Here is a 58,160-nt window from a genome sequence, read left to right on the forward strand (position 1 = left end):
GTTGTGTCACCACAGGAGAAACTGTGGATTGGGGAAGAAGGAAAATGGACATCTCAATCCACCAGGAGGTGGAGGACCATCTTTCCAGCTCTCAGTGTCTCTACAGGGTGTGACTGGTCATCTCTAACCTCATTACACTTTGGACATGGTCCAGTTTTTCGCCTGCAGCTTCTTTCCTGTATCCCCACCTGTAACAACATCTGGACAACACAAGGACTTCGAATTGGGGTTCTCTTTCCTAGTTTTCCTTCCTCCACCATGGTGATCATCATTATTATTTTAACACCCACCTGATGAAGAAGGTGCACTTTCAAAAGCTAGCCCAGTCATTTACGCTTTTGCACACCTTGGGGTGACTTTTTCCGCTGGCGTTAAGACAGGACTTTCCTGAGTACAGTATGTGTGCTTGGGTTTATTTCAAAGCGAATGTTCCCGCAGTATGATCCGCTTAATATACCACCGGCTGGTTACTGCAGTTATCAGATAATGGACATACGACGGCATCTTTTGACCTTTCCTTGATCTCTGAGTCATACAGCCGCTTGTATTCGGCTGGCGTTATTTAATGTCACCTTCCACTCCAGCTCCTTCTTAAAGTTCCCCCACTGAAATCTGCTCTGCTCCTCCTGCCAGGACCAAATGCTGTTTTTTTTAAAAAATCAATTAGTAAGGCCGATACTTTGTAGCAGCAAAAGCAACAGTCTTCCAACACCCAAAATTATAAAAGATGTGCAGTTTTGTGGAAAATTTTCTCCAGGGCATGAATTTCTTGCGCTCATTCCCCTTGGGAGCTGTGAGAATGGCTTAGATATCTTGAAGGGAGAGATGTTGCCATGGCTGGCCGGTGGGTTTGACCACTGCATGGATTTTGCCCCTGTGTTTCGTCTGGAAGCACACAGATCTAGAGGAAGGTGGTGGTGGTGAGATATAAAGACATGCTGACCCCATTTCCCCTCCCGACTGAGGACGACATTTCCCTAAGCTCAGGCCAGCAGCTTTCAGACAAGCTGGGTTGGTGCTGCCATCATCCCTGCTAACTTGGGGATGGTTCAGCTGAGGACAATGGGCATCGTAGTCCGTTGCACCTGAAAGGGACCGAAAAAGAGTCTTTGAGCACCACCAAGTTTTACCCAGCACAAACTTTTCCAGGCTTTATGTAGCTTATTTCACCAGCCTTAGTGCAAACATGAAACCAAATAAATTGTGTCGACCTTTTTAAGATGCCACAAGATTTGTTCTGTGCTTTGTGTGTTGTGTGTGTGTGTCCAGAATGTGCAATTAAGTGATAAGGTTGCTACCCCCCTGGCAATTTTTACAAGAAACTTGCAGTCTTTAAGACCCCCACAGGATTCCTGGTTTTCAATTTTCTTGTTGAGTTCTGCCCATTAAGTAACTCCTATTTTTCCATTTTTTAAAAAATGTAACTTTTAAACTGTAACGTTTCATTTATTTTCGTGCGACCCTCTTTCATGTCAGCGTTTCCTTATTTTAGTTATTTTATTTATTCATTAAAAAAAGGAGGCAGGCACGAGCGCCCTCAAAAGGCGGGAAAAGGGAACGGCCGCCTCAGAGAGGAAAAGTCGGCCTTCAATGTAAAGGCACCGCCCTTTCCCGCCCCAAAGAATTCAAGTGAGCGAATGAGAATGCGAGCGAGCGAGACGGAAAGGCAGACGAACCAATCAAACGTAAGCTCGGGAATGAGAGGCGGGGTCAAGCGAAGGCGAGGGATCTGGCGCCATCACTCAAGCCCCGAAGGCAGCTTTAAGGCAACCGTTGCACGTGGCGCCACAGTTCGGACCAATAGGAAGGTGGCCTTTTTGTTACGTCACCGACTCCTTACCGCTCCGCGGCTGCTGCTTCGAACCGACCAATGGATGAGGAGATCAGAGCTCTTCCTTTCCATTGGACCGCCCAGACTTCCGCCCCAGGGTAAAGAGGGGTGCATAGAGATAGAAAATTTAGAGCGTCACTCTCGCCACACATTCCGAGGAAGATTTTTTTTCGGGGTAAAATCGTGCGCTTTCCTGCCGCAATTCCCGATGTAATTTACGCAGCAACGAAGAATATATAATGAGGGCCAAGAACGTGTGCTGGGACGACCATTTCAGGCGCTTTATCAGTTCTAGCTCTATGGTCTGGACTTTTGCCATAGAGTCTCTGGGGCCTAGAGCGACGCCACCTGGGAAACCATAGAGCCAAGCGCTGGTTCACCATCCCTTTGGGGGTCGTGGGGCTTGTAGTTCTCTCCTTTCCACAGCCAGCTATAGGTGACTTTGACACGGGGAGAGATTCAGCTGTTGCCGGAAGTTGGGACAGCTCGCCACTCTACCTCACAGCCTCTATGGTTCCACTTCCGATGCTCCCGGAAGTGCAACCGGCGCCTCGGATTCCAGGCCGAGATGGTGAGGTTCAAGAACAGGTGAGCGCAAGAATCACCGGCGGCCGGTTGGGGGGTTGTCCCTTGTGAGGTTCTCTTGCTAATCTGGGCTTAGCATCCTTTCCCATCTCTCTGACTACAACTCCCATCCTCCCCGCTCCTCGAGGCCGTAGCTTGCTCATCCCTCACAGGCACCGATGGTCTTGTTTGCTTGGCAGAGTTGAGTTGTCTGAAGCATTTTAGAAAAGGGCCCTGGGCTGAAAAACAAACAAACCCCCATCTTTCTTCTTTAAGGACATTATTATTTTTGGACCGTTTCAAGCAGGGAAGTTTCCGCGTCCTACAAGGTTCTTCGTCAGGCTGGCCACAGTTAATGGAGAAAGAGAAAAGCACCGAAAACTGTTTTCTCTCTAGATATTAAACCTTCCGCCTTTGTCGTTAAACTAAGGTTCCAAGATGGAGTTTGCAAAGTTAAATAGTAAACTCTGTGGTGTAGAGATGTTTCAGGTTTCAGTCCAAGGGATGTAAGATCAAGTGTCCCGTTCTGCCTCTAAAGACAGAAAGGGCTGCCAGTGACTCTGTTGATCTGACAACACAGTATTAAATGGTTTAGATTCAACTCAACGTTCTTGAAGGCCACTCAAAGCTTGCAGCTTCCTACCTCTGCCTTACCCAGCTATGTGGCAACTGCTCTTTAGTTTGGGTGCTTTCAAGACAAGATCCCTTTGTTCCGAGCATCACTTTCTCCTGCCGACTTCTCTCCCTCTCTACCTGTGCAGGTACTTCCTTTGCGAAATCATCTCTGAAGACCCGCGCTGCCGACAGTTCATTGAGGAGCGGACGGTACACAACACGGTGAAGAATGTTGTAGCGAAGATGTATGGAGACTTCGGGCTGGCCTGTTGCTCCATTGCTTTTACAGGTCTGGTTTCGTGGAGCCCTCCAGCGAGGGGCAGGCTGGGCCCTTCCTAACTTCTCTCTCTTTGGGGAAAATCTTGTCTGTGCTCCACATTTGGAAAACTCAGCACCCAAACCCTACTGTTGAGGTTGATAGCTTTGCCATCATAGTGTTTTGCATCTACAAGCCTCAGAGTTGCAAGGAGAAATTGGAATTCTTTTTGAAGGGTGGTGGTGTTCTAACTACACGCTTCTCCCTCCTTTATGTGAAGGCTGTGAAGCATCCAATTTGTTTGTTTTCTCTCTCTCTCCAGTAAAGTACCTCAACGCTTACACAGGAATCGTTCTTCTGTGCTGCCGAAAGGACTTCTATCGGCTCCTCTGGTCATCGCTTCCCTTTATCACTTACTTGGAAAACAGGAATCAATCTTGTCCATGTTCTTTTAACACTCTTCGTGTTGGGGGTGAGTGCTGTTCTTTGAAATTCTTTGCTTTTTAGAACTGCAAGTGTCTTGGTGGTCATCCCTTACGTCAAGAGTGCACTAGGCAAGCCTGCGAAATCTGACGTTCCTCGGTGGATTGGAATCCAGTTCAATTAGTTGATAAGGGCAGGGATATGTTGGCAGAACCAGTTCTGCACTCCTGACACGTCCTCTCCAAAAATTCATTTTTCCCTGCCCTTGTTCAGAGTTAGAAGTGTCTGGAGGTTCAGAATTCAGAACCTCAGAAGAGCCCTGTGCTGGATCTAACTTCCTGTCTCTCACCGTGGCCCCACCAGATGCCTCTGGGAGCACACGAGAGACAACGAGATCCTTGTCTCCTTAGAGTAAAGTGTCTAGAGTCTTTTTTTTCTTTTTAAAGAACAAACTTTCTTGAAGAACAATATACTGTATTTGAGAGGTGATTCGTCTTAAGACAGCATACATACAAATGGGGGCAGCAAAAACGGTGAGAGGCACAATATCTCGTCTGTGGTAGAAGCACCCTACTAATGTTGGCGTTATGAACCTGGCTCAGGGAGGAGCTTGCCTATGGAGAAAAGCCTTTCCCCACATTTTGTGGTAAGGGAGGTTGCCAGTACTTACACATATTAGTGATGACGGTGTGCAAACGCACAAACAGTGCCATGTCCCTGCAGGCTTGAAAATGGTACAGTATCCCAAAGGGCAGGGTGGTGGTGGGATTTTTCAGAATTAAATAACTTCCAGTTCAGGACCCTCAATGCCAGCAGGAGGTAAAGCAGACCCCCCCTTTTCCCTATGCCACTTCTCGAACCATTAGAAAAGTATCCTGCTGCATGGGGAAGCAGCCTCTGTTGGAACCCCTTCCCCCAGATACTGTTGTGAGTCGCAGTGAATCCTTGTGACTCCCAAGGTGACATCCATTGTCCCCTAATCTTCCCTTTAATTCTGTGATAGGTGCTCAGGTACTCTCTAGGTATTTTAGACTCCCTGACCACTTGGGCCGGGCCATACAAAACCCATCCAGAGAGCTTTCCTATTCGCTCTGTCGTTTTTGGTTAAAATACAGTGAATTCTATTAAAAAGAATTGACTAGTGTGCAGTTGTACACCTGGCTAAACTGTGAGTGGCAATACTGACTCCCAAGTGTTATTGACTCATCTGCTTAGACCTTCCATGTGCCATTTGCCAATACATTGAGTCAGCCTTTGAGGTAGTCTAGGATGTTCTGCTGTTTCTTATTCTGCTAGAAATACTTGTCCAAGGTTTCCTGCTAACAGCCTTTCACGTGGTCTCATCTTGACTGATGGCTCTCGCTTAGCTCTAGAAGGCAGTCTGAGGATGTAACTGTTCCCTCGGCTGCCAGGCTGCTGATCTCTTCCTTTCTCCCTCTCCCCCAGCGACCATACGCTCATGCCAGAAATTCCTAATTCAGTACAACCGGGACCAGCTGCTCTTGTTGCTGCGCAGCTGCACCAACGAAGGTAACAAACAACTATAACCTCTTACTTCCTAAAGCAAATCTAAAACCGAGAAAGAATTCCTCAGCGTCTATAGGAGTGTTTGTGCAAAGGATGTGGCCTCTTATCCTGAGACCGATACCAACAGGTCCAAATGGCAGAGAACACAAGAACATCCTGATGGTTTTGGCCATTTAATGGTGGAACAGGTTGCCTTGGGAGTGCCTCCCCCCTTTTTTGATTAGGTTTTCAGCAAAGGGCTGGGTGGCCCTTTGTAAGAGAGCCTGTAATAGTGGAGGATTTAGTGCATGACCAGGGACGTGGACTCCATGGTCTTCTGGGATCCCTTCCTACGCCTTGAATCTAGAGCAGCAGCTGTGGGGGGGGGGGCTTTATCTGCCCTGCACGGTTTTCTTCCCTCTGCCTCCACTTATGAAATCAAATGGGAACTTTATAGCAAGAACTTCATGACCCATCTCTGGTGGCAGAAATACTTTTAATTCTCAAATCATTTAAGGCTATATTGGAGACAGAAGGCAGCGAAATGTAGTAGACCCATGTTTTCTGTGCAGCTTTCAAGCTTAACCAACCTCTGCACACTCAATGTTCAGTAAAGATATCTGTGAAGATTCTCAGTCAGTTCATTAGAGATGGCATGGGTCATCTTGTGTCCTTCATCTGTGGTTTCTCAGTTGTGTTCTGGGGGACCTTGTAGACCCACGTAGAGAAAACCAACAGGGCTGAATAAGCTTCTTAGAAGGCAGCTAGCCCGGCCACTCCCGTTTCTCCTTTGTCGACTAGGCTCAATGCATCCAAAGCAGGTGGGAGCCACCAGTAGCCAGGCTGACTCAGGCATGATGGGGGTTATAGTCCAGCCTATCTAGAATGCCACCTTAGAGGCTTGAGCAGCACCTTGTGAAATCCGAGTGCACGGTCTTCAGCACCCATCATGTCCTGCTATGCATATGTGTGTCTCACTTGAACATTTCTTCAAACTTCTTACAGCAGACAGAGAAGCCATCCAGAAGTCCCTGCAGAGCTGCGCGCTTGTGGGAGAGCAGCCAACGGAGAGTAAAGACGAAGAGGACAGTGACGGCAGCACAGAGACGGCCTGAGGAATTCAATCCCGAGGCTTCTGTGAGAAAGCCAGCGCAATGGAGCTTATCATCTTGTTCTTGTCATTCCTTTTTAATGAGTCTTATATGCCACAGAGCAAAATATCTCTTATAGCAAAGGTTTCCTCGTCCAGTTTACTTTACAGAGGTCTGTAAAGCAACTTACTGCAACTTTCTTGGGCCCAAAGAATTGTGATGTAGGTCCGTATCCCATACTGTGCTTTATATTTAACTTCTGGGCAACAGCTGTTCCCCTGTGCTCCAGGTGTATATTCAGAAGGATACCAAGCAGAACTGGCACTTTTTTGCCTTTGAAGGGCTGCTGAGCCACAGCAAAGGTCAAGCAGGAGCTGCTTCCGATTGTGGGTGAAGCTTGTAGGTTTTTCTGTACTGCTCTGCCTCTCCCACACAGCTGCACGCGTGGGCACATGCATGAAGCAGAAGAGGGGAAGTTACTTCTGGAGAGGCAGCACCCATGGTAAGATGCCTTAACATCAGTTCGTTGTATCTGAGTCAACAGATTGTGTTATCTTTGAATACTTAATGAAATAAATCTGTTAAAGGCGCTGGTATCCTTTTGCTTTTGTTGCTGCTGCAGCAGCACATCAACACCTCTGAAAATGTGCACTTTCAAACTAACACTTTTAATGGCCAAAAGGTGATTTCAGACATAAATACAGGCATCGTTTTGGGGAATATGCTTTCACTGGAAACCGAGGTATCTGTTCTTTATGGCATAAGCTGATGCTGAAGTACTACTGCTAACAACTGTTCAAGTCTAGTTTTTTCAGAGGACAGTGGAAATTACGGATGGTGCTGCAGGTGCAGAGCGGAATAGGGCTGCATGCAGCCTTAAAAGTATTTGCACTACGTTTCCTGAGCTTTTCCGAGAGCCGTCTGAAGGCCATGGAAATCCTCCCCTCCAATCCCTTCAGCAGAAGTCAGTAACTTTAGTTCTTTTTGGGTTATCCCCCCGCCAGTTGCGTCTATGTTCATGCTGGCAGATGGCACCGTGCCCTGCTCTTCTCTCAGCACCACTTCCCCCTCAGCCCCTGGTCTAGTCATCTTCTCCAAGCCGATATGCTGGGTGCCTCCCATCGTTCACATACAGCATATACACCTGATGGGACCTGTAATCTTCCGAAGGTGCCTTGGCTGGGGAAGGCTGATCTAGCTTAACAATGGCCACCACGGTTCTGATTGATGTTTCTACTTGGTTATTCAGAGTGGCAGGATGAAACAGTGTGTTCTTTCTTCATCCTGACAAAGCACAATCAGGGGCAATGAATGATAAATGAAGGCCAGCTGCTGGATAGCTCAGTGGTCTAGGTATCTGGCTGTGGAGCCTGGGGTTGGGAGTTTGATTCTCCCCACTGGGCCTTCTTGACAGGGGCTGGACGTGATGATCCACAGGGTGCCTTCCGGCTTTGCAGTTCTCAGGTGATGATATAAAGAGCAGCTGTAACATGGGACCTGCAGCCCACTTAGATCTAGTCTGGTTGTTTCCTTTAAAACTAACAGAGACCACTGCCACCCCCACCCACTAAAATGGCTCTGGGCAGCACCCTCCTCCTCATTGAAGAAAGGTGGAAAGACAGCTGTGCCCTCTCAAGCCGGCACTGGTTAATACAGGAGATGGCTGCGAATGCAGAACAAGCCATCAGTCGGTGCTACAAAGGGAGAGGGCTAGGCCTGAAACTTTTTGATAACTGGGAATGAGCTACAACTGGAAACACATTGTTCTTGTGCATATGGTTTTTATTGCAACTATTTGCCTCTGCTGGTATAGTACACCAAAGTTCCTTGTATTCAACAGAATTGACACTTCTTAGCAGTAATTAGTTTTAGATCAAGCCACCACAAGCAGTGCAGAAGGAGACAACTTCTCAGAAGAAAGAAAAATGAAAAGAAAAACAAAGAAGGCTGAAGAAATGGGGGCAAACAGTATGTATGCACATAACACAACCCAAGTTGAATCCCAGAACCAAGCAAACGGAAAACTACTGCATTCAGGTACTCTCACCTCAGCCGGCCTGTCTGCACAACTCACCTGTTCTGTGCAAAGGGAAACACGTTTGTAAAGTCTTTGTAAAGTAATCAAATTTAGCACCAAAATGCCGTGAACCACACCCCGAAGTGCAGGGCAAAATTTCCTCTTGTTTGGCTGAACACAGCATCCTTGTGAACTCTGCAGAGGGTGCACAGATGTCCTGCAGTCCTTCGGCCCTTTGGGCAAAACCCCAAGTGGTTTCTCTGTCACCTTCTCTACCCTTTCTAAGACATTCAATTTAGATGGGTGTAGCCATCGGCATAGGCTCTACATGCACTTATCTGCCATTGCCCGGTTCCAGGAAGTTGCCAGCAAGCAGGCAACGCAAGGCCTTGCAGCCATTAGCCTCGTTTCCCCACAGGCTGAAAACCTTCACAGCAAAGCCCTCCGTCTCTGCGGTTTCTCCCACGGCCGGACGACAAACTAGGAGTTAAGCGTGGCACAACTGTGGAACTTTGGCTGTGGATCTGTGATTCAAGACCTTTGTTTGGGTATGAAGAAGTGGACCAAACGCATGGTTATTTTCAGTCCCTAGCGCAACCCCAAGTCCCAGAAACAGACTTAATTCTGCTCCAATTTAAATACTTTTATCTATAGCAGCAAAAACACAAAAGCAAACCAAAGAAACCAGGATAAGGGATCTGTTCGTTAGTAGGGTCACTTTGTATGAACCACCGAAGTGCTGAAGAGCAGCTTCTGCTTCTGCTTCTTTTTCTTGCCTTTTTTATCCTCTGAAAAGGGAGGGGAAAAAAAAAACAGTCAAGCCTTAGGCTGTTGAGAAGGGTGCCAAATTTGATGAGTTACTTCTTTTCCAGTCGTAACACACAAGGAGCCATCCTCTAACTGCCTGGCAGCTGTTTTTTCCTCAACTTCTTAAGGGAGGGCAGGAGACTGACAACGAAGGGAGCCACTGTTGGAGCCAGGATGGGCCACGGGTGCTCCTTCCTGCTGAGAAGTATCCTGATGCTGGCAACTTGGCTAGTCACGCTACCTGCGGGATCACGGACCGTTCCAGAGAGCGGACTTTGAGGCATAAGGTCTGAGGCTCAATTCTTGGGAGCCTCCCAGTGCTGGCCAAGCATTAGATCCATGGTACAGCATCGAACACGCCTGCAAACCACATGCCTGCTGAAGGCATAAAAGTGTGCTACTTATGTACCGCTCCATAGTACTTAAAAGTTCTCTCTGGGTGGCTTACTATTTAATTATGCAGGCTACACATTGCTGGGTAATCAGTTTACCAACCTTGGAAGGCTGAATCGACCTCAAGTCAGCTAGCTGGGATTGAGCCCAGGTTGTGAGCAGAGTTTTGGCTGCAGGGCTGCAGTTTATGCACTGTGCCGTGAGTGGTTCAAGTCAGAGCATTCTGCCGCTAAAACTATATAACAGACTCTCTGGAGTACATCCAAAATATTTCCCCCACATTAGACTAAAGGTTTTATTCCTGTCCTGTGCTTCAGCATTTCTACATTACACCAGAACTTGCTCCGCAGCGCTTGGCCTGGCCATTGTCCCCTATGAGCCACTGCTTGGGGCTCTGGAAGCCAGGAAGATGGAGCGGTACAACTGGATCGCCCGCCCAGAGTCCCAAGGCTGACCCTTTCCCCCCTTCACTCACCCAAGTGGTGGCCAGAAGTGGACGGCTTGTCCAGTTTCAGGAAAGCTGCCTCGATCGCTTGGCTGAAGGAGTTCTGGAAACTAGGCACAGAGACACGGTCCGAGTTGTCGCTCTCCCCGCCGCTGTCTACTGGTGCAGGAGGGCCCAGGGTGGGGGCCTCCTCTGGAAGAAACCAACGGGGTTTAGATCACCAAAGGGATGGAACACCCCTCTATCACAACATGGAGCCCTCCTACAGCACCCTCCTACAGAAAGCCAGTGACTGGCTCCGATGGGGCCATGGGCCTTTTCGGCTGCCTCAAATTATTATCACCTATACATCATTTTAATGTACTCCACTGTGGCTGGAATTTGACTTTATTTTCATTTTCCAGGGGCTAAAAGAGAGGGAGACTAATTCTACAATTAACTCTGCACAATCCCCTCCACCTTGGCGACCCAAAGCCACCAAAGGGTGTTGGGCTCACCTTTCTTCTTTGCCTGAGAATTGTTCCAGGTTTCTGGCTTCGCTTTCCCGGCTCTCAGCATCTGCGAAAAGAAAGGGAATCAGAACTAGGAGCCACACTGGTCACCTCACCTCAAAAGGCAGGAAAATGCTACAGATGTGCCACCAAAGAAGACTAATTCAAAGAAGCATGGTATCTGACTTCTAAACAAATGGAAGGCAGCCTGAGATAAAGCACATTTTAATACAGCACGGCTGCTAACTGCACTGCCAATTAAACTTTCGCAAATTTTTGCTAAGCAACGAAGTCCATTTTATACTCTCAACTTCTGTTTGGTTTATCTGCCAAGTCACCGATTTGCTTGAGGCACCAGGAGACATTTCAGGGTAGGGGATGCAGTAAGAATGTCTGAAGTCAGAATTCAGCCACATCATGTTTCCTATTTCAATAATGCAAGAGGCTTGGTTTTCCAAATTTGGCTTATTACATTTAAGAATTTCGCTGAGGGTTGTTGATTTAGCTATGGGCTGAACCCAGTTGCAGCCAGAGCATGGATTCCCCTCAAGACAGAACAGTATGATTTTGAATGATATTGAAGTAACATGTTCATTGAAGCAGGTTAATAAACCACGTCAGACGATGTAAGCCATTTTTGAAAACTTTTTTTTGGCTGAAAGGCAGTTTGCAAAACAGGAGGCAGAACCGAAGGTTCTTGTATTAAGCACTAAGGGGGTCCCCCAAACAATGCTGCTGCCTGGAGCCACACACCTGGGCAAAGGACGGGAGCCCAAGATCCTCCTCCAGGTTCCCGAGACAGAAGGAAGGGCTGACAGGACTAGCGGCAGGTGACCCGAGAGTTAAGAGAGGTTCTGCAACGAGAAAAGCCACACATTGGATGCAAGCCGTTTCTGCTGAAAATGCAGGGCCGTGAGAACTGGGTTCCCCAAACCACACACGCCTCCCAGTTCTTCTACCGTCTACTGGGTCTCAAGGCTTGCATGCGTCTCTCACCCAGTTTTCTGTACAGCCAGAGAAGCCTCTTACTTCTGACAGCTGTTTTTTAGTTGTTTCTCTGCCTCGCCTGTGGAAGTGTTTTCTGTCCAGTACTTGCAGGTATTTGCCCCCACCCCGTGGATGCAAACACAGAAGCTGCCACTGGGCTGAAGCAGCTGAGGGATGGACGGACTGACTACTTACTCGCTCATTCAACTTTTACACCACATTGTCTTGTGGCCTTGCGAACTACACTGGGCGGCTTCCAGCAGTAAAATAAACAAAGAACAAATCCCACCCAAACCAAAAATAGAAATCTGTAGCAAAACAACAGATCTAAAAATCAAGATGGTGACAACAGACAAGATAAAGGTTACAGGATATAACTCTCAAAATAAAAGTAAATGACCAAGAGTTGTAAGGGGAAAATGTCCCGAAATGTCTCCATGAAAAGCCAAGTTTTTATGTGCTTCCTGACTATGAGGAGGGAAGGGGCCTGGGCGCTCCTCTGCAGGCACAGACCATTCTATAAAGGGGATATTGAGGGAAACAACACAGGGGTCAGTGAACTGCGGCTTTCAGCCCCTCCCTCACCTGGCTGAGTCACGGAGCTTCTACCGACCGAAGACAGCAGAGTGCTGCTCTGTGCCTCCTGGCCATCAGGTTCTGCTGAACAGGCGCTGAAAGCAGGAAACTGCTGTAGATTCTCTAATGCGATACGGACCTCTGGATCTAGAAAAAGCCAAAAGAGAACATATTTTGGATCTCTACGACGGATCAATTCGCTTGGGCCAGCAGCACATCATTTAAAAGGTCCGGGTCCATTCAAGACCTGGCCATGCCCTTGTGAATATGATGTTCTTCTTTTCAGAAGAGGCTCAAAGCAATCCTTGGAAGAGTCTCACCAGGGCTGATCCCACCCTCTCCTGGTTCTGCTATGGGAGACCTGCCGCTTACTTACATTTGCCTTGCTTTTTGTTTTCTTCCATTTCAATTCTACGTTCCCGGCGTCGCTCGTCACGAGCTTTCTTCTGTCTGAGGCGCTTCCTTTTTTCAATGTCATCTAAAAGCCACAGGATGAGATCCGAGGTGAGACTGGCAGCTAACAGCACAAATTCTTTTCGGGCTAACTTCCTCCCCCTTGCTCTGGCCTGGGCTCAGGCAGCCACATGGAGACTGTAGTGCAAGAACAAGCATGAGGACAGGTTTCCTGGGGAAAAGAGAACTCTTATTGGCTCACCTGAAAACATCTCCAGGGTTTCCCTGGAAATGAACGGAGGCTTCAAAGCCAGTTCGCAGATGCTGAACTCGCAGGTGAGGGGCAGATGACACAGGTAACGATGGCGCTGCCGCACATCCTGCAGGCGAGAATTCAGGGTTAGAGGGAACCGGCCAAGAGGCCCTGCACGTACTTCCTCCCACCCTAAAGTCACCGGTGCACAGGATGCTGGTGAGTTTCAACCAACGGCGTCTTGCTTCATCTCTACCACCTCCTCTGTATTCACAGTGGCAGGAGTGACCCTGAATGAAGCTTAGCGGTGCCAGTCATCTGCTTTTCTGTCTTTCTTTTTTTAAGTACAAAAACCTTCTAAGCGTATCCAAAACTACTACTGACATACTGCAACAGGGCTACAGCCAGACTGTTGACTAGAACTAGTTACAGGAAGCACACAATTCCCTTGTTCTAACCTCTTCACTGATAAATTTTTAAGCACAACTCAAAGTACTAGTTTAAAGCACCACAAGGCTTGGGGGTGGCGGATTTCAGCTAACTGGAGGACCACACTCTCGGGAGCGTACGCCCGCCGAGCAATGATCTCTCTCGTTCTGCCACCTGTATAGGCATGTTTGGTGGTGGTGGTGGGAGACCATAAGAAAGGCCTCCGTGGGTGGCTGTTTCCAGCATGTGGGACGGCCTTGCAAGGGAGGGGAGGGATGCCCACCCACACCATCCCTCACCCACACCATCCCTCCTTCCCTTTCTCTATTCCAGGAGGCTTCTGGTGACTGATTGCAAAGGAAAGGTCTCTTAACAGATCTGTGCTGTGCTTCTTTACAAGAGCCGGACCAAGCATTTCCACTCAGTGTTTTCAATATTACCATTTGTCTAATGGCATCTTAACAAGACCATGTTTTGGATGTTTTTACGTTCTTTATTTATGTCTCTGTGCTATGTTCTTTATCTGTACACGCTTCAGGCTTGTGTGTGTGCCCTTTTGTCTTCCAGTTCTGCGAGGAAGACCAAATCAAATGCATTTGATATCATCAAATATATTTGGCGGAAAATGAGCAGCTGCTAACTTAAGCCATCTTTTCATAAGGTGGTGGCAGGAGAGGTGAGTCATGCAACTCCCCGAGTCCTCCTCCAAGCCGGAAGGGCTTTTCTCACCTCCGTCATGGAGTGGCCAGATATTTCCACCACGGTGGCAGTGATCTTCTCCGGACTGTTCTCCAGGCTGCCGTACTCCTGGATCAGGCAGCGCACATTCACGGGGTGAAGATACAGGCACTGCCCATCCTCGGCTAGAGATAAGAGAAAAGACGACACAGGACAACAGCAATATTACTGAAAGTACAAAGAGTGGTTTCAGAAAGATTTATTCCATGCCTAGCTCTGGGCTCCTGTACACCCAGTGGCAGGGCATTTCACAGGTTGGACATCATCCTGCTTCCATCAGCCACTTCAAAATTCTAGCAGGGATGGTGGCTTGCAGGAAAAGCACCCTGTCGGAACCAACAGATCAGTAAAACTTTCAGCACGCTGTCCCTTTTTTTTGAACAGAAACCCAAATTGGCCTCAAACCAATTTCCAAACTGCAGAATTAACCATGGATTGCCTTGCAGAACAACTATAAATTCATTTAACTCTGCAGTAAAAAAATCTAATCAAGTCAACTGATAGGTCTGTGTGTGGCACACTTAGCTAAATAATCCAATGGACAAAGAATACAGATTTGTTGTACATTCCTGACTTTGGATTCCCTATGGGAAGAAAGGGGGCATATAAATAAACAGGTATTACTTCTCCGGACTGATTTCTGCCCTTTTTACATGGGTGTCTCTCCTTTTCAAAGACCCCTCAATGTTTTGCAACTGCTCTGCATGTTTCAGCCCTCATTGCCACCCCCACCCCCCCAGTCTTGAAAAGTTTTTAGAAAACCTGATCTTCTCAAGAACATCTCTGGCATCTGACTCACCTTGGTAGAAGTAGTAGAAAGGAGAGCTGCTTGGGTGGCCGCAGCTGAGAGCCCTCTTAGGTTTTTCTGGAGCAGGTTCAGCCGCACTGCTGCTTGCCCTCTCACTTCCGCCTGCCAGGTCCTTGCCAGAATCTTTTGCAACCTCAGCCACCGCCCCCTCTTCTATTTCAGAGGCAGGCGGAGCAGCCTGTGCAGAATCCACCGGAGGAGACTCCAGGATTTCTTCATCAAATGCAGAAATATACCGCACAACACACTGTTGTGACAGGAGAATACAGTTAGCCTCCATCGTTCTCACCCGACTCACCCGAGAATATCTCCCTTCTCACTAAAAGCATCTTTGTCACCACCTCAAGAGGAAACTGGAATTTACGGGAGCCACTCCAGAGAAGAGGAGTCTGGTTTAAGATCCCGAACATGCATCAGTACTTGAGTTACATTTGTTCTGTCTGCAGTGACCCGGACGGTAGGCAAGCAGAGAAGGCTGCATTGGAAGAGCGCTCAAACCCTTCTTACCTTCTCCTCTTGGGAGGTCACTGTGGTTGCTTCTCTGTCAGACACCTCTCTCACAACTAATTCCTCCACAGCTGCTGGGGTGCTTGCAGCATCGCTGCCTTGATTTCCATCAGACATCAAGCTGCCCTCTCGATCCTGAAAGCCATACGAGATATTTTTATATCTGATTAAATGTAGTCTGTTAATGAATGCCGTATTATGAATCAGGAAAACCCACAGATCCCTTCCTCCCGGACTCTATCCTGCAAGATTCCACTGCCGTTTTTTTACCTTCAGCTCTTGAATGGCTGCCTCAATGAAACAGGCTTCAGGGGTGTCCTTGTCTTCCTCGTACTGACGCAGAAGTGCGGCCTTCTCCTCCAAGATCACTTGCTGCCGCACCTGAGCCTTGGAGGCCACGAGAAGCTTGGAATACTGGCTGTGTTCCTCATCTGCATACACACACACAGAGAGAGAAAAGCTGGGTGAAGATCCCCAGTGGGATCCCGGCAAGCATCAGCCTGGGCATCCCACGAGCCAACCTACGATTCGTGGCCCATTTCAGTGGTTCTGAACTTTTGGTCCTCCTGTTCGTTTGGACTTCCGGGGCCAGAAAGTGCAGCTGGCAATGTCTCGAAGTTTAAATCCCCCAAACAGGGCAGGCTTTTTGGCCCACGGATCTCCCTGACACGCTTACAAGGCCAGGCTGTGAGGGGGAGAAACTGCAGCAGACATTAACTTAGGACCATTGTCAGCAAACCTACATAACAACAACCATCCCTGGCGCCAGCTGCCTGGTCCAATTTGTCTTCCATCCCAGAGAGCCATTGCCCCGATCTACTTCAGTGTGGCTCCTTTGCCTATGAAGAGGCCCTTCTGCAGGACAACTCCATAGAAGCAGAGGGCAGCTGCCTTCTACAGACACGGCACATCAATTCCCAATCAGAGAGTCCCTGATGGATTGCAACTACAGGTCCCAACATCCCTGATGGTTTACCATGATGGCTGGGGCTTCATGCAGTCATCCCATGCATCCTTAGGTGACAATGGCTGAAATCCTATTGTCACCTAAGGTTTAAGGCCGTGCAACAAGGAAGACATTATCACCTGGCAACATTCAAGTTTAATCCAATCCAATCTAACACTTCCTATCCCCCTAGAGATCCCTTTTGCTCTGGGAAACCTTGGGGAGCCTTGGGCTGGGAGGGTTGGGTGGGTGGGTGTTAGCTTTAACTATCAGAAAATCACTGCCAGCAGTTCCACTCAGGTGCTGCTATCGCCCGCAATGATTTTTCAATATTAAAGGCTTTCTCAGAGCAAAAAGGAATCCCGAGGGAGCCTCGAAGCCTGAAAAGGTGTGGTAGAAAGCTTTAAATGAAATGAAAAGCAGGATTAACATCTCCAGCTGATGACATCACCACCGTTCACATGGCAAAAGGATTTCATCCAATATATCCTACCTTTCTGGGGATGGGGAGGGGAGAGAGGCACTCAAGGCCACAAGAACCTTGACACTCACCTCCCAGGTGAATGGGCTGCTCCACATGTGTCGGCTTTGACTTTGGCAAGGCTACCAAGATCCCTTTTTCCCGCCTCATCAGCTGCATCGTAATCGTATCGCCAATGGCATACTGATGGGTTTCTAGGGCAATGACGCTGGAAAGAAAAAAGGGGAAACAGTGACGGGCGGCTGGCCGTTCCATCAGAAGGCGGAGGATGTATCGCTCCAGGGAACCTCCTTACCTTTTCAGGTCCTTCTTGTGAATAGAGCTGTAGCAGATGGGGCACTTGCTCCAGGTCTTCTCACTCAGAGAGAGATAGTGCAGGATGCACGCCCAGCAGAAAATGTGCCCACAGCGAGTGATCTTGGCAGCGGTGGGTGGATATAAGCATATCGGGCAGGAGGGCACCTCGTGGCTGCAAATCCGCTGGGGAGGGCAACAGAAACCAATTGGCTATCCGAACAGCAGGGCATGAGCAATTTAGCCCCTTATGCAGTCGGATAAAGTTAAAAATATTTATATCACATCATACCTTTCTACTTTGGAAGGCCACTGAGGCAGGTTACAAGTGAGAATAAAAATATTTACAATAAAATCTGCCTAACTCTAACAGCAACAGTAAAAATGCACACACAGAGAGAGTGCTTTACTGACAGGCTCTGGAAATATGCAATTCCAAAGCTTATTAACCCTCAATCTTTGCACATAAACAAAGCTGAACTTTTTGACACGTTGGTTTCAGAGGGCAAGAAAAGGGCAAATTGCCATAGATCTGTGACATAAGCTTTAACCTAGTCCATTCTTACTAACCACTTGCTCCACAAAGTCCCAATTGACCAAGGTGTCTGGGTCGGTGAAATGAACAGTGTAGTCCTGGTCATCGCACACCACAAACTGGCAGCTGGAAAGTAAACAAGAAACGGATGAGTCACCTACAGTAATTACCTAAAAGAGAATTGAGAGGGTCGGCTATCCAGTGGCTGGGATCGTAATCATCTAATCTGTTTTACCAGGGGTTTTATTCATGGGATAACAAAGGCTATGGAAACAGCACTAGAACCAGAGCCTTTGGATCAAAGGCAGGCAGATTTCTCTATCCAGAGAATGATAAAGGCAACTCACTTGGCCTGTAAGAACAGCTCCTTGTTGAAAGGCTTGTTTCCCCATCGGTTCCTCTTCCCCCACGAGCCCCGGCCACTCCCATCAAAATGGCTTCCTTGGCCACGAGGTTCAAAGGTGAAATTCAACAAGTGATTCAGATTAATCTTCTTGGGACCTGATAATTGGGCAGGACTAAACTCTGCCCGTTGGGCCTCTGCTACCTGGGAAGACAACAGGGGAGTCAGAATGTACTAATAATGTAGATATATGTTTTAAAAAATGCTGGAAGACTACTGAGATGTGTTTTTGCACTGAAATGTACATAAGACCACTTCCAACTTGTAAGAAAATGGCTCAGATGCCAACGAACAACTCTCTACAACAGCTTCCTTCCACCGATATGGCCTGCTTTCTAAATTTAATCTTACGTGTCTCATTTTGGGGAGGCACGACCCTATAACTCCTAATAATCCCCTACATGAATATGCACAAGCCTAGCAAAGGTTTATTACAAAGACTTCTGCACCAGATGGTTCATTCAGTCCAGAGTAAGTTGAAATAAGATACAGCAACATTCCATCTAGTGGTTAATTGATTCTTACTCCGTAACAAGTAACACCAAACAAATAAACAAGTTTGAAGAAATAATACAAATAAAATACAAGCCAAATTGTATAAATAAATTAGAAGACTTTTATCTGATATCATATCATTGCTCCTCACCAAACTTTTAACTACTATACATTCTATGTTATGAATTGCGAAATGCCACCAACTTGGTCTTTTCAAGTGAACATGAAGCGAGAGAATTCTCAGTATTTGTCAGAGAGCAACAGATTGGCCAGAGGTGAAGACAGGAACGCAACATATCCGCCACCTAGAGTGGTCGTTCAACTAGATAGGCGGGGTATAAATAAATAAATATCCGTGAAACTCAGAAGACGTGTTGTAGCGCATTTCTCTACAGTGGTTACCCTCCTTCCACCGGCTTAGACTCGAGAATAGGATAAAAATCATCCATCTTCACAGTTTGCATAACATCTCACTACAAAAGGAGATGGTATCATCAACCCATCACTTGGTGCTCGAAAGATACATCCTTACCTCTTCCCGTCTTCCACCATTAAAAGGAGAACTAAAAGGTTTTCCGCCGCTGCCACCCTGCCCTCCTCTCTGAGGAGGCACCTTGTTAAAAGTTTTGCTTTTCTGTGAAGTGGAGCGACGGGACTGACTGGTGCAGTTCTCATTTTTGGGATATGAAGTTTCTCGCTTACGATTATAACGCTGTCTGGATCCATTTCCACTTTTTCCATCTGGAAAAAAGAGATAAAGCTAATAAAGCACTGAGACGGGACAATGAAATACGTTAGTACCCTTCATGAAAACCAAAAGCAATTTCTGCTGCATCAAAACCACAACCAGCCACCAAGATAAAAACCCAGGGAAAGAGTTTCAGGCTACCTACAACTGGAAGATCTAGATATACAACAGGTGGCATGATCAGTTAATAGAAGGAAGCCTAAAGTATTTCCAATGGCTTGTTAGAGCAACTGACATGTCAGACGCCTGTGTGAGTAAAACGATGCTTGTTTGAGAAGGTCCTGCCCCTCATGTTCCCACCAGTTACAAGAAGCAATGAGGGAAAGACCTAGAGAGAGGCAAGCCTGAGTTTTGAAAGTGAACATCACAGCCATTCCAGCCTTCCTTGGTAGGGAGCTCCAAAATCTGGGAGCTGCCCGAGATGGACCTCTCTTCCTCATGTCTCCAGCAGATGGAAAGTGGGGTGGTAACAGGATCCAGAGAAAGGTCTCCATTGATGATCTGAGGCCCAGAGAGACTCACATGGGAGAATGTGGTCTTTCAAATGGCCTGGCCTCAAGTCATCCTGGGCTTGATAATTTGCACCCAGTACTCTGCCATGCAGCCATAAAGAGACCTCCAGCTAGTGAAGGCGCTCTAACAAGACAGAGTGCTACATTCTCTGTAACTAGACCTGGTCAATGATTTGAAAACCACATTCTGGATCACATGATATTTCTAAGTACTTCTCAAAGGAAGACCTAACTAAAGCACATTAAGAGTAATCCAAAGGGGATAGAACTAAAGCCTGTGTCGTTGTGAGCAGATTAGATGCCTCCAGGAACTCACTGGAGCTGGTACACTAATCTCAGCTACACAAACACAACTCTCAAGACACAACTGAAACTTGGGAATGCAGATTCAAGACCCCAACTAGGGGCATACCCAAACCGAGTCTTGAAGAGGAGGATGATCCCCATGTAAGACAGCTTGAACACTTGTTCCTCAGCCTTTTGAATGATCAGGAACACCTTTGTCTGATTGTTCAATGTGCTCTTTTTTGTCTAATCCGCTACCAACACCAGACACCAAATGTGAACAAGAACAACTCCCTGAGAGTTAGGCAGACCGGAGATGCACTGGTGACACCATTCCCTCAAAGTCCTAATCACCTTTCCCTACTGACCCTATATTAAGTAGCAAGGGCTGGGGGGAGGGGGGGACAGACTCCTGAGGAACAGTAAAGGTCAGTGGTCACAGTGCTGAGCAGAAGCTCCCTCACAACACCACCTCCTGAAATTATCCCCCAGAGATTATGCAAAACGGAGCATCCCCATGCCATCCTAGATGCCTCAAGAGATACAGCAGCCCATGCTGCTGAAAGCTGCCAGGAGGTTCAGCAGAATCAAGAGACTCAGATTTCCCCAAATTTTTAAAACTTTCCTTCAACTAGCTGCTGCTGCAGATCATCCCCTAAAGTGAACAAAGATTCTCTGTACCCTTGGCACAGCCTTTGAGAACAATAGCGATTTGCCCCATTTGTTAAGAATATTTTTGTTGATATTTCTGCTGGGAAAATATTGGAAGTTTTAAACTTTGGAACTGTTTCTGTGTGCTTCTGTCGGCTCAGAGCAGGTTTAGACATGCACTCAGCAAGTCAGATTTCATGTAAACAGTGCACTGTAATGCTAGTTACTCTTGTTCTGTTGAGGAGATGAGTTGCCACCAAAATGTTTACTGTGAAAGATGTAGAGTAAGGAAGAAAGAAGAGCTCTATCAGGCTGGCTAGAGACCCGGATACTCCACCTTGAATTTCAGCACAGAAGGCAGGCTGAATAACACAGAAACATTTCCTTATGAATCAAGGGATATGATACAAACGATAGATCTGATCTCCCCATGTAGCTATCCACCAGAAGACTATAGTGTTGAATATTTTCACTTACCCAGGATGCCTCAATTTTGTGTGTAAAAAGCTGCTGTTACCATTCCTTCCCCAAAAAAATACCTAAGGTTTTTCCAGCCAGTTTTCTCTGCAAGAAAAGTTTTGTTGCACAAATAATGTTGTATTTCTAAAAACCTTCAAAAGGCTGACGTCTGACATGGGCCAATCAAGAGGTCAACAGCAGTGCAGAAGCAGAACTGTCACAGTGACCTTAACAGGATTGGAGAATTACGTCATCATACTATCATCAGCCATTTGCACTCTTGGGTACACAGGTCATAATCAGTGCCTCCACACATGTCCCATAGAAGTTAAAAGCAGTATGTGCTCCACCCAGCCTTCTATCACCACTGCATTCTTCAGCAGCAATAACCAGCAATTACTTCAGCATAACTTGTGTTGCTGTGTGATGCCAAATTGCTTCTCACTTGTAGTAACCTTAACAGGGTTTTCGTGGCATGTGAGATATATAAACACTAGCTTATCCTTACTACCACCCTCCTCAGACATTCATTGTTCAAGAAGGGATTTGAATTCCTGAGTCCTAGACCAACTTTTTATCTACTATACAATACTGATTATCAGCAAAATCAATCAACACAGAACACAGCACCTTAATTTTGTTTTAAAATGTGTGGGAACACCTCGGATGCAATCATCTGGATTCAAGATCAATTTCAGCAGCGAATCTTCAAACCCTAAAGACTAACTTTCCTACCAAAGAGTTGGTGCAAACATGACACAAGTAGGATGAAGAAAGACTCCCACCAGAAAAATGTGACTGAAAAAAAATTGACTACAGCACAGGAACCTTTCCTTAGAACCGAACACACTGCCTTAATGCTTCAAAGACACAAACCTGCAGCACTTTATATTAACTCAGAGATATTTAGCTGGCTGGATAGTTCCGCGGTTTAAGCGTTCGGCTGCTGACCCAGTGGTTGGGAGTCTGATTCCCCCATGGGGCCTTCCGTGAGAAGAGCCAGCCTGTGTAGCCTCGGGCAAAAACTGCACAATCCAGGACAACTCTTTAAGGAGGAGCTGGTATGAATACATATCCTCTACATCCAGAGAAGCAGACTGCAGTCTTTAACAGCTCATGAGAAAGACAGAGCAGGTTATCTCAAAGATGACATAACACAATTGTTTTCGCTCACACCCCCTCACCCTTCACTCACAATGGGAGATGTAGGGTAGAAGGACAAGACTGAAGTAAACAAAGCTATTTCTAAGTCAGTGTGGGCAAAGTGGAGAAGGACTGAGGCTGCAGTACATGGCCTCTGAAACCTCTTTTATGGGCCCTGCCACCTCCATTATGAAGTTCCTGGAGAGATAGTTCTTTTAAATAAGGGCATAGAAACGTCCTCCACCTCAAACCATGTTAACATTTCTCAAAATGTGAAGCAAGCTTTTGATTACTTCCTCTTCCTTATTGCATTTGTGGGCTGTAATTGTTTCACAATCCTGACAGTTTGTTTAGGCTTCCCAGACCAACACCTCCCTGTGCCAAAAACGTACACGAACACCCCGGCTCCTGAGCCTCTCCACCCAAATGTCAGGTGACAGAGGGGATTTCTGCACTTACAAACTTGCTGCCTAATATAATTCTACTTGGCATTGGCAACCATTTTATATTTCTGATTCTTTATGAGTTATTTTATTCGTAGATATTCTACTGCCTATTTATGTTCACGTGAATTTTTCATTGGGTCTGTTGGGGTGCGCGACAGGGTCTCTTGTGCACTTTGAGTGATTGTGATCAGTTTGCTAGTGTGTGTGTGTGCACATATAAACATATACCAACACACACACATCAGTACATAATCAGACAGGTGATAGACAGCTGTATTAATACGTCGCTTGCAAGAAAGCCAACACAGAGGGTTAAAAGCTCCTCATCTTTGGACAGAGGCTCCGAGGGGTGGGTGGGGGGAAGCGTCCTCCTTCCCAGAAGGCTATGCGGGGCGACCTGTCCTTCTCGGACTACAACTCCCATGACAACCCGGTGAGCCTCCAAAAAACAAACACCCCAACAACGCCATCCCAAGACAATCCCTTCCGCCTTTCCGTCCCGTTCCCCACCCCCCCGCCTGGCGGGGCCCACAGAGTCGGACTCCCTCCCTTCTCTTCCTTCTCCTCCTCACCGCTTTTCGGTTTGGACTCTCCCCCGGCGGGGCCCGCGGAGTTAGAGCGGGGCGGCGGCCCTTTCCCTCCGGCGGCGGAGGAGGCCGAGGAGGAGGAGGCCGGGCCGGGCCCAGCGCCGCCGCTGCCGCAGGGGTTGCTCTTGTCCATCCTGTCGCCGGCGAGGCTGCTGCTGCTGGGGGTCGGGGCTGCGGCAGAGGCTGAGGCGGGCGGGACGAGCGGCCTCCGGAGCATCCACGGGCGCCGCGGGCCAGGCGCGGCGGAGCGGGGCGAAGGCGGGCGCGAGCGGGGGGCCGGGGCGTCGTCGGCAGCGGCCGGAGCCCAGGCTCATGGCCCGGCGGCGGGGTCGGCGCGGCGGAAGGGTCTCGGGCCCCTTCATGGCGACATCTTCTCCGCGGCTCCGCCCGGACCAGGGAAGGAAAAGGAGCTCCGAGGTGGACGGATGGGCAGGCCGGCCGGCCGGCGGGCGGGCAGGCAGGCGGGGAAGGAGGCCTCACGTAGGCCCCAGGCGGAGAGGGCCCCGCCGCTGACGGAGGAGCGAGCGAACTCGGAGCCCCTGCCTGCCCACCCGCCCGCAGGCCCGGGCCTGGCCCCGACTCGAGTGTCGCCGCCCAAGGGAACCGCCTCCCCCGGGCCGCCGCCGCCTCAGAACCGCCGCCTCGGCCTCGCCGCCGCCGCCGCTGCCTCGTAATGGCGACGAATCGCCCTCAGCAGTGGCCCGAAAAAGGCCCGGATGAAGCTATTTATAGGGAGGGCGGGGCCGTCTTCGCTCCCAAAGGATGCCGGGAACTACGCCCATCTCCGGTGGGTTTTCTGTTTCTTTTTCCAGTAGAAACCACAACTCCCACAATGCACTAGGCGGTCGGGTCGCTTTCTATTGGGCGGCGTATAAAGACGGTCTTTTAAAGGGAGAGCGCAGGACAGAGATTAAAAAACAAACCGGCGGAGGATGTTCACGCTGCTCAGAGTGACGGCTGGGCCGGGCAGGCGGGGTAAAAGCGCAAGCAATAGAATAAATTAATGTTGCACGATGCTTAAGGACTCTGGAGACATTAAAAATGACCAACGGAGAGGCGACTGAACCATCTTTATTCACATCACTGTGTTTTACACCATTTAAAATTATGGGCGTCCATGAAATATCAGTAAAATTAAAACAAATGTGCTTAATTAGACTGTTTTTGACCAGAAGCAGGCGTTGCCTTGGCCATTTGCTAGATTTTCTTTTGTGCAGGTAAATTGCGTGCACCCGAGTGTTGCCTTGATTGAGTTTTTCTAGAAGTTGAGTCATGGCAACTGGAGTTCTTCTTAGGTTGAAACGCTTGGCTACTCATCCAAGTAGCTTCTTCAGTCTTGATTCTCTCTATGAAGTGACCTCCACTTAATGAGCAATAATAAAATATTTATTAGACGACCAGCTGCTTCCTTGACATGGAGAATGGAATGCGCAATAAATAATGAGCATCGAGGAGGTGTGTTGTGTTGCGCATTTCTCCCCCTTATCTATAATAATTGCACACTACCGGAAGGAAAATCACAGCTGGAAAAAAATAACTTCCTTGGGGATACAGCATAGCCAGGTTGCAGTCAGAGACGCTGTACTACTTGTCATCGGAAAAAATTAACTTTTTCATTCTCCGTGGGAACGCCGAACAGGGAGTCCCGAAGGCCCACGTGACACCAAGCGGCGGGACAGGACCGCGCTAGTGCGCATGCTCTGTTCTGCTCAAGGGGGCGGAGCTGCCGGGAGTGGGGGGCGTGGCGACCCGACCCCGGCAGCCCTGCGAAGTCGAGCAAGATGGCGGCCTCCATAGCGATCGGCCCCTGCCGGGCCTGGGGCGGTTGCCAAGGGCGACGAGCCCTGGCCCTCCTCTGGCGGGGCCTGTGCAGCGGGTCGAGGGGCCCGTCCGCCGGGCAGGACACGCACTTCGGCTTCCAGACCGTCTCGGCGGCGGAGAAGGGAGAGAAGGGTGAGGGCGGCCCCACTCAGGGCGGGCGGGATGGGCCCCTACGGCCAGGCCGAGGAGGAGACCCGGTGGGGGAGGGAGTACTCCGTGAGAGTAACGCTATTTAGAGTAACAGCAGGAGGAGGAGGAGGAGCACCAGCAAGAATACACAGAAAGAGGAAGGAAGGAATATGGATTAGGCATCCTTCGGTCTGGAGAGACGGTGGGCTCTGAATAGAGGACTTGGAACAGCGTCTAGTGGGGTTGAGAAGGCCCATTCGAGAGGGACAATTTTTTTGTGTGTAGTAATAATATCAATAGGAAAGAGTAATAGTAATAATAAAAGAGAGGGAGGGAGGAAGAATAGTAGTAGTTATAGGAGTAATCATGCCCCAAAATGGGGAAGGGAGGATCTTTTAATGGGAAAGCTAATAATAATAATAATAATAATAATAATAATAATAATAATAATAATAATAATAATAATAATAATAATAGAAAAGAAGGAATAATGTTGATAGTGTTAATCAACATAGGGAAGAATAAGAACAACAATAGTAATCAGAAAGAGGAAGGAAGGTTGATGATGGATAGAGGAAGGAAGTCTCCCCTGGGAGGCTCTCAAGGGAGGCCTGGCCTGGCAGGGGCCATCCTGGCAGGTGTAGACCTAAACAGTAACTTTTCCAAGTGGTTTTCTTTTCTTTTTTTGCCTGACAGATCAGGGAGCAGCAGCCAAAATTGCCATCTCTCCCTGTGTCCTGTTCCTATTCTTGCTGGGGGAGTTACTTTTTAGAGTGTGCAAAGTTACTTTAGAGCCTTGACTTGATATAGTTTTGCCACAGATAAAGCTACCTGCGATTAGGCATGGATAGGATAAGGATTGTCTGGGGCCCACAGCACCATTCTGCTACCACACCTCTGTTGGGGCATAACTTTAATATGTTCTCATAGTTTTCCTTGAAAGGAGTCAAGCACACATGCAGTTTAAGTTATTTGGTACCACTGTTCGTTCATGTGGTGCTTTACAAAGTTATGCTAGATCAGCAACCCAAGCATTTTATAGTCTTGAAATGCTGACAGTGCAAAGCAGAATATAAAATGCAAATAGCTGTTGCTGTGGAAAAATTCAAGAGGTTGACAAAGCTTTGTGCAGGAAATGAGGTTTTGTGATCTCAATCTAAGGGAGGCCAGTAGTGACCTCTGCACTGCAGACCAGCAGGTAGTGAGTGCCAGATGTCCACACAACAGTCTTGTAAATATCGATACAGCTCTTCATATACATAAATGAGAGGCTGAAGGACAGTGGCTTGCCTGGGATTGTATGACAAAACATAAGGTTTTGATGTTAGGAAGCAGAGAAGTTGAGTGGGAAGAGCTTGTAGGGGCAGAATAAGAAAATGTTGGATAACATGGCTGGGAAGGTGAGGAGACTATAGTCACTTCAGTCTCAATCAAAGGGAGAAGGAGAAATAAAGGCAAACTGGTATCTAGCACTATATGGGAATGGTGTCAACATATTCATTTGATCTTGAACCGAGGAAGAGAAAATAGCCTGTCTTACCGTATTTTTAAAAAAATCAATTTCAGTTTACCAAGTTTTTGAAAATGTGGCTAAGAAGTATGATGTGATGAATGATTCCATGAGCTTGGGAATCCATCGTGTTTGGAAGGACATCCTGTTGCGTCAAATGAACCCTTACCCGGGAACTCAGTTACTGGATGTTGCTGGAGGGACAGGTGAGCCTCATGTCTTCTTAACTCTGACCGATAGGCAGGTTCAGACAGAATCCTTCTTGTAGTTTGTGAAAAAAAAATTCCAAAAAAATCCTGCTATTCTTAATTTGTCGATTTCTAAGATACAAAAATAGCATTTATGAATAGTTTGACATTTTAGGCGGCATGTTAAATATGCATTTCTTATGAATATGCTGAGAGGCTTATCATGGTTTAAATGGTTGCCAGACAATTAGATGTAATCCTAATGATCATATTTTTGTGAGGATATTTATTCACCAGGGTATCTTCTTACATGGGTGCGAAGAACATTGTGTTAGAAACAAAAAGTACAATTTCATTTAAAAAATTACATAAGTCAATCGAGCTGCATTTCTGGTTTAGAATAAGAGTAAGGTCTGTTATAGAAGCTTTGGGAAGCAAGTTAATGTTTCTAGTTAATCTGTAATAGAATGTATAGCCAAATGTTTTAAATCAGAGTTGAATGAAGAGTACAACATCAGTTGATAAATGTTGAAGATTTATAGCTTTCTGTCAGATGGTGCTGGTTTATAACAAACTGCATTGTTGCCAAAGTGCAGACCCTCCCATCAGAAACACACACCACTGGCAACCCTTAGTTCTGTGGTGGGTAGATGGTGTGTGCTTCCTTCCTCCGGATCGTCCGCCTTAGGGCAACTAGCAAGGGCAGAAAGAGCAATTTCACAAACACCTAGCTTCCTTCTTCTGCGTCCTTCAGATACACAGCGCCCCTTTGATTCCAGGGAAAATCCCACACTGTGAATCTTCCTTTCAAAACAAATACAGGTGATATCGCCTTTCGGTTTCTCAATTATGTTCGTTCCCAGCGGGAGCATCAGGTGCGGCAGAGGCTAAGATCCCATCAGAATTTATCATGGCAAGAGATCAGCAAACTGTACCAGGAGGAGGATAAATCCTTGGGCGGATCACACGTGGTGGTCTGCGACATCAACAAGGAAATGCTGAAGGTTGGGAAGCAGAAATCACAACACCTCGGCTACTCTGAAGGTAATGGGTGTTGGGCAACAAGAATTGCACCATGCAAGGTTCCGTGTACATGGGGTTCAGCAACTGACTTGTGTAGGCAGAAGGGCCGTCAGCCCTGGCTCTATAATTACACCTATCCAGAAGACCGGACAGTGTATCTAGTCTCGTACTGTCTGCATTGGCTGGCCACAGGAATTAAAGGGAGAACTCTTAGGTCTTTACTCGAAACGTTTTTTTTTTTTGTTGTTACAAACGCCAGGGGTTGAAAAGCAGGTCTGACACCTGCACCTCTGAGCTGCTTGTGCATGTTGCCTCCATACCTTGAGCTTTGAGGTAAATCACTAAGCTTAAGACTGACACAGGCGTTGGTTCCTGTTCACGCTAGAAGACAAGGGATTGAAGAGCCACTTGAGTCAGCCATGGTTTGAGAAAATGAGGACCTGAGGGGCGCACAGTGGGTGGGAGGTGAGGATTGCGGGATCAGAGCCTAGGGCAGAGGCAGGGGGTACCGTTTGGGGGATCGGTTTGGCCTTCGGCCTCCAGTTACATCACCCCAGTACACATTTTGTGAACCCAATACACCTTCCACGTGTGTGCAGCCCCAAACTAGTATAGGCCGGGGTCATGCTAGTTTTGCGGTGGGTGAGTTGCAGGAGACTCTTCTTACCTGCTGAGGGAGCCAGCTGGCCAGTCCAAGACAGTCGCCCATTTGTTCTGTTTTCTGCTGAAGGATTGTCGTGGGTTGTTGGAAACGCTGAAGAGCTGCCGTTCAGTGATGACCATTTTGACGTTTACACAATTGCCTTCGGCATTCGGAATGTCACTCACGTGGACCAGGTGAGCATCGGCACTGTTGGCTCGATCCCACCCAGATTTACTTTCCTGAGAGGAATGTGAGAATCCAGTTCTGCCGGCTCAAAGACTGGAGGTGAGGGAGGGGCGTGACATTCAAACAGCAGCTGGTCTGTCATCCCTGGGGACCCAAGGTAGCATGCAAAGCTAATGATGGCTTCTCATGGTTTATCCTGAGTGCTGGGGGGAACACGGCCTCTATGCAAGGGGGAGGCCTTTTAGATATTTTGACACCCGTTGCTAGATTACCCCGTTAACTTGCAGGTAGAGGTTCTCTTGGATGAGCAGAAAGAAGGCCGAAGGAGGCGAGGACGGCTTGGATGCTGTTTTGCTCCCACCGTGCCCAAAACTGACCATCATTGGATATATTGGACTTTGGAGGTGTCTCTTGGAGATTAGAAAAAGTTGTCCATCACTGCGGGGTCTTGTTATTTATGCTGAACTCAAAATTGTTTCCCAGAATCAACATTCTGAGGTCTGATTTAAACCCCCAGGAAATGGCAGAAAAACCGGTTCTTCACTTCTCATCTGTCTTATTCCAGGCACTTCAGGAGGCCTATCGAGTCTTGAAACCAGGAGGGCGGTTTCTTTGTCTGGAATTTAGTCAGGTCAACAACTCCCTTGTTTCCAGGTTGGATTTCCAGGTTCTTTCTCTCTCTCTGGACCTTCTTTGCCCAGCCCCCGAAGCCCCAGTAGCGAGTCACAGAAGCCCAGAGAAGGCGCAGCTCTTATGCACCTGCTTTAATGTGCTAGGCAGGGATGGGTTGGGAAGGCAGGGCAGCTGTTCTTCTTGGAGGGAATGGGTCCTGACTTCCCTCTCAAAGGCCAGCCAATGTCCCCTGGAGGCCAATAGAAATAAAACCCTGTTGACTTTCAGTTTATCTGAGCAACAGAAGGCTGGTCCCAAGTGGCAAAACCTTACAGCACTTCTGGGAAATATTCAGGCTTTAACGCTGGGCCTCCAGGGGCATGAAACGTTCTCGAGATGCCTTTGAGGAACATGCTGGTTACTGAAGGCAAACCATTTCAGGGGAAGTTAGGTCTAAAAAGGTCTGCAGTATATGCCTTACCATTTTCTTTCTTCTTTTTTTATTTTGCTTGCTTACTTTCAGTTTGTACGACCTGTATAGCTTCCAGGTGATTCCTGTGCTGGGCGAAGTTATTGCTGGGGACTGGAAATCCTATCAGTATCTTGTAGAAAGCATCAGACGCTTTCCTGGCCAGGTAATGAGTCCTCTGGTCGAGAGTCTGATATGAAAGCGGCAGCTTTAAGTACTTTTACATGAAGATCAATCCAAGTATATTCGAGGCATGTACTTTGGAGGAGAAATCCATAATTTACAGGGCTGTAAACAGAATGTCAGCCTTAGTGAAGGGGGAAACACTGAGGAATTCAAGAATCCATTGGTATTGTCTTACAGAACTAAATGCTGACGTTACCCTTTCTGTATTTCAGGAGGAATTCAAGGAGATGATTGAAGATGCAGGCTTTCTGAAGGTGGACTATCAAAACTTGAGTTCAGGCATTGTGGCCATTCATTCTGCCTTCAAGCTGTGACCTTAATCTTCCTTGTCTTTCAAAATAATACAAAGGCAGCAAGTAGAACATTCTGACACTAAAAATCAGCTGGTTGAGCCTTTCAGGGCACTTGCTGCCATATCACATCATACTTCAGAAAAGAACTAGTCCCTTGGAAGAATCTAAATATTTAAGCCTCAGAAAACAACCAGGTGTATTTTGGAAAATCATGTATAAACTGGGCGTACCTTGTACATTAATTCATCTGGCCAGAGGTCACGTCAAAGGCCACACTGACTAGATTGAAATTGGGACTTGAACTCAAGAGCTGAAATTATTTTTACACAATGCATTTTTGTGAGGACAGTCCGTGAAAGGCTAAGATTTCTCTTACCATGTTGATCGCGCTTGAGGCAGCAGCAAGTGGCAAAGATGAAAACTATGAACTAGCCTTTGAATGAAAGGTTTGTGCTTCTTCCTAAATACGTAACCTTGATTGAGGGTCTATGATGGATAAGTTGTTGTGGGTTTTTTTAAGTGTATTTATTAAACCATGAATGTAAGGCTTTCAGATATTTCTTGTTTTACTGAAGCATGAGGCTTACAGGGACACACTGACCACTTATCTTATTTTCTGAGGAGGCATGTATAGCTTGCCTAATTATACCAGATTCTGTGTCTTGCTTGCTAGCCAGAGCTCCTGGGTACTGTTGTGTGGATGCATCCTGCTCCTGCATCTTTCAAAGATGTGCATGCGGATTCCACAGGGCTGTCATGGAGACCAGCCAGAGAGACATTCTTTTAAAACACTCATCCTTCCACTTAGTCTGTGGTAAACACGTAGTGTTCCTTCTGGATCATCACCGACCCATGCTGGGAGAAGACAGACATCTGAACTTTCTTTCTCCTCCCTGTAGAAGCTGAAAATCTTCCCATAACAGATGTCTTCCCTGGCATCAATAGAACCTTTGTGTCCTTTTCCCCTGGCCCTGAAGGGGGATGGGGTATAATTTCAAGTATCAAGCAGCTGGAAGGGAAGATTTAATTCCAAACCCACCCACTCTGCACCCCCACAAAGCATTCACACAAACCCAAGGAAGACAAAAACAAGCATTTTACACTTGGGATTTTTTTAAAAAATATTGCTTTAGAGTGAAGCATGAAGGCCTTGATTGGTTTTCCCCAGCTGCTGCTTGGTGCCTGAACTTGTCTCTTAAGGATTTTTAAAAAGTATATGTGGAGAGTCTCCACTGCCCTCAAAGGAGGCTGGGGTGCAGGGCAGGATTTTGGACACCCAGGGGTTGGAATCTTGTCCATTATGCTACACGAGCTTCACTTGGCTTTAAAAGCCTTTTTACACTTTAGCAAAAGGGGTTCTTCTAACAGTATGAGGCAGTGCAACCCTATAATACGTTAATCAGATTCAGCCATACTGATGCCCTGGAACCCAGTCTAAAGCATGCGACTAACCAGCGGCCACTACCCGTAATTTACAAGCCTTTATGGGCCACCAGCCTGTGGCCTTTCAAGTGACAGTGACTCTTCACATGTACAAAACGTAGTATGTTGTGTGTCATCACAACCAACTTACAGTGGCCTTAACAGGACTTTGAAGTCCTGTTTCAACAGGATATTTGTGTTTACCAATTCCACCCCGTACCTTATGCATTGCAGTGGATATCCTACATTCTAGAGTTGTGGAGAAATGACCAGGTTTTCTGCTACGGCATTTTCTACCTTCAAGCAAATGCCAAGCCTGCAGCCTAAGGATTCCCTCATCAACAGAAGCTTTCTTGCACCACCTTAAGGAGTCTCCACCATGTTAGAAGACTTGACTGAAGAACCACAGACTTCCATTAAATAAATGTTAAGATATGTTAAGATACATTTTATATCTCAGTTTAAAAAAAAAAACACCAAAAAGCATTTGCTTCATCCCCATGTAAATCAATCCAAGTGCTTAACTTTGGTTGTGTCTTTTATAGTAACGACTACATGCTAGTTTACGTGCAGTCAACAGGGAAATGACTTCTAAATGTGGCAGCCTGGATCTGTTGGATGTGCCTGTCCTGCCAAAGTAGATGACAGTTTAAATGCTGTTCTTTTTTTCAAACCATGTGTGTGTGTATATATACAGTATGTGTGTTTTTATTCCCTGGAGTCTGTCCAGGCATTTTGCACTGATTCACTGGGAGGGTTCCTTATATGACTGCATTAACTGCAGGAACTGTACTGATTATTACAGTGCTGATGCACTCATCCTGCTACATACAACTGCTTGAAAGCAGGCACAACAAACAGTATAGGATTTCTAATTTATGTATATGTTTGTGCAATCTTGAGGGTGCTAACTTAACATTTCAAGTTAAGTCAGTGATGTCTACTGCAAAGTAAATATGCTCAGAATCGAAGATTATCACCTATCTGTGAGCAAAGAAGTTCCTAGGTTCCGTTTGTATCAGGGCAATTGTGACAGAGGCAAACAAGATATTAATCGTCAGATCAGGACGGTTTTTGCAGAATCAAGTGAATTTGGCCAAATACTTGGCAGTTTCAGTTTGAAGTCTGCAAAAGCTAATGGTCATATACATACAGGAATTATGTTAAAGGCTGAGTTATTTTTATTTTAAAAAGGAACGGGTTTTAAACAAAATACATACAAGATTTTTTTTTCTTTTTGCTATTGTTTTATGGCCACAACAAAAACACAAACTGGTACAGAGAAGTACCTGTCGGTTAAAACAAAAAGGCTTGAAGACAAAGGTATGTTCCCTGGGGAAGGCTGAGGACTTCAGTCTATTTGGAATTAGCTTGCAGTCCTGTAACCAGATGCATGTTTGGGTGAAACTGTCTCATATTCTAACCAGACTTGAAGAGGAGAATAGCAACTTGGCCCAGGTAGAAGTAGATGAAGTGCTTGGTCTCGTGAGTCACATAGCTGCCAAAATTTCTTCCCACAATGCAGTGCCAAGTGGGGTTGTATTTCTTGTCAAACTCCTGGAAGAGAACAACTGAACATTTTAGCATCACAGGGATAGACGGCATCTTCCCATGTGTTGGGCCACCTATTATTTAGGTGGAAGAAACGTCTCTTATTCTAATCTCTTGAGCTTCTAAAGGGAAGATGTTTTTACTACACCATAGCCTGCTGTTTTCACATGTGTTTGTGCTCTGTAGCTGATAAGGTTGCCGATCACAAGCTACTTTTAAACTGCTAAAACCATAGAAAGTTATATTAAAAATGCTAATGATGTTACTAGGATTATTTTGAAGCAAGATGCAGGGCAGGTTTTGCAAGGACATTCCATGTAAGTCCACAGACATTTACACAGAACCTGAAGAAAAGAAACATCATTAATTAGTACTGCATCCTTCCCAATCTCTCTAGAAGTTTCTGGATTTATAATTTGGCTTACTTTAAAAGGACAATATGTATACAACTCTTTTTGAAAGAATCTATGAGTTTCATAGTATGTATATTTACATACATCACTTGGCCATGCACGTATTTTACATGTCATTGTTACAAGCCTCTGATTCAGTGACCATATGCATGAGTGATCTCCAAAGCAGGGCTGCTCAGCAAGGCTGTGGTTTCCTTTATGGATTCAATCCATCTCACATTTGGTTTTCCTCTTTCCCTGCTGCTTTCCTCTTTCCCTAGCAGAGTTTTGCTGTCTAGTGGCGTGCCCAAAATAGGACAGCCTCAGCTGCGTCGGTTTTGCTTCCAGAGAACATTCAGGCTTGATGTGATCTAAATTTCATTTGAGGATTGATTTTACATGCTTTACACGGGTCTTAACAATCTATCCTTAGATTTACGATGCCCACATCTTTCATCTAATACACCATCTTGCGTGATGTTGCCAGTGTCATTTTGTTGAAAATAGCATTCACTTGAACCAAGTTAAATATATAGTCAGCAGTGAGTGCCTGCACTTGTACCAACATTACATAGTCTCAAGAATTCATCACTTTCATTCCTCTGTACCTACAAGCATTCTCAATATCTTGTTATAGTCCTAAAAGCTATGCTAATGAATGTTCTTTTAATTGCATACTGCCCCCGTAGCGCTAAGGAACAAACTCCTACACCCTCCTTGTACAGTGTGCTATGCTGTAGCCTGACAAGCTTCTCACTCGTTCTGCCAAATTCAGGGGACTACAGATGGTTCTCACTCCCATGGGGTGAGTAACTGAGCAACACAGACAGGCCACCCACACAGAGCAGCAGACGGTGAGGCTGAAGGAAGGTGTCAAACTCTTATCCGGCAAACCAGAACACTTGAAGCCCGCCCTTCCCACACCAAATACCACTTGTGCCTATGCATTCTTAAATCTGTACATGTGCTTAGTTCAGAACAGGGGTTGATTTTTTTCCCTCTCACTTGGTCTAGACTCTGCACTTGGCAGTACCTTTTTTATACTACTCAATAATAGGGGTAAGCAATAACAATCCACAATTACCTTCTTTATGTGGGCTGCAATATCCTTCTCAATGTTGTATTTTTCCAAGGCTTGTGTAGCACACTCCACAGAGTCCTGCTGCATCTCCTCAGACATGTCCGCATTTTTGATCACAGCCTTTCGATCACTCATGGTTGCCTACAAGGCACAAAGGGCAAAAATGAGAAATGCTGAAAGACCCGTCTGTTCTGCAAGACAAGCATATAGCTAAAGAGCACAATTTCCAGAAGCATCCATCCTGTTTCCTTGAAAGAAACATGAAAATTTCTTCCCGCTTTTAATCTGGTTAGATATATCTCTAACAGTACATCGCTAAATCTATCTATATTCATCACTACATCACTCTGATGGTTAGAAAACTATTGATACAATGCATTCCTTTCATGGCTTTAATAAATTCAGTCTGCCAGGTACTTATGTCTCTGCAGGAAGAGCTCTATCTAAGGAGTGCTTAATTTGCACACCATTTCTGCTTCACTAGAATTTAAAGCCTACTTTGGGAATGAAACTCAACAACCTACACATTTCTATAATTAAAAACCTGAACAAAATACAGCCACAATAACTGACATCTTTGTGTGGTGCACACAACCATTCGCAGATGTCTGAGCTGCCCCACCCACTCCCCAGGAATGCATTTTAACACATCAACCTCATTACCATTCCCACAGAGAGGTTATTTTATTCAAGAATGCCAAGACTCTTTCTCGTGACAAGCACAACCCCAGATGAATTCCACAATCCCACAACCTGAAGTCATGATGTGAACTACCACTTTTAACATCTTAACTCCACCACTTCTTCAGGAATATTCCTAAATATCAACTCCCCTACCCAAACCCGTCCATTATTCCCTCTTGTTCACAAAATCAATACAGTACACTATCCTTCCCTCCCCCCCCCCCCCCCCCCATATTCTAAAATGCTAGCTTTTCCTGTTACGGAAGGAGAAATTGTCTCTGCCTGCCTATTTACACCCTTTACTCTGTTCATCTCTCAAGGAAACGGAGAAAAAGGAGAAGATCTCACTACCTGCATATTCCGCAGCAAGAACAACAGCCTTCTTATGCCCCCCTCCACTGTCTATGTACAGGTCAACCCCCAATTTAACCACACCATTTCCTCTCCTTTTCTATTCCCTGTTCCTTTTCTGCAGGAACTGCTTACAGGTTTAAACACTGCAGCCTTTACTCAGTTCCAGTTCCTATTTGCTCCCCTTCGTGAAGAGACTCAAAACACCTAAGTTCTTTTTATGCATTGCAGAAGCTATTTTATGGAACTGCAAAGGGCACATCAGGACTATGGCCAAAGTGCCACAAGACCTAACATGTTAGGAGCAACAGATGAAGCTCCCACTGCAGAAATTGCATTCCCTCAAGCCACACCTACCTCTGAGCTTCCCTGCACATACCTCCCTTTTTGTCTCCCCAATCACTCTCCTACCAGCATAAGAATCCCCTCCACACCCACATGGCGATGCCAGTCCGTCTCCCTGGCCTGGCACCAAACGACACATGCAGTAGTCATTAGGGAACAGCTTTGGTGCCCAGTTGACACTGAATCCTCTAGGCACATGAAGTGCAAGACAACATTACTAGGATGAAGGTGACTATCAATGCCCCACTGCTCACTTCTCTTTTTCTATAAATACTTCACTCAACAGTTTAATAACGATCTCCCCTCCCCTTTGCATTCTATTATTTTCATTTTTTTGACACAGCAAATGTAGGGGTGAGTGTATATAAAAGAACTACAGTACATGGAATCCAACTCAATGCATCCACTTTGCTAACATTCCCAGGGACAAATTATGAGATTACTGAGCAGAGGGTTGGACTCAATGGCCTTATAGACCCCTTCCAACTTCATTATTCTATGATCTAAGATTGACAAGTGACGGCTGTTGTCATTTTATCATCAAATCAGAGTCTCGCATGAAAGAGTAGTACACTGGCTGAGCAGAAAAAAAACAGCAGCAAATTAATCTGTTTTCATTGATAGCAAATAAAACCACATCATTTCAAGATCTGCTTGTTGAGTCTTACACTTTTAAGAACTGGTTTAATATCAATTTCTGCACCCAAGCTTTTATTGAAGGCATCAAGACACAATTCTAGTTACAACCTGGAGACAGGAAGGCAATTTTTAATTTTTTTAGTTAAATGAATAAATAAATAAATGAAGGAAATCAATGAGTGTCCACCTTTCAGAGAAGTTAAATTCATCCCTCTTGCTACTACACCACCAACTTCGGCTCAATTGAAAAAAAAAAGGGGGGAGATTGAGAGCCAGAATAGTTGAAGCCCAGGTTCAGAGTCCTGAAATAGGACTCCATGGTCCTGGGTTCAAATCCCACCCAACCCACCTTCACAGGCTCCTATTCTCTTCCTATGTCCAACCTTACAAAGTTGTTTTGGGGAATATAAGGAGGGAAGGAGGTAAGAGTGCCTGGCGGAGGAGGCGCAGAGAAGCCCCGAGGAAATAAGGACTCGGGAATAACAGCCTTTTTGGGGGGGGGCGGGGGCTACAACTGCCACTGAATCCACTAGGGAGGAAATGTTGTTTTCGAACTTCGCAAATAAGTAGCTGTGAGTCAACAACGTCCCCCCTCCCCTGATTTATTTAAAATGTTCTTTTTTTTGTATCCCGCCTTGCGGCTTAAAAAAAACCCAAGGCGCCTCACGTCACTAAAAGCCAACATTTAAACATGCGACCCGTGGCTTTGTTTCGACCCCCCCCCACACACAAACAAAACCGTTCCCCAAGAGATTAAATCACGTCCCCAACCCTCCAAAAAAAATTTTTTTTAAATCCTCAGCAGTAAAAAGATTAAATCTAGGGGCCTTTGGGGGTCGGTCCGTCCGTCCTCTCCCCGCGCCCCCCCGCTTCGGGCCTCGGTCCAAGACCTTGTCCGTTAGAGCCTTCACACCCACCCACCCACGTTCGTGAGGCCTACGAAGGAGGAGGAGGAGGCGGCGGCGGTTAGCAGCCCTTTCCTTCCTCACCGTGGGCTCCGGGGCTACTTCTCAGGACGTCGTCGGTGGAGCGGACGAACAAGTGGGCCCCCGGCTGTGCCCTCAGCGGCTCCCCCGCCGCGCAACGGTACGACCGACGGCCGCCGCCTCCTCCTCGCAGCTCCGGCTCCCGTCCAGCCCGCCGGCTTCCTGTAGAATGCGGCCGTTCCCGCCCCTCTGCCTTCCCCCCCCACATACACAGCCTCCCTCCGCAGGCCACGCCCAGCAAGCCCTCTCCGGAGGCCGTCATTGGCCGACGCAACAATGCCCTTCGCGGGCCATTGGAGGGCTGGCCTCCGCCTCCCGTAGAGTTTTGCTGCCGCATTTTGTTGCGGGCCGGCATGCCCCGCGCCGGCGTCCGTTGCCGCGGCAACGGGGAGAGTCGGAGGAGGAAGGGCCTAGTCGGCCGCTCCAGCCACGCGGAGGGCAAGGAAGAGTTTGGAGGGGGGGCGCTCCGTTTCTCTCTCGCCCCCCCCGACCTCTCAGACTCATCCCCCGCCTCGGTAGCAGCCCCCCCAACACACCCTTTCCAGAACTGGGGGTGGAAACTAGAGATATAAAAATTTCAGGAAAATTTCCATTTTTGCCCCCCCCCGGGGGAAAAAAACACGTGTTTTTTTCAGAGGGAAAATTGAAATCTTCCGAAATTTTTACATCTTTAATAGTGGTAGTGTCAACTACTGTGCATTTTTTTTTCCAGGAAAAAAATCGGGGGGGGGGGAACCGTGTTTTTTTCTGGAAAAATAGAAATTTCTAGATCTCTAGTGGGGACACGCAACCGGTTTAGTACAACCTATATTATAAATTAGCAAGTCTTCAAAGGCTGTACAAAAAGACGTCCGGTTTTGCTCTCTTCTTCTCCCCCCCCCCATGGTTTCTTTCTGGGAGAAAGCCAGATGTTGTCACAGTTGGGCTGACTTTTGGGCACCGACTCTAAAACCAGTTATGTTGTGGCCCCATTCAAATCAGCCACACAAAAAACCTCATCAGGTTACAACTTCTCTCACCTTTTTAAAAAAAATCAAAACCCTGGAAGGATCAGCTGTAATCAATCCCCTTGCACTGGCCCTTCCTCATTTTTGGGCCAGAGGAATCTAGCTTTAAGCATTTTATGTTTTTTACAATCTTTGCTTGCCTTAGTACTTCTTCCAACGGTTACCCTCTCCACCCACTTTTACTGATTTTTTTCTTTTGTTAATGGCCAAAGGAGACTTCAAAATGGTTTTACATTTTTTATAGTTCCATATGTTTTATTATCTCTTATTCTACTTGTTGTGAACTGCTCAGAATAGTGCATTGCAGTATATAAAGCTAATGAAATAAATAAATCTGTAGCTTTGGCACAAAACATGGTCCAATTCTGGGCCATATCATCTGGACACTTCTCATGGTATTCTTTTCCCCCTCCTTAGGTTGTTGTTGCTGTATAGTCCCTAAGTTGTGTCCGACTCTTCATGACCCCATGGACCAGAGCACGCCAGGCCCTCCTGCTTTCCACGGCCTCCCGGAGTTAGGTACTGCTACCTAATTCTCTCTCAGAAGCCTGGCTTTTGTCTGAGTTTTTCAGCTAGCTGTGACGAATTAATGACAGGTAATGTTGACACTTCTAACATATCACAATCAAGCTCTGTCCAGAATGGTTTGCAGATCCCTGACAGTGCAGCTGGAAGGGTCTCATCTCAGAAATGTCAATGACCAGTGCCATTCCGTCCTTGATTTTCGTTTCTACAGTAAATTATCCCCGAGGACAAGTCTCATCTTGCTAAACTGCTTATTCTCTTCAGTGAGCAGGTTCTACCCTGTAAGGAATGACCTGGAGCATCTTTTAAGTTGTATGTGTGCCACGTCTGAACCATTGCAGTTTACCATTAGGATTACACACTTCGATGTTTTTGGTAACCCAGTGGCTCCTCCATCCCTTATTCCTTCTGTCCGTGTTTAGTGAGCACAAGGCTGGAATGTAGCGACTGGTGGAAGCAAAGGCTTCAATACCAAACCTCACCCTCAGATGCAGCCTGTCTATCTCTTCAGCGGCTGAGTTTGCTGGTGCCACTTTAAAAAACAGAATTTGCAAAGGAGTCTGGAACACCTCAGCCCTAGCATTCCTTCTAGAAACATCATTTCATGCTGCAGGGGACCGACATGCTGTGTCCTCAGGAAGAGGTGGTTCCGCTCTACAGACCCAAGCAATACTTTAGTTCCTAAGCATCTTGCAAATGGGTTCTGTGCCTGTGTAGAAGCTTCTAATCTGGAGCCTAGCATTATGGCAGGAGCCCTACTCTTTCCTCTCTGTGCAAGTCCCGAGACAAGGTTGTCACTCCATTCGACTTCCATTTCACACAGTGCCAGCAAGTTATTTAATGAAAGGCCTTTGCAAGATTTTTAGTTTTATAGTTTTTTGTTCTTGGATCGTAGCGTTTTTAGTGGGATTGTATCAGTCAGTGGTTGCTAACTCAAGTCTAATGTTATACTGTAGACGTTCCCAAGTGGATGCTATGTGCTTCCCTTTGGTGCTGTTTGTGCTTCAAATCCACTGCTTTTGCCAAACAGAAAGCCACTGTTGAAGCTCTGCAGGAGAGCAGGCTGCCTCCTGGGATGTGTTTCAGAGGTGCCTTTCCTCAGAAATGGAGCAGAACAGTTCTTTGTGTCTTCCCTCCATTTCCACTTCTCACATGTCTTCATCGTGTCAGGAAAGGCTGTTCCCTCGTTGCCTCTTGGTGGCCATGAGAAATGTCTTTTGCATGTTCCGTAGCAGCTTTCTCACCACACTTTCCTTCAGTTTCCACCTTCATGAGGCATGCTGGCCAAGGAAGAGAGAGAGCAAGCATGACAGTCCTCGGGCTGCCAGTAGAGAGAATTCCGCTAGGGGGCAGTTATCTCAGCCGGACTTATGGCTGCCAATTTACTGCTGTTCCAAGGGTCCCTGAATATCTTCCAGATGTCTGAACTTTGCCTGGAAATGTCACAGTACTTCTTCCATTCCACCTTTTGATCACAAGCTTTCCTGCAAGAAATGTGCCAGTAAGCCAACACAGAACCATGGCCTTAAGCCTTTCATGTGCCACAAGGCTCATCTTGTGGATACACAAAGAAAGAGGCAGCTTCTAAGCCAGCGTGCCCAGGACTGGGTCAGTTTTTAATGAGCATTTCCTGCTTGGTGCTACACCTTTTTAGCTGGTGTATTTTCCCTGCCTTGTTAGTTGCTTAACTTGAGGGCTGTTTCTAATCCAAACATTGTCTTTTTTTTCTTTTCCACAGTACTGCTAGCTGCCTTGAGCATCTCTGCCACTGGAAAGGTGGGATATACTGTACACTTAACAAATAAAACATTAAAAATATCCCCTCTTTTCGATGAAGGGCATAAATGACATTTTAAACGGCACCTTTTATGCAATGCAGCTTAGTGCAGCTTTAGATAATTGAGCGCCGTGCGTTTAACCCTTATTTAACACAAACTGGTTTCCCCTGCCTATCCTACTCGGCCAGAGGCGGGCGGACTCCTGGGCCTGGGGAGCCTCGTGCCCCTGCCCAAGAGCGGGGCAGCACCCCCCCTCCCCCAGGCTGAAGTCCTGCCAACGGCCTCCTTCCCGGGGGCAACCCGTCCCAAGAAGGGCGCCCGTCCCCCACGCGAGCGGAGGGCCACGGTGCCAGTCACCGGAGCGTGGCCTTTCGAGGTGGGGCCTGTTCTTCCACCCGCGCAACGGAGAGGCGGGAGGGCTCTGCCAGGCGGGAGGGGGAACCCTCTTCTCCTGGGAGAAAATGGGCACCGCCGGGCTGCTGCCCGCGCCCAGGCCTCGGCCCCTCCGTGGCTCGGCCGGAGCTCCACGAAGTTACTTTTCTTGGGGGGGGGGGAACTAGGCCTCTGGCTGCTGCCGCCGCTTCCTCTTCCTCTTCCCGCCGCCTCGAGGCCCGGCCCGGCCGCTCCGTCCCCGAGAGGCGCGACGGTCCTCTCGAGCGCCGCTCTGCTGGCCTGGAGGAGGAGAGGCGGGCGCCTCACCGGGGATGCGCAGTCCCGCCGTCCCCCGCCGCCGCCAAGCCTGCGCATGCGCACTACCCCGTGTTGGGGGGGTGGCGGCGGCGGTGGTCTCGGCCAGGCAGCCAGGTTGTGGTGGTGGTGGTGCGGCGGCGGCGTCTTCCTCCTCCTCCTCCCCTTTAAGCCGAGCCCCCCCTTCTTCTCTTCTCCTTCTCTTTTTTTGTCCTCCGTCCTCTTCGTCCGGCGGGCTCCAGCAGGCCGCGGCGGCGAGGCGGGAAGGATGTCCGGGGGCTGGGGCCGGGACCTGATGGACTACGGAGGCGGCGGCGGCGGCGGCGGCGGGGGATTCGGGGGCGGCTTCGGGGGTGGCTTCGGGGGCGGGCCGGGGATGTCCGGGGGCGGCGGCCGGGGCGGCGGCGGCGGCGGCGGCGGGGGCCTGGGGGGCGACGGGCGCATCTACGTGGGCAACCTGCCGGCCGACGTGCGGGAGAAAGACCTGGAGGAGCTTTTCTACAAGTACGGCCGCATCCGCGACATCGAGCTGAAGAGCAAGCGGGGCCTCGTGCCCTTCGCCTTCGTCCGCTTCGAGGACCCCCGGTGGGTGGAAAGGGGGGAGGAAGGAAGGAAGGGGGGGACTGAGAGAGGAGAGGAGAGGAGGGCCTTTTTCCCGCCCTTTCTCTGAGGGGAGAAAGGAACCGGGGGGAGGGGGAGGAGGGGGAGGGGAGATAGAGGGGGAGGGGCCGGTGTGTGTGTGTGTGTGTGTGTGTGTGTGTGTGTGGGTCCTTTCCGCCCCCCCCCCCCCAATCGTGTGCTGCCTTCCTCCTTCCCCCTTTTCCTTCAAGGCCTCACGACAACCTGGCGAGGGAGGCCGGGCTGAGGAAAGGGAGGAAAGCGTGCGTGCTTTTGTGTGTGTGTGGGGAGACACAAGGATGAAGGATTGGGGAGGTGGGGAGGAAGGTATCGGCGGTGCAAAAGGCCCTTGAAAGGCTCTTCCCCCCCCCCTTCCGCGCGGGTTTACCCCATTTGGACCTCCAGAAGAGGTTGGACTCCAGCTCCCATCGTCCACTGCCGTCGGCTGCGCCTGATGGGAGTTGTAAGCCCCAGACACACACGGCGTGGAGTTCCTCCTCTTTGGGAGGCTCCTGGGCGTCCCCTTTTTCCTCGCTGTTGGAGGGCCAGTCACAACCCCCCCCCCCCAAATCCTTGGGAAGGCTGGTGGCCTCAAAGAAAAAGGGGTTATGGAGGGAATGAATGGCAGCCCTGTCAATATTGCATGATGATGGTGGTGGTGGTAGACCCAAAAATGGCGCATTGGAAAGCAGGGATGGTGGGGGGGGGCTGCCTGCCCTGTGTTTTGTTTCCTCCTCCCAAGATCCTTTCTTAGCCACATGGCTGGCTTGCTTATGGGATAAAGATGTGTGCCGCTCTTCTGTATAATAAAGCCATTAAAAAATGCACAAGCATCTTTTTCCTGGAGAGCAGCCACCCAGGCAGCAGGAGGCGGCTGGGCTCTTGACGAGCCTTGCTGGGCATGGCCGGTGGTCTCCAGGCCCTGGGCTGGAAATGGCCCACGAGGCGGCTGGAGGTGATCTCGGCCCCCTTCTCTTTGTTTCCCCTACGGTGGTGTGAGTGCAGGACATTTTGCGAGCAATTTTAATAAATTATTAGAAACAGAAGCACTTTAATGCCCTTTGATTGCAACTTAATTTTCTTTCAACCCTAGGCTGCATTAAAAATATCCTCCTTATGGGGTTATCTGCAGAAATACTATTAAAAGTGTGTATTATTAAATATCCTCCTTATGGGGTAATCTGCAAAAAGAAAAAAAGGTGAATGATGAAGCAGGAGCCTTCCAAAGTGGGAAGGCTAGGTACCTCTGTCATAAGAGTGTCTTTCATTTCTCACAACACCCCTGTAAGGTAGGCCACTATTATGCCCCTACTGCAATGTAGCAGGAGGCGTGAGTGTAAGAACCTAAGAAGAGCTGGATCAGGCCAAGGGCCCTCTAGTCCAGCTTCCTGGATCTCCCAACGGGCCCCACCAGATGCCTCTGGGATCATATGAGACTACAAGATCCCTGTCTCCTGATCCCACTCCCCTGCATCTGGCATCTGCTGACTTTATGGCAAATGCCACATTGGGTCCGGGGTGGAGTGGACACTTGCTAGTTCCCAATTCCCACTTTCTCTTGAAATGCACTGTTTTTCTCCCATTACTCTCTGACTTTAAGCTATTCTTACCAATAGCGTGGAACCTTTCATGTCTTTTGACATTGTTTGCGTGATTTCTCGATTTGTGTTCCTCCCATTGTGCTTGTTTGAGTCATCAGAAGAAGTAACCATAGTACATATTTGTAATATACTGTATACTGTTTGTTTGAAATTTAACTTGGGATTTTTTTTTTAAAAAATGGTTTCCAACCCTGAGCTGGGTTCTTCTCTCCAACCTAGCTAGGTGGAGAAACGGGGGCATGGGGGGGGGGGCACGGGATGGTGGTCCATGATGTTTTGACTCCCAAAAGCAGAAAAATGCAAGCTGTCTGCCTGAACAAGGGCTCCCTTGTACCTTTTGCCTGATCTCTTCCCTTCCTCCTTCAGCTGCTCACTTTTTGATAAGAAAAACCCTTTGCCAGGGCTCCCCCATATGTACAGCACAGTGTGTTGTGGTTTTAGAACAGTTTTGTTCCTCCATCTCATCAGGCCTGAGCCAGGAAGACAACATTCAGCCCTTTGGCCTGTTCTGTGTCATAGCAAGTACCATCTTCTTCTCCACCACTCACTCTTTGCCCCAGGTGTGGAGGTGGCCTAAACCATTGGTACTCTGTGCTTTGCTTACACCTTCCTTCCCTTTCTGCAACCCCAAACAGTCAATGCCAGAGTTTCTATATTTCTTTTCCTGTGAGCAAGACATGCAAGATCCTTGACGTGCATTTATGGCTGTAGGTCTGTCAATTTCAGGCAAGATTTGTTTTCTGCTGCTAGTTAGCTCAGTGCTAAGGATCATCCTTATGAAGTGTCAAAATAGCACATGTTTATGCCGGGTGGCCCAAGGTGCTTCTTTCTTGCATGCAGTTGTTTCTCTTCTCTGAAAAGGATGGAGTTCTTCGTACAAGCGTACAGTACACAGTGTGCAGGCAGGCATTGTTCCTGCAAAGTCCCTGTACTCTAGTTAACACCCACTTTTACAAAAACACTGCTGGAGTGTGTGTGGAAACAGTAAAATGTTAAGCAACCCAGCAAAGTACTAGGATCTGTTTCCCTTCAATTTTAGATAAATAGGCTGATAGACTAATTTTTCCATTCAATTACATTTTTAAAAGCGCTCCATGTCTTGAAAAGGCTCCCATGCTTCTCTTTTTCCAGTGCACAAAGTGTTTTCCTTAGCATTTAACCAGACAAAGAGTATGCATGTGGGGGACCCTTTCTCAACTCCTAATCTGCTTTTGAGCAGGGCAGGTTGAAAGCAGATACAGTACCTTGTTTCCAAGGTGAGGAGGAGCCAAGGAGGATATTTTCTTCAGGTATTGAATAGATGTATATATTAGACCCACAAGAGTTGGAAGGACCTGCTTGATGTCCAGGGCATCCCTGGGAGATCTCCAGCGTGGGTGAAGCCATCCCTCTTCTAGGTCACTGGTTCCATTGCTGAACTGTTCTTAGTGTTAGGATAATGTTCTGGTGTTTCCAACCTCCTGCAGGTTTTCAGTCAATTAGGCTTAGCTTTGCTCTCTTAGTCAGCACTAAGCATCTCCCTTCTTGTGGCAGCTCTTCAGGTATTTAAACAGTCCATTGATATCGTCTCCCTCTGCTTTTTCTCTCTTAGGCTGTATACTCAGTTCTTTTGGTTCCTCGTCATGTTTGCATTTTGTTGGCCCTCTTGGTTGCCTTCCGTTGAATGTCTAATCCGTGGTACCAGAACTGGACACAGTACTGCAGCGAGGTCTGACTGGTGTAGCATAAAGTGGAAAGGTTACCTCGTAGGACTTGGAGAGAGTAGCTAACATTGAGCCTTTTGTGGGTGGGTGTTGTGATGGGCTACGGCTGTCCCTGCTGACTCATGTTCAGCTTGTGATCAGCTACAATCCTGCTGTCCTTTGATAGGTGTAGTATTGTCACCTTGATTGGCCTCCGGAGAAAGTAGCAAGCCAACAAAGGAATTGAGGCTCAGAAACTAAATTGAAACTCCCTGCTGCTGTGGGGAGATGGTTCTTGTTGCTAGAAAGCGCAGCTTTCCCGAATTCTTTCTTGCAATATTTCTTTGATGGCACGTCATGTGCTCAATTCATTCCTTGCATGCTGTGAGTTCCATACAAAGGTAGAAACATCTGTATCCCTCACATACAGTACATCATATTGAAGGGATATTCTTGGCACTGAATATCTGTGTGTGGACCTTCAGGTCGTAAGAATAAGGTATGGTGAGAGGATCTTGACAAACAAGAATGACTGCCAAGCCTGGGTACCGGACGACTCCAGCTTTTTCAGGCCCTCATTTCTCTATTTCTGTATTTGAGTTTCTAAGGGCAACATTTCTTCTTGTTCCTTTCCAGGGCTAACTGAACTGTGCTAAATAGAGACATGTATTATTTGTTCGCAGGGATGCAGAAGATGCAGTTTATGGGAGGAACGGTTATGATTATGGCCAGTGCCGTCTGCGTGTTGAGTTTCCCAAGCCTTCCAGAGGTCGGGGTGGAGGCTTTGGTGGGGGGCCACGTGGGAGAAATGGCCCTCCTTCCCGACGTTCTGAATTCCGAGTCCTTGTTTCAGGTATGTTGTGTTCTGTCCTCCATACTGACTAGGATCCATCCTGATGTCATGCCTCACTTGCAGTTGTTGGGGAGAGGGCACATTTCACTGCCCTAATAGAAGGTTCCTTCTTTAATATGAGCCCTTTGCCTGTGAAGGAGCTTTTTCAGAACTGCGAGAGGACCTCAAACACTTTTCTGGTGAGATTCACGGAGGAAGTTGCTTTGCTTATGGAGTTCATCGTGGTGAATGAGTGGTGAGCGCAAATATCTCCATGGGTAGGCAGGTGTGAATTCGATGGACTTAAAAATGGGCAACCATGTGGGTGGAAAAAGGGGCAAGGAAGAAGAACTTGGGATTGTTTTTGTAGTGCGCAGGGCCAGGAGGTAACTTCACATAAGCTGAAGTTAAAAGCAAATGATGCTGCAGGACGAGTGAGTCTCTGAAGGCGACAGATGGCTAGCAATGCAGCAGCTTCACACTGCACTTTTGGGAGGAAAGTAACGTGAATTAGACCTCTCGTTTGATATAGCCTTGTGGATTCCTTGAAACAACCTTGAAATACCTGGAATAGATACCTTGTTTAGTGTGTTGGGAGAGACGGGTGGAAAAAAAATCCTCTTACTGGAGAGAAATGGAAAGACTTTGGAGGTTTTGCCATGGTGATCAAATCTCTGGAGAGAACACAGCGCTCCTGGACCCGATGTATATGGAATGGTCCACTTAAAATCAGGTTGATTCCCAGACAGTTCTTAGATAAAACACTGTGCTCCCCTGCGTGCTGCGGTGGCACCATCGTAGCAATGTCCTTGTTCACTGGGAGGAAACCACTGAATGAATGGCAGTCTCATCAGCTCTGGATCAGGACCTGGATACCTAAGTGTTGAACTCCAGGTGTACAAGCTCCCTTGCCGATAGTTAAAAACCATGCTGATAGGATTCTTGCTCGGCTACCCACGGAGGAGCTATTGGAATCTAAGGACCCAGACTCAATACTGTTTAGAAGGGGACTTCTTGGATGGGAATCTGATCCCGAGTAACGGTGTCGTTGTGTGGAGTACGATCTGTCCAGTCAGAGTTAGGGGTGATAAGTTTCCGTTGGACCCCCCCAGGAGGATTTCTCTGAATGCCCAGCGCTCTGAATCCCGAGAGCTGCCTAGGGGACTGCCTGGCTGACTTGGAGAGCTCATCCCCTCTGGAAAGGAACTTAACTGCTCCTCTTTGGATCCTTCTGTTCTTATTGTAGCCCTGGCTGCCTGGAATTAGGAGGAACTCCGAGGAAATGATGGAGCCTTTGACAGCCTGGAAGAACGAGTCAAGGCTGCGCAGCCATTCCGGGCATAGCCTTAGCAGCTGGTGTCATCTCTTTACACAGTGTCTTCTGTTTTGTGTTCTCACCGCTCAGGGCTTCCTCCATCAGGCAGCTGGCAGGACCTGAAGGATCACATGCGCGAAGCTGGTGATGTATGTTATGCAGATGTTCAGAAAGATGGAATGGGGGTGGTTGAGTTTCTCCGCAAGGAAGACATGGAATATGCACTGCGTAAACTGGATGACACCAAATTCCGCTCTCATGAGGTGGGTTTCTGCCTGTGGGTGAAGAGCATGTGTGCGTGCCAGTCATGGAGGAACATGCCTTAGTCTGTTTTGAAGCCACTCAAGAGGCTCCAGGGCACACTCTAGCAGTAGAGCCGCTGTTTTTGGCTAAATGGCAATCCTTGTAGCATGTTAGGAGTCCAGTTTGCCAGCTGTCAAAGCTTTGCGAAACCTGCCCCATGGTGGTGTGGTGTGTGTGTGAGCCTTGACAGCCAAGAGGCCTTGGGATGACTCACCTCCAGCTCCCGGGCAAGTCAAGTTGACCCGCTTTATCGTGTTCCCTCGTGCCAGCCAACAGCTGAACAGAGGTGGCTACTGGCGGTCCATCTGAATAAGCTTTAGCTCAGTCTGGTCTTGGTGGCCAGAGGTTCTATCGGCATGTTACAGTGTGACTCCCCAGAGGAACCAATGAGTGACTGTAGCGGTTACTCTCTAGTAATCTACATCCGTGCATGAGAACCTCTTCCTATGCTGGTCCAGTTTTGGGTTTTTTCCCTCCCCTCCAATCTTGGGGCACTGCAACCACCTTCTTCCAATGGCTGGCTTGATCTGCTCCAGTCGCCCACCCCCTTCTGTCACAGCTGGAAGGTGCTTGCTGAGGACTCTCACTCCACAACCTGAGCTGCTGAGACACCATTAAATTAAGTTGGTGAGAGAGGTCACCAAGTCGTCTCGTAACTATGCTTGGAAGACTGTGCTAGCGTACGTCTCTTTCCTTTTGATGGTAAAGACTTGGAATACTGACATCTTCACCCTTCTCTTAGTTACATGGGGACAGAAGTTGACCTATGTTTACCTTAATAATGTCTGCACCACCAAAATAAATAAATACAGGAGGTATCCTGTAACCTGCCTACCATCTGTAGACCTCAAAGGCCAGGCCAGAGCTAGCCCAAGGCAGCACTAGAAGGATGCATACCACCTGTGTATGAACACGCCAGACTTGAGCCACTTGTGCGTGGGTTGCTGACCTCCATTTTTTATTTTTATTTTTTGGCATTCATTCATTCATTCATAACTTTACCCGCAGGATGTTATGCCAATGTTTGGGTTTTCTCTGTTTTCAATTCCAGGGTGAAACATCTTATATCAGAGTTTGTCCTGAAAGAAGCATCAGCTATGGCTACTCGCGCTCCCGTTCGGGTTCAAGGAGTCGCGATTCTCCATACCAAAGCAGAGGATCACCTCGCTACTCCTCTCCGTTCAGGCCGTTCTGATTTACCCAACAGGGACTTTTAAAAATGTGAACTGGGCTCTCGATTTCTGCTCAGTGTTTACATTCCAGAATGGATGGATATAGGTCTTTCCTGGGAAGCTTTGTGTTTTTTTTTTCCTTTCTATCCAATAAAACCTTTTTTTAATGACTTACAGTTTTTACTAGGGAAGTGTTGGTAATGAAGTACTATGAACCATTGCCACTTAAAAATGTTTTTGTTTGGAAATGTAAGTTTTTGTTTTGCCTTCTAAACGAGGGGGAGGAGAGCTTGAGAATTTGTGTGTGTTAATGGTTTGTCTACAGGATGGCGCTTTAAAGCAGTGGAACAACGTGTATAGCTCAGCCTGTTTTGATGTCTGCAAATATACTTAAATGTTTCTGTAACTCACACATGGGTGGCTGTCTTTTTGTGCATTGAGATCGGGGAAGGTGTGGTGTGAACGGCTGAACCTGGATATTAAAAGTCCTTGCTATTCTTGGATTAAAGAAGGTTTGCTTATGAAAACATCAATGAAACATTTAAACTGTTCTTCTAAAGGCCCAGTAGAATCCTTTACAGGCCATCCATTACACATAATTGTGCTGGGTTCTTCATAAAATTTCATTAAAAATATGCAAGAAAGGCTTGACAGCAGGATTTTTGGGGGAACTGTAGCAGGAGGAAGGGACAGAGCCCCCCCCCCCCCCCGATGAATGAAGTAGGTCCTTAGCAAAGAGACAACATCCTTTGGCACTTTTCACCTGCTACAAATTGTGTCCACTTCAAATGTTTCTTAAAACTTTATTAGAAGTATCTTCACTGCATGACCCTTAAAATAAAATCGATTTCAATGGTTCTGGTCTATAGTAAATTTATAAAATTAAGGATTTTTATTTGACGCCTGTGGGGAAGTTCTGCCCCCTTACTTTCCCCATCCTTTCGCACGTGCTCCGGTAACAGATGGCTTCGAAAGAAAGGTAAGGGTAGCAGATTACAGAAGTTAAGAGAAATTGCTCACAGCTTATGCAGTGATGTAGTCAAATACTGGCCCTTCGCATAAACTCATTGAAGTTTTAGTTCAAATTAACACCTGCATTTTGCCCCACATTTTGCCCTGAATTAGTAATGTACTGTAACTGGGTGTATACAAAAATAAGTTTTGCTGTATCGTATTAAGGGTGCAATTTTAGGCATATTTACACAGAAGTGAATGGCAGTGAGGTGAATAGGGCTTCTGTACTAGCATCTAGTAAGGAAGGCTTGGACATATTAGACATAAACGCAGAAGTTTTTTTTTTTTAAGTGTTGGGGGGAAATTTGAACTCCACAAGTCTGTTTAGTTTGGCAGCATCCAAAAACTAATTTTCTGTTCTGATATATAAATTAATATGCCCAATTAAAAATCGGAACCACCGTTTATTTCAAAGAGGCAGCTGTGTTGATCTGAGCAAGCCCATCAATACAAAAAAAAGAAACAAACAGAAAAAGCAAGCGAGACCAAGCCCCCCCCCCCCCCAAAAAAAACACTACGTGGCCCCTTAAAGACGAACTGCTATACAGTATTTTAATGTGAGCTTTCGGGGATCTAGTCCACCTTGGCCAACATAAAACCAACACTACGACTGACGGATGTACGTGTGGCTCCATGACCAGGCAAGGAAACAGATACCCGATGAAGTGACCGCGATTCTTTTAGTAAAAGGATAGGCCACCAGGCTGTGTATAACTGGGTTGATCGATCCTCAGTCTTGGATATCAAAATCAATCCTAGTGCTAATTGCAATCAAGGCTTCTTAAGTCATTATTAATCATAAAAATCCTACAGTGGTTCCCACAATTCACTGCTTCTGCCAACAATGCCATTCTTGCAGGCGGGTAAGTGAAATTATTCACTGCCTGACAGCCAGTTCCTTTACTAAATGAACTACTGTCACTTTGTCCATTATCTATCCCAACTTGGTCATGCACATAAATGAGTCACATAAGTTTTACACTGCAGGAAGTGGACATGCTCTCCAAAAGCCATAGTTAAATAGGTCAGTCTCGATGTTTAGCTCATGTTTTTTTTGTCTAATATGTTTGATATTGGTCCAAAGGACATGGCTAGGTTTTTTTTTTATTTTTCATGCAGAGCCACATACCATTTGTTTGTTTCAATGATCCAGTTTTCAACCATTTTATAGTATATTTTGCATATCTCTAATAAGCCATGTGTATCATGAAATAACAGCGTGAAAGCAGCATATAAATTTCAAAAGCATATGGTATATTTATCAGGAAGACAGACTTCATCATTTTCAGTGAACTGCCATGTTTTGTACCCTTCTCAAAAGTTTGGTATATAAAACAGCTTGACTCCTTGACTTGACATTTATTAATCTGCAAAGTGCTACCGACTTTTCCCTCTCCCACCCACCCACACAAATCTGAAAGGGGATGGAACGCAGTATACATTTTAAAGTAAAGTTTATGCATATGTTTGTGTAGCACCTAGTATTTTGGGGGGTCTGAAACTGTTCGCTGAGGTATGTTTGGGTTCTTCCTTTTTTAAAAATCTCTGTCAAGAGACATGAGACAATGTTTCACGTCCTAAATACTCTTCTATCAACCAAGGCCAGGAGACCTTGCTCTCTGCAGTTACATCAGTCCGCTTCTCAGAACACAAAGTATGTAGTCTTGTCTCTTCTAGGTTACAGTTTGGATGTCTTAATGGGGCAGAGCTTGAATGCCCTTGTTTTATACTCTTCCATACAGTTTTCCCACAGTCGTGTTTTTAGAAGCGTTTTGGCTGCGACGCGTCCCATCTCAGCTTTTCCGTTTTCCCAGACCACAGTTTGTTCCTTCCTATGGTTAAAAACGTTTCAGCCACAGTCAGACGCAGCGTAGGTGCCTTGAACTCACAGACAGGATAAGTTACTTTTGTGGATTACAGTTCCCCGAATGCATGTCCCCGAATGCACAGGTGGCAGGACAGACTGGGAACGGTACTTTAAGGAACAGTGTTTTCTGTCTCCGATGCAAGCTCAACTTAAGCCACAAGGGCTTAAGTACAGTGAACTCCAGCCATTGTTTCACAATGAGAGCTGAAGCTATGCAAGTGACGCGGTGGTTTCATCCTAGATGCAACTGCATGCCTGGAGTCCAGTGACTAAAGAAGTCAAGTCTGGGCACATCATCCGTCTAGGGTTCTTCCTTCTTGAGAAAACTCTCTCTCTCTTCCAGTTTTGGTAAAGGGATGTTACCTAATGCAAACAATAAAACCCGTCTGGGATTAAAAGACCTACTGGAGCCAGTCCAGCATAACCGGGGGGAGGGAGGGGAACCTATGATGGTATGATCAGAATGGCAATTTTTGGGTCTTTCAGATGTTCTGACCCACATCTTGCCTTTGACCCACCCTGCATGAGCAACTGTGGAAGCTTTAGTCCAGAACCTCTAAACAGTCAAGGGTTTCCTACCACTGTGGCTGGGGGGGGGGGGCAATTCCTAGTAAATGCTCACAGACCACCTTCATGGAAGAGGAGGCCATACATAGTTGCTACTTAGGATACCTATAGATTCCCTGTAAGATCAAAGTTCCTATGCCTCTCAGTGTAAACACTGAGGGTGGCTTAAGCAGGAGGGGGCTTGCTGCCAGTCTGTGAACATGATGCTTGGCCCAGTAGGTGTTTGGTTTGATCTCACAATAGAGCTGTTCTTAATGAAGTTTTAGAAGAGGTAGCTGGGTTAGTCTGTGCCACCATATCAGGCAAAAGAAAAAGACAAAAACGTGACACCTTTGAAGACTAACTGCTGTATTTTTAATGGGAGCTTTCGTGGACAAGGCCACTTTGTCAGGCCTGAGAAAGTTCTTAGAAAGCTCTTAACTTTCTGATGGCCAGCAGTATAGCTCTAATACCCTGTGTAACTCATTATTCCCGTTCACATCTAGCAAAATCACAATTGCGCAGTTCAGCAGCAGTTTACAGAGGCTTACTGAGTTTTAGCCCGGCTGCAAAAGTCCGGGTTGCTCTGACATCCTTATTTTTCTTAGTGCACATGTTTCCTTACTCTCCCCACCGCAAGGACACTAGCTGAACTGTTAGGTTGTAGTCTGAGTTCTGAAAAAAGCATGAGGTAGTTTCATGAGTTCTGAAAAAAGTTAAGAAGTAACATTTGAAAAGCTCCTCTTTCACACACGTGCGGACACCTGGATAAGAGTTGTGGAACTTTCAGGCAAGGCCTTTATGCAAAAGGCAAGATGTTACCTGGTGGAGCCATGAAGTAGTCTTCAACGGTGAGCTTAGCTGCCTTCAGGAGCTCCTCTGCACAGTTCCCTTCTGTAATGTTATCCTCCCTGAGGTACAGGTGCCTGAGGGGAACAACACTTGAATCACAGCCAAAGAGCCCGAAAAACCCACAACAACCAACACTTGAATCAACTCTCTTGATGGCTTCTGCAGAATCAAACCCCATATCGTTTCCTGGTCAAAGATCAAGTTGTAGCCCTGATCCCACAGGGCTAGAATGAGTTACGTTACAGAGTTCCTACAAGAGCTTTTTAGTTGCCCTCCAACCCATCATCTTCCATTCGGGGGGAACTAGCGCGTCTGGTGCAGCTTTCCTTCCCTGTTGGTTACCACCTAATACTTTGTTTTTGGGAGACTAGTTCAAATTACACATCCTATGGCCACAGACGTTTTAAAACAATACAGAGAAATCCGTACCACTTTCATAAGCATCCAAGCTCTTGATAGAGAAATGCTCAGCAAGAAAGAGGATGCCTTCCCGCTTCAGAATCCGAGCCAGAGCAGCAGTGAATACAGGGAATCACTTTGACCACCATGACTAGCAGATGTCTACAGCATTCTCAATACTTCCTGAATCTTTTAGGCCCCCAGTCCTCACTACATGAACAGAAGTGCCAGTGAACCTTACATAGAAGATATCCTGAAAAAGATTTCACTATTAACAATAGCAGCCACCACATTATCTGTCGGTGAAGATGGACATTTTCAACCCATTATAGCACAAGAACGGGTTTGAGAATCTACTACCATCTATGAGAGTCCCTTTTGCTGCGGAACAGCTCCTGCTATCAGAAAGTTCCTCCTCGTGTTTAGTCAGAATCTCCTTTCAGTGCAACTTAAATCTCAATAGAGTCTAAATATGAGAGATTCTTATGTTCTTATATTCTTATAAGCAGCACGCTTTGCTTATGACTAAAAATAAAAATTCTTAAGGGTTGCATGGTTCTGTATAATGATGTGCTGACAATTTGTTTCAAGGGTAACAAATAGCAGCCGTTGTTTGTAGCTATACATTTCCTGCACAGCTAAATAATAATCCTAGAACTGCAGAGCTGGAAGGGACCCTAGGGATCATCTACTCCAACCTGTCAAGAATTCCCAACTTCTGGCTCTGTAGCCAGACATAAACCACTGGGTGATCCAGCCAGCTAATAATCTTAGAATTGCCAGAAACCTAAAACAGTCAGCTATCCAATAGTAAAAAAATAAATCTTGCTGGTAAACCTTCAAATCAACACCTGCCTATACGATGCACTAACATAAAGAACACCAGTAGATTTTGTGGAACCCTCCCTTAGGTCCATAGGTGTAATGAGAATTAGGTCGTATCTCCTCCCTGGAGTACTGTGCAGCCTTTAGTAACTACAGGGAAGCCTATGTAGAAGAAGAAACAAGCAATATCATTCTAAGCAGGGGATAAACATACATACCAGTATACATTTTGATAGGAAATATGCGCTCCTGTTAGTTACCTGTCTTCTAATACTGAATCCATGGGCTCTATCCCATCTGTTGGAACAGAGTGAAGCTGGTCAGCGAATTCAGTTGCTTTCTCCAGACGCTCCACGCCCTCCCAGTTGCGGAAATCAACAAGGGCCAGGTGCTCCAAATGATCCAGCAGTTCCAAAGTTACTTTTTTCTTGAGAAAGAGACAAAACAAAGGCAGATAAGAATTAATAAGAATGAAATAAAGAGGAATTCAATGAATGAACGAATAAATAAATAATTAAATATTAAAAATAAAAAACAAATCAATAAGAAGTGGGGTGTTCCTTCTTTGCCCCCCCAAGTCGTGCCTCGGCCCCAAACACCTTTGGGCTTTCAGGGTAAGCTCCTTGGGGCAGAGAGCTGCCCCCTCTGAACTTCTGAGGCGGGTTAAGGGATCACTCTGCCTATGCTCAGAGGCACCCTTCCCCCCTGTCCTTTTCCGGTCCCTCTCCCCATAAGCTCTGGGCCTTCCGGGCCTCACCGAGCAGCTTCCAGCCCCCTCCGGCCTCTTCGTCGCCGGTGGTGGGGCAGGAGCCCCTCCAGGGAAGCCGCTCCGAGCGCCGAAGGCGGCGCGGAAGCCCCGAGAGACGCGCGGGGCCCACATGCCGGCTCCTCGGCGGTGCGCTTCCGCTTCCGGCGCCGGACCGGAAGTGGCGTCGAAGGGGGCGTGCGCGTTGCGGGCTCCCTTCCGGGCGACCCCGAGAGCCCGGCCTCAGCGGTTCCGCTCCCCCCCCCCCACTTCGGCCGCCATGAACAGCGTGGGCGAGGCCTGCACGGAGCTGAAGCGCGACTACGACCAGTGCTTCAACCGGTGGTTCGCCGAGAAGTTCCTGAAGGGCGAGGGAGGCGGCGGCGACCCCTGCTTCCGGCTCTTCGAGCGCTACCAGCTCTGCGTCCAGGCAAGCGGGCCGCGGGGGGGGGGGCGGGGACGAGGGCGCCTCTGGGCATGGGCAGAGCGCCGCGGGGTGGCGGGCGGAGGGAGAGGGAGGAAGGAAGGAAGGGGACGCCTCAGACCCTCCCGGGGGGCGCTGGGGTGGGAGGGGAGCATTTTATGGGCGGAGGGAGGGATTAAGGGTTAAAAACAAACTTTTTTTAAACGATTAAAATGAAAAAAAAATGGAGGTTTTGACATTAAAATGAAAAAAGAGGATTTTTCGACGATTATAATGGTGAAAAACCCGATTTTAGACGATTGTAACGGGGGGAAAAGAGGATTTTTTGACTTCATGAAAATAGCTCGGATTTTTTGACCTTTAAAGTGAAAAGAAAGAAAAAAGACGATTCAAGCATGAGCAGAATTGGGCGTTCTTGAAATAAGCTTTCGTCTCCTCCTCTCTTTTCCAGAAAGCTATAAAGGAGAAGGACATCCCAATTGAAGGGCTGGAATTCATGGGCCCCAGCCAAGGGAAGCCAGAAAACTCTTCCTGACCGGGATGGCACCGGAGAAAAAGATCTTCTCGGCGGTGGGAAGCCATGGTCCTCAAACGGAGGAGGCTGCTCTGCTCAGGCAGTGGCTGAAAAAGGCTTTCCGAGTGAGGAGCTTTCTCGGACAACACTCCCACCTGCCTCAGATCCAGGAGCCGCTCTTGCAGTTTTACGGACCTTTGGGGAGAGATTTATCATCTCTACGCTTGCATATTTTGGTGGTGGGGTGGGTGGGGCGGCTTTTCCGGATTTTCGGTTGAATGTATTTTTAGCACTAGAATCAGAGAGAAGCGTAGGTCTGATTGCTGATCACTTTTATGTATGAAAACCTCCAAACAGAAGTATTCAAATGAATATCAGGGGCTTTGATTGATGCACTGATAGCTTCTGTTGGAATATTGTTTGCTTACATCTTCCCTGTCTCACAGTCCCGTGTTTAGGGCTAGCAGAAAATACCTCCGGTTACCCCGTGGTGGTGGTGGTGTATGTAAGTTACAGAGGGATAAGGAGTTCAGTGTTCAGGCAGAATTATGCTTCGGAAACGTTGTGCCTTCTCTACAAGACAAAGCCTCATATGCCGTTTGCTTGTTCTTCAGAGTATTTTCTGAAGTTCATCTTCCCTCCCATACTCACAGGCCTGACGTTTCAGGTGTAAGCTTCTTCGTTTTCATCTCTCAAAGGGAAGAATCCTACTTTTAAAATTAAATTTGCCCTTCTTAGGTGTGGCCAGTGATCACAGGAGGTGATTTAATTGATAGGTAATTGTTCTTAAGAATGGCAGGTGCTTTAAGCTCCTTTCTTGCACATACTATTATCTTCTGCACCAGTGTGTTGTATATGGGTTGGGAGAGAAGGAGGGACCCCCCCCCCAAATGATGGTTTTGTATGCACCTTTGGGAGTACACCCAGTACTGCCCTTCCCTTCACCCAATTAAAGCAACTGAGTTTTGTTTTAACTGGCTGCCTCTATAGAAAGGTAAATCGACAACAGTAACATGTAGGTGGCAGGGATCCTAATATATATAAATCCCTCCATGGTAGTTTTAAGTGTTGGTTCTCCTGGTTGTCATGGTAGCAGACTCAAACCCACTGAAAATTAGTAGAAATCCAGGTCCATGTAAAAAGACCTTGCGTGCTGCTCACTATTCTGTCTCACGTATCTTATGGGAGGAACTGGATTATCATCCTGCTATTGTAGCAACCTACAGGATGACCTTGATGTATTTTTGGTTTTGCCACAGAAATCAGCCTTGGGTGGAACGCTAATAAAAGTCACAGCTTGCCCTGGTTAATGCCTGGAGCAAGGGAATGCTGTAGTCTTTGTACGCTGTAGATTTAGACACCTGGTACCTTATCTATGAATCAGTTTGCTGTCAGCTTAGAACCACGAGGCTTGTGGTAGAGTGGTTAAACTGTAGTACTGCCGCCAAAACTCTGCTCACAATCCAGGTTCAATCCCAGGGTGCTGGCCCGAGATTCACTCGCCCTTCCATCCTCCTGGTTGATTGAGTACCCAGCTTGCTGGGAGCATGTGTGCGTGCGCTAAGTGTAGCCTGCATAACTAAATTGTAACCTCCCCTCCCCCCCCCGAGAGTGCTCAAGCACTATGAGGAGGTATATAAGCAGCACACTTTGCTTTTTCTTTTCCTTGGTCATTGGGAAAGGCACTTCCGTTTTAAAGGCGGCTCTGTGTGTGTGATATGCCATCAGGTTGCATCAGGCTTATGAGATATTCAAGGAGTGATTCTACCATTGCCTCTCCTAGTGGGCTCCCACGACCGAGCTGGGATTTGAATCCAGGTCTCCTGAC

The 58,160-nt window shown here is 47.2% G+C and overlaps 7 protein-coding genes across 7 annotated transcripts; 4 read left to right on the forward strand and 3 right to left on the reverse strand.

The window, feature by feature from the left end:
* Positions 1 to 2,261: 2,261 nt before the first annotated feature.
* On the forward strand, positions 2,262 to 6,876 carry POP5 (POP5 ribonuclease P/MRP subunit). Its single transcript, XM_020799140.3, has 5 exons — positions 2,262 to 2,419; positions 3,157 to 3,299; positions 3,589 to 3,738; positions 5,136 to 5,219; positions 6,201 to 6,876. The coding sequence occupies exons 1-5, from the start codon at positions 2,400 to 2,402 to the stop codon at positions 6,308 to 6,310; spliced, it is 507 nt and encodes a 168-aa protein (XP_020654799.3). The 5' UTR covers positions 2,262 to 2,399; the 3' UTR covers positions 6,311 to 6,876.
* Positions 6,877 to 8,047: 1,171 nt separating this feature from the next.
* Positions 8,048 to 23,473, reverse strand: RNF10 (ring finger protein 10). Its single transcript, XM_020799107.3, has 17 exons — positions 23,101 to 23,473; positions 18,817 to 19,025; positions 17,734 to 17,933; positions 17,422 to 17,512; positions 16,853 to 17,037; positions 16,629 to 16,765; positions 15,401 to 15,561; positions 15,131 to 15,265; positions 14,615 to 14,870; positions 13,807 to 13,940; positions 12,658 to 12,775; positions 12,379 to 12,480; positions 12,012 to 12,149; positions 11,193 to 11,293; positions 10,446 to 10,506; positions 9,979 to 10,140; positions 8,048 to 9,091 (listed from the first exon to the last, which is right to left on the reverse strand). Exons 1-17 carry the CDS (start codon positions 23,330 to 23,332, stop codon positions 9,018 to 9,020), a joined length of 2,496 nt encoding a protein of 831 aa, XP_020654766.3. The 5' UTR covers positions 23,333 to 23,473; the 3' UTR covers positions 8,048 to 9,017.
* Positions 23,474 to 24,839: 1,366 nt separating this feature from the next.
* On the forward strand, positions 24,840 to 30,728 carry COQ5 (coenzyme Q5, methyltransferase). Its single transcript, XM_072983752.2, has 7 exons — positions 24,840 to 25,068; positions 26,632 to 26,781; positions 27,586 to 27,807; positions 28,517 to 28,623; positions 29,181 to 29,269; positions 29,751 to 29,862; positions 30,095 to 30,728. Exons 1-7 carry the CDS (start codon positions 24,897 to 24,899, stop codon positions 30,194 to 30,196), a joined length of 954 nt encoding a protein of 317 aa, XP_072839853.2. The 5' UTR covers positions 24,840 to 24,896; the 3' UTR covers positions 30,197 to 30,728.
* A 2,027-nt stretch (positions 30,729 to 32,755) lies between these two features.
* Positions 32,756 to 37,792, reverse strand: DYNLL1 (dynein light chain LC8-type 1). The gene is made up of 3 exons (XM_020799143.3): positions 37,630 to 37,792; positions 34,625 to 34,762; positions 32,756 to 33,154 (listed from the first exon to the last, which is right to left on the reverse strand). The coding sequence occupies exons 2-3, from the start codon at positions 34,754 to 34,756 to the stop codon at positions 33,017 to 33,019; spliced, it is 270 nt and encodes an 89-aa protein (XP_020654802.1). The 5' UTR covers positions 34,757 to 34,762; positions 37,630 to 37,792; the 3' UTR covers positions 32,756 to 33,016.
* A 3,943-nt stretch (positions 37,793 to 41,735) lies between these two features.
* Positions 41,736 to 49,556, forward strand: SRSF9 (serine and arginine rich splicing factor 9). Its single transcript, XM_072983751.2, has 4 exons — positions 41,736 to 42,208; positions 46,208 to 46,377; positions 47,762 to 47,934; positions 49,026 to 49,556. Exons 1-4 carry the CDS (start codon positions 41,892 to 41,894, stop codon positions 49,167 to 49,169), a joined length of 804 nt encoding a protein of 267 aa, XP_072839852.2. The 5' UTR covers positions 41,736 to 41,891; the 3' UTR covers positions 49,170 to 49,556.
* A 988-nt stretch (positions 49,557 to 50,544) lies between these two features.
* On the reverse strand, positions 50,545 to 55,610 carry GATC (glutamyl-tRNA amidotransferase subunit C). Its single transcript, XM_078381906.1, has 4 exons — positions 55,407 to 55,610; positions 54,910 to 55,076; positions 53,396 to 53,499; positions 50,545 to 52,390 (listed from the first exon to the last, which is right to left on the reverse strand). The coding sequence occupies exons 1-4, from the start codon at positions 55,527 to 55,529 to the stop codon at positions 52,329 to 52,331; spliced, it is 456 nt and encodes a 151-aa protein (XP_078238032.1). The 5' UTR covers positions 55,530 to 55,610; the 3' UTR covers positions 50,545 to 52,328.
* On the forward strand, positions 55,607 to 57,306 carry TRIAP1 (TP53 regulated inhibitor of apoptosis 1). The gene is made up of 2 exons (XM_072983755.2): positions 55,607 to 55,824; positions 56,270 to 57,306. The coding sequence occupies exons 1-2, from the start codon at positions 55,675 to 55,677 to the stop codon at positions 56,351 to 56,353; spliced, it is 234 nt and encodes a 77-aa protein (XP_072839856.1). The 5' UTR covers positions 55,607 to 55,674; the 3' UTR covers positions 56,354 to 57,306.
* The last annotated feature ends 854 nt before the right edge of the window (positions 57,307 to 58,160 follow it).

This window comes from Pogona vitticeps, chromosome 14, assembly GCF_051106095.1.
Source record: "Pogona vitticeps strain Pit_001003342236 chromosome 14, PviZW2.1, whole genome shotgun sequence".
Taxonomy (NCBI): domain Eukaryota; kingdom Metazoa; phylum Chordata; class Lepidosauria; order Squamata; family Agamidae; genus Pogona; species Pogona vitticeps.

Excerpts from the sequence above, each read along its gene's own strand:
- POP5 (XM_020799140.3), top strand. The coding sequence starts at position 2,400 with ATGGTGAGGTTCAAGAACAG. Across the intron at positions 3,300-3,588 it reads TTGCTCCATTGCTTTTACAG|TAAAGTACCTCAACGCTTAC; the intron begins GTCTGGTTTCGT and ends CTCTCTCTCCAG. Across the intron at positions 3,739-5,135 it reads TAACACTCTTCGTGTTGGGG|CGACCATACGCTCATGCCAG; the intron begins GTGAGTGCTGTT and ends CCTCTCCCCCAG.
- RNF10 (XM_020799107.3), bottom strand. The coding sequence starts at position 23,332 with ATGCTCCGGAGGCCGCTCGTCCCGCCCGCCTCAGCCTCTGCCGCAGCC. Across the intron at positions 16,766-16,852 it reads CACAAGAAGGACCTGAAAAG|CGTCATTGCCCTAGAAACCC; the intron begins GTAAGGAGGTTC and ends TTTTCTTTCCAG. Across the intron at positions 14,871-15,130 it reads TGACCTCCCAAGAGGAGAAG|TGTGTTGTGCGGTATATTTC; the intron begins GTAAGAAGGGTT and ends CTGTCACAACAG.
- COQ5 (XM_072983752.2), top strand. The coding sequence starts at position 24,897 with ATGGCGGCCTCCATAGCGATCGGCCCCTGCCGGGCCTGGGGCGGTTGC. Across the intron at positions 26,782-27,585 it reads GGATGTTGCTGGAGGGACAG|GTGATATCGCCTTTCGGTTT; the intron begins GTGAGCCTCATG and ends AAACAAATACAG. Across the intron at positions 27,808-28,516 it reads ACACCTCGGCTACTCTGAAG|GATTGTCGTGGGTTGTTGGA; the intron begins GTAATGGGTGTT and ends TTTCTGCTGAAG.
- DYNLL1 (XM_020799143.3), bottom strand. The coding sequence starts at position 34,756 with ATGAGTGATCGAAAGGCTGTGATCAAAAATGCGGACATGTCTGAGGAG. Across the intron at positions 33,155-34,624 it reads TTGCAGCCCACATAAAGAAG|GAGTTTGACAAGAAATACAA; the intron begins GTAATTGTGGAT and ends GTTCTCTTCCAG.
- SRSF9 (XM_072983751.2), top strand. The coding sequence starts at position 41,892 with ATGTCCGGGGGCTGGGGCCGGGACCTGATGGACTACGGAGGCGGCGGC. Across the intron at positions 42,209-46,207 it reads GTCCGCTTCGAGGACCCCCG|GGATGCAGAAGATGCAGTTT; the intron begins GTGGGTGGAAAG and ends ATTTGTTCGCAG. Across the intron at positions 46,378-47,761 it reads ATTCCGAGTCCTTGTTTCAG|GGCTTCCTCCATCAGGCAGC; the intron begins GTATGTTGTGTT and ends CTCACCGCTCAG.
- GATC (XM_078381906.1), bottom strand. The coding sequence starts at position 55,529 with ATGTGGGCCCCGCGCGTCTCTCGGGGCTTCCGCGCCGCCTTCGGCGCT. Across the intron at positions 55,077-55,406 it reads AGGGGGCTGGAAGCTGCTCG|AAAAAAGTAACTTTGGAACT; the intron begins GTGAGGCCCGGA and ends CTCTTTCTCAAG. Across the intron at positions 52,391-53,395 it reads CTACTTCATGGCTCCACCAG|GTAACATCCCTTTACCAAAA; the intron begins GTAACATCTTGC and ends TGTTTGCATTAG.
- TRIAP1 (XM_072983755.2), top strand. The coding sequence starts at position 55,675 with ATGAACAGCGTGGGCGAGGCCTGCACGGAGCTGAAGCGCGACTACGAC. Across the intron at positions 55,825-56,269 it reads GCTACCAGCTCTGCGTCCAG|AAAGCTATAAAGGAGAAGGA; the intron begins GCAAGCGGGCCG and ends TCTCTTTTCCAG.